The sequence below is a fragment of the Neodiprion fabricii genome, chromosome 4 (genome assembly GCF_021155785.1).
Source record: "Neodiprion fabricii isolate iyNeoFabr1 chromosome 4, iyNeoFabr1.1, whole genome shotgun sequence".
In the NCBI taxonomy this organism is placed as follows: domain Eukaryota; kingdom Metazoa; phylum Arthropoda; class Insecta; order Hymenoptera; family Diprionidae; genus Neodiprion; species Neodiprion fabricii.
In genome coordinates, this window is record NC_060242.1 from 2,105 (window position 1) to 74,193 (window position 72,089).

Genomic DNA, 72,089 nt, shown 5'->3' on the forward strand with positions numbered 1-72,089 from the left:
CGCCGCGATTTGCCTCGATTCGCCGCGACCCGCCGCGACCCGCCGCGACCCGCCGCGATTTGCCGCGACCCGCCGCGACCCGCCGCGATTTGCCTCGATTCGCCGCGACCCGCCGCGACCCGCCGCGACCCGCCGCGACCCGCCGCGATTTGCCTCGATTCGCCGCGACCCGCCGCGACCCGCCGCGACCCGCCGCGATTTGCCGCGACCCGCCGCGACCCGCCGCGATTTGCCTCGATTCGCCGCGACCCGCCGCGACCCGCCGCGACCCGCCGCGACCCGCCGCGACCCGCCGCGATTTGCCGCGATTCGCCGCGACCCGCCGCGACCCGCCGCGATTTGCCGCGACCCGCCGCGACCCGTTGCGATTTGCCGCGATTCGCCGCGACCCGCCGCGACCCGCCGCGACCCGTTGCGATTTGCCACGATTCGCCGCAATCCCCCGCAATCCCTTGCAATCCCTTGCAATCCCCCGCAATCCCCCGCAATCCCCCGCAATCCCCCGCAATCCCCCGCAATCCCCCACAATCCCCAACAATCCCCAACAATCCCCAACAATCCCTAACATTCCCCAACAATCCCCAACAATCCCCAACAATCCCCAACAATCCCCAACAATCCCCAACAATCCCCGAAAATCCCCAACAATCCCCAACAATCCCCAACAATCCCCAACAATCCCCAACAATCCCCAACAATCCCCCGCAATCCCCCGCAATCCCTTGCAATCCCCCGCAATCCCACGCAATCCCCCGCAATCCCCCGCGATACCCCGCAATCCCTCGCAATCCCCCGCGATCCCCCGCAATCCCCCGCGATCCCCCGCAATCCCCCGCGATCCCCCGCAATCCCCCGCAATCCCCCGCAATCCCCCGCAATCCCCCGCAATCCCTTGCAATCCCCCGCGATCCCCCGCAATCCCCCGCAATCCCCCGCAATCCCCCGCAATCCCCTACAATCCCCAACAATCCCCAACAATCCCCCACAATCCCCCACAATCCCCCACGATCCCCAACAATCCCCAACAATCCCCAACAATCCCCAACAATCCCCAACAATCCCCAACAATCCCCAACAATCCCCAACAATCCCCAACAATCCCCAACAATCCCCCAACAATCCCCAACAATCCCCAACAATCCCCAACAATCCCCAACAATCCCCCACAATCCCCAACGATCCCCAGCAATTCCCCGCAATCCCACGCAATCCCCCGCAATCCCCCGCAACCCCCCGCAATCCCCCGCAATCCCCCGCAATCCCCCACAATTCCCAACAATCCCCAACAATCCCCAACAATCCCCAACATTCCCCAACAATCCCCAACAATCCCCAACAATCCCCAACAATCCCCAACAATCCCCAACAATCCCCGAAAATCCCCAACAATCCCCAACAATCCCCAACAATCCCCAACAATCCCCAACAACAATCCCCAACAACAATCCCCAACAACTATTCCCAACAACAATCCCCAACAATCCCCAACAACAATCCCCAACAACAATCCCCAACAACAATCCCCAACAACAATCCCCAACAACAATCCCCAACAACAATCCCCAACAACAATCCCCAACAACAATTTCCAACAACAATCCCCAACAACAATCCCCAACAATCCCCAACAATCCCCAACAACAATCCCCAACAATCCCCAACAATCCCCAACAACAGTCCCCAACAACAAACCCCAACAACAATCCCCAACAACAATCCCCAACAACAATCCCCAACAACAATCCGCAACAACAATCCCCAACAACAATCCCCGACAATCCCCGACAATCCCCGACAATCCCCGACAATCCCCAACAATCCCCAACAATCCCCAACAATCCCAAACAATCCCAAACAATCCCCAACAATCCCCAACAACAATCCTCAACAACAATCCCCAACAACAATCCCCAACAACAAACCCCAACAACAATCCCCAACAACAATCCTCAACAACAATCCCCAACAACAATCCCCAACAATCCCCAACAATTCCCAACAATCCCCAACAATCCCCAACAATCCCCAACAACAATCCCCAACAACAATCCCCAACAACAATCCCCAACAACAATCCCCAACAATCCCCAACAACAATCCCCAACAACAATCCGCAACAACAATCCCCAACAACAATCCCCGACAATCCCCGACAATCCCCGACAATCCCCGACAATCCCCAACAATCCCCGACAATCCCCAACAATCCCCAACAATCCCCAACAATCCCCGACAATCCCCAACGATCCCCGACGATCCCCGACGATCCCCGACGATCCCCGACAATCCCCGACAATCCCCGACAATCCCCGACAATCCCCAACAATCCCCGACAATCCCCGACAATCCCTGACCATCCCCAACAATCTCCAACAATCCCCAACAATCCCCAACAATCCCCAACAATCCCCAACAACAATCCCCAACAACAATCCCCAACAACAATCCCCAACAACAATCCCCAACAATCCCCAACAACAATCCCCAACAACAGTCCCCAACAACAATCCCCAACAACAATCCCCAACAACAATCCCCAACAACAATCCCCAACAACAATCCCCAACAACAATCCCCAACAACAATCCCCAACAACAATCCCCAACAACAATCCCCAACAACAATCCCCAACAACAATCCCCAACAACAATCCCCAACATCAATCCCCAACAACAAACCCCAACAACAATCCCCAACAACAATCCTCAACAACAATCCCCAACAACAATCCCCAACAATCCCCAACAATTCCCAACAATCCCCAACAATCCCCAACAATCCCCAACAACAATCCCCAACAACAATCCCCAACAACAATCCCCAACAACAATCCCCAACAATCCCCAACAACAATCCCCAACAACAATCCGCAACAACAATCCCCAACAACAATCCCCGACAATCCCCGACAATCCCCGACAATCCCCGACAATCCCCAACAATCCCCGACAATCCCCAACAATCCCCAACAATCCCCAACAATCCCCGACAATCCCCAACGATCCCCGACGATCCCCGACGATCCCCGACGATCCCCGACAATCCCCGACAATCCCCGACAATCCCCGACAATCCCCAACAATCCCCGACAATCCCCGACAATCCCTGACCATCCCCAACAATCTCCAACAATCCCCAACAATCCCCAACAATCCCCAACAATCCCCAACAACAATCCCCAACAACAATCCCCAACAACAATCCCCAACAACAATCCCCAACAATCCCCAACAACAATCCCCAACAACAGTCCCCAACAACAATCCCCAACAACAATCCCCAACAACAATCCCCAACAACAATCCCCAACAACAATCCCCAACAACAATCCCCAACAACAATCCCCAACAACAATCCCCAACAACAATCCCCAACAACAATCCCCAACAACAATCCCCAACATCAATCCCCAACAACAATCCTCAACAACAATCCCCAACAACAATCCCCAACAACAATCCCCAACAACAATCCCCAACAACAATCCTCAACAACAATCCCCAACAACAATCCCCAACAACAATCCCCAACAACAATCCCCAACAACAGTCCCCAACAACAAACCCCAACAACAATCCCCAACAACAATCCCCAACAACAATCCTCAACAACAATCCCCAACAATCCCCAACAATTCCCAACAATCCCCAACAATCCCCAACAATCCCCAACAACAATCCCCAACAACAATCCCCAACAACAATCCCCAACAACAATCCCCAACAACAAACCCCAACAACAATCCCCAACAACAATCACCAACAACAATCTCCAACAACAATCCCCAACAATCCCCAACAATTCCCAACAATCCCCAACAATCCCCAACAATCCCCAACAACAATCCCCAACAACAATCCCCAACAACAATCCCCAACAACAATCCCCAACAATCCCCAACAACAATCCCCAACAACAATCCCCAACAACAATCCCCAACAACAATCCCCAACAACAATCTCCAACAACAATGCCCAACAACAATCCCCAACAATCCCCAACAACAATCCCAAACAACAATCCCCAACAACAATCCCCAACAACAATCCCCAACAACAATCCCCAACAACAATCCCCAACAACAATCCCCAACAACAATCCCTAACAACAATCCCCAACGACAATCCCCAACGACAATCCCCAACAACAATCCCCAACAACAATCCCCAACAACAATTCCCAACAACAATCCCCAACAACAATCCCCAACAATCCCCAACAATCCCCAACAACAATCCCCAACAATCCCCAACAATCCCCAACAACAATCCCCAACAACAATCCCCAACAACAATCCCCAACAACAATCCCCAACAACAATCCCCAACAACAATCCCAAACAATCCCCAACAATTCCCAACAATCCCCAACAATCCCCAACAATCCCCAACAACAATCCCCAACAACAATCCCCAACAACAATCCCCAACAACAATCCCCAACAACAATCCCCAACAACAATCCCCAACAACAATCCCCAACAACAATCCCCAACAACAATCCCCAACAACAATCCTCAACAACAATCCTCAACAACAATCCCCAACAACAATCCCCAACAACAATCCCCAACAACAATCCCCAACAACAATCCCCAACAACAGTCCCCAACAACAATCCCCAACAACAATCCCCAACAACAATCCCCAACAACAATCCCCAACAACAATTCCCAACAACAATCCCCAACAACAATCCCCAACAATACCCAACAATCCCCAACAACAATCCCCAACAATCCCCAACAATACCCAACAACAATCCCCAACAATCCCCAACAATCCCCAACAACAACCCCCAACAATCCCCAACAATCCCCAACAATCCCCAACAATCCCCAACAATCCCCAACAATCCCCAACAATCCCCAACAATCCCCAACAATCCCCAACAATCCCCAACAATCCCCAACAATCCCCAACAATCCCCAACAATTCCCAACAATCCCCAACAATCCCCAACAATCCCCAACAATCCCCAACAATCCCCAACAATCCCCAACAATCCCCAACAATCCCCAACAATCCTCAACAATCCCCAACAATCCTCAACAATCCCCAACAATCCCCAACAATCCCCAACAATCCCCAACAATCCCCAACAATCCCCAACAATCCCCAACAATCCCCAACAATCCCCAACAATCCCCAACAATCCCCAACAATCCCCAACAATCCCCAACAATCCCCAACAATCCCCAACAATCCTCAACAATCCCCAACAATCCCCAACAATCCGCAACAATCCCCAACAATCCCCAACAATCCCGTCACGGTAATACGGATACGTCACTTCCGCTTCGCTCACAAGCAGGACGACAAGGAACTGGGAAAAAAACCCTGTGAAAAACCCTAGGAAAAAATCCCTGGAGAATAGAAAACCTCAGAATAAAACCCTAGCCGAGAATCCCTAGAATATGAAAAACTCTAGGATATCTAACCCTACAGGAGAAAACCCTGGGAAAAAAACCTGAGGGAAAAAAACCTGAGGGAAAAAACCCAACAAAAAAAAACCCTCGTGAAGAAAACCCCGAGGAAAAAACCCTAGATGAAAAACTCTAGGGGAAAAAAAACCGTAGGGATACAAATCCAGGGAAAACCCAAGGAAAAAACTCTAGAAAAAAAAAATCGGAATAGAAAAACCCTGGAAAAAACCCCTAGGGAAAGAAAACCCAACTTCCAGAACTGTAAAAATCTTCGCGTTTGCATCTCTAAAGCTATTTCTTCGAAAGGCGGCAATTTGTAATGTTCTCCGAGCAGGCACGAGTTCAGGTACTGACGGTCTAAGCAAATTTGGAGCGAATCATCCGGTTTTTCCACAAGTACATCCGGATTCTCGAACTCTGTTGGCTCGTCTATTCGCCTGATAATTTTGTGACGTTCAATACCCTCAAGTTCAGATCGATAAGCCTCTAATACTTCAAAAGGTACCTTCGTGCAAGGTTCGATGTTCCCTATATATCCTGGTTTCATTTTGAAATCGTAAACGTACCTGACTTAGCCGATGCCTTCGAACAAGTCTTTATTTTCCTGAATTAAACCCTTTGTTCCCTGAGCCTTATTTGAACTTATATTCGCTACTCGAGTTAACAGTTTTGACTTTACAATGCTCGGTAACCGCATGATAGGTGTCGTTTTTTTCGCAATCAACTACGTAGAATACAAGATTTTCAGTCTTACCTTCAACTTCGCACCTCGTTGAATCTTCGGTTACCGCGTCTATCTTTTGACGGCTTACACATACCTGCGCGAAGTGATTGTACCCATTGCACGCTTTGCATTGCTTATTGAAGGCTGGACATCTATTCGCTTGATGTCGATACCCGCATCGTTCACAGGACGATTGATTCTGCTGCTGCTGATTTGGCTGTCCGTTGTTCTGCTGCTGCGTATAGTTTTGTTGTCGTCTGGATGGCTGGCCTTCGCTGCTACTCTGCTGTTGCTACTGCTGCTGTTGTGTCTGCTGCCCTCTGCCTCTGTTGCCACGCGGCTGGTTGCGTCCTCTACTGGACGGTTGTTGTTTTTCTTTTTGTTTTGTTTGGACGACATCCATTTTCTCGGTCGTTTTTAATGTCTCGATTCACTGATTGGCTAGCTCGGCTGCTCTACACAACTGCGTACACCTCTCGAAACTCAGGTTTTCTTCTTCTCGGAGGAGCCGATCCTTTAGCTGTGCGTTTCTTATGCCACTGATGATGCGATCTTTGATCAGGCTATCTTTCAAGGCCCCAAACGAACAATCTTGACTCAACTTTTTCAGGTCCGTCAAGAAACCTTCGAACGATTCATCCGGTTTTTGGTTTCCTTGGAAAAACACATGTCGGCACACACTTTCATTCTTCTTTGGCACACAAAAGTTTTCGAATGCTTTCACGACTTTGTCGTAGTTCTTCGCGTCCGCTACACTGAGCTCGAACGTGTCGTATTTTTCTTGTGCCTCTTCTCCGATGGCGTGAAGCAAGATGGCTATTTTCACTTCAGCGGCTTTGTTATTCGATTCCGTGTTTAGCAGGTATATACCGAACTTTTTGAACCACTTCTTCCAGTTTTCTGAAATATTCCCACTAAATGAGAGAGGTTCTGGCGGCTTCAGGTTGCTCGAGTGCTGTGCCATGTTTCCTTCGTCACTTTTTTTTCCAGCAAGTGCTTCATCGACTGAGCGATTCTCGTTCGTCGATTCTTCTAGATTTACCGTGACGTCTGAGGCGTCTTCGAAATCACTAGTAGTGTCTAGTCCAGACTGCGCCATTTAATAAATGTGGAGGACGCTTTTGTCGTGTTCGGCCTGCAGCCATCTTTATTTGTCTGCCTCTAGGCGTCACCGCTAGGTGGCGTATAAGCTCGATCGTGACAACCAAAGCTGCATGCTTGAATCCGAGAATTTGGATTGTCACGTTTTGTGATTTCGGCTGCTTCTTAAGTGATTCCGACTTTTTCTTTGCAGCCACCGACTTCTCTTGAAGTCTACCGGTTGTCACTCAGGGTTGCATGTATACAATATTTACTGTCGTCATAATGTCATCGTTGTAATATTCTCTCAATTTCAATTTTATAGAACTTTCATGTGGTGTATAACCCTTGGTATGATCTGTTTATTCTTATGGCGAGAAGTGGCAATTGTGACTAATATCTGTGTAATTATCAATTATTTCTTGCCACGTGGCACTGCTAGCGCCACATATGCACAAGTTCTCGTCCGCAGCACTTGTCTACTACGCTCTGTTCGGTAAGGGTTGTGCTTGTGTTGAAGCTGACGGTACCGCGCTGCTTGTAATCCGACTTCCACGTTAGACTCTCGGTATAAGCTTGGAATAAGGTTCGCCAGAGCTTGACATTGAACGATATATACACATATCCCTGCATAACAGGTGAGAGTCGATGTAGGTGAATGCATATTTATTATCTGTTCTACAAGATATTTCTTTAGAATGCTGTACATCTCAGCGACAATTAAGTTGTGGACAGTAAAAGTCTACATCTAACAGTAAAACACGAACCACATCTAATCAACTGTGATTGGTGTAAGCACAAAGAATATTCACGGACGCGGATTGAGAATTTAGGATGATCGATATGAGTATCCATAACGAATGCAATGCAATGTATCATTTTTCTCAAATCTACGAGAGGTGGCTAGCTGTTTGGACTTTCTCTGACACCTCGAACCTAGGAAAGAAGCTCTTTTGGAAGCATATCTTCGAAGATCGGATATGTGAACGAAAGTTTTCAGGACAGTACATGTGACGTAAGCTATTTCTACATTTACTATAATTTACATAGTGGAGCTGTAACAGTGGCTCGGCACGAGCATGTTGCGATCGTTCGTATGAGCGAAAATGTCCAAACTGTGACACCTCAAATATCATCTTTTCTATCCAATTTAATTTTTCCCTCTATCCGTATCCGTTTATTGTGATATATCAATGAAAAAACAACGCTAGAAATTATACGCAGAAAATTAATGTTTCAAACAGAGTTATCATAGTTTTGAGAGTATAAAAATAGAATGAATAACGAACCGAAAGAAACGGCGTCGGAGTAGTTTCATACCCGTTTAGTAATTTACGAAAAGCCTTACGGACGTTTGTGTATTCTTATTCGTAACTGAAGTTTGTTTGAATAATTGGAAAATTAGAAGTTCTATGAAAGCTCGGCATCTTCATTTAACGTCACTCGTTTGGTGGTAATATTTGTATCACTGTCGGGCGCTATTCTCTTTCCTAATCCTCCAAGGTGACGTTTTTAAAGAGGTAAGACATAGACTCTTTGTTATGAATGCGTCTTATCGCTTCAGCGAGCAAAATACTGATGTCTACTGTCTTTATCTTGTGACATTGCATCTTCTGTAGCTCGTGAGGAATCGTGTTAGTAACAACAACCTGTAACATTAAAGAGTCGTGAAGCGTAGTTTTGGTTCACCCGATATTACTTCATACGAGAGATGAACATTCTCGAGCAACCTCATGCTCGATCGGTGTAACATCTTGTCATAAACTGTATATCAGACTAACCTCGTCGATTGGCGATTCGTCGATAAGACGGGGGGCATCTGAACTAAGCAGACCATGAGTGGCAAGTACGTATATCTTGTAGGCGCCTCGCTCCTTCAGAACTTCAGCTGCAGCGGCAAACGATTGTACATCATCGACCATGTCATCCTGTAACACTTGTTAATAAATCTCCATTTCTGTCGTTTTACAATGGCGAAAGGGTTGTGTCCTTTAAAACAATCAAGCTTACCACCATGATCGCAATACGTCCGCCGACGTCTCCTACCACGTTGATCGGTGGCTTCTCCTTAGCCGGATGCACCGGGACTCCGACTCCCACCTCCATTGTACGTGAAGGGACGACGGCAGGTGGGGAATACCGACCGTCGTTCATATCAGATTCGGATTCTCTCTGCTCTCCGTGAATCACAGCAATACCGAGGCGCAGTCGTTCGGCATAGCTTGTCGCTTTTTTAGCGCTGCCTGGATTTCTGGCTACTATAACCGAGTTGCGGTAATCTGGAATCTGCCGTGAGAAAGTCAATTTGTAATCCTTGCTGTATTGTATTTTAAGCCAGGGTCACAGAACATAGGGCCATGATTCCTCACTTACGCATTCTTGGATATACTGCAAAAGAAATGGACTGGCGCGTAAATTGTCAACCGGACAATCGAAGAAGCCTTGAATCTCCTTCTGATGGAGGTCCATCGTAATGACATGGGTCAAACCGCTTTTACACATCATCTTGGCAAGCAGCTTGGACACGATGCATCCTCGTTTTCGCATTTTACACTGTTTGGAATATGGTAGGTACGGAATAACACCGACGATATTCTTGGCCGATGAAGTTTTGCAGGCGTAGGCCATTATCAGTAGTTCCATAATATTGTTGTTGACGTCCTTGGATCCAGTTTGTATTATGTAAATATCTTTGCCCCGTACAGAGTCCCCGATTTCCACCATGGTCTCCCTATTTGTTTTATGATAAACCGAACATCCTCCGCTCTTCACCCCGAGTCGGCTAAGCAAACAAAATTGAAGAAGTAAGCTATGGGTCGAGCCTTGATGTGACAAGAGTAGAGAACACAACCATCAAATCTAGGATAAAATATAAGAAATACAATAAGTGATGAGACGATTTCGTTTCAAAGCTACTCACTTAGCGATCAGCGTGGCAAGTTCAGGATGAGAATTCCCGCCAATGATCATTATGTCAGAGGTGATTGGGACGTCCATTTTGATACTTGACCTGGGTAAACGAAAACCGACTAGTCTGCGTTTGAGAAATAGTAAGTAGGGGATTTTTTGTAGACAACGTTTTCGGTGGCATTAAATAGTATGGTTAGGTTATGTTGGTATCTAGCGTAAGAAATGAATTAACGGCATCCGGGCGTAGGATAATTAGGATTGATCGGCGAATGTGACTGGCAGAGACAAAAATGCATGCGGGGATTGAGGACACGATTACCTAAAGACGCATCGCAGGAGAATGAAAAGGAATTAAGGTACATACGTCATATAGAGGAGCTAGATGATACTAGTGACCGACGAGAAGGGTACAACGAAAATCTCGACAAATAAACACCTTGTTTTGTTGTGAAACATATTAGCGAATGATACTTGCAAGCTTAATACTGCGATGACACAATGCAGTTTGCGACAGTACAAAGTCAAAATTACAAATCAAACTGCGTGTTCCAGTGTATAACACGGTGTAATTGCTAATCAATTTCTTCCACGGTCATCCGTACGCGGGGGGTTTTTATTTACCTCCCGGACCGATGATCTGCCGACTGCCGAACGGATGATCTAACACAGGGCTACCAATCCCGCGTCTTCGGGCTGGACGGCTTCTTTCTCGTTGGTAGAAATGATAATTTGAATGATGAAAATGCTCAGGCGGGGAAAGCAATCGGTATTGAGGGCTTAAGGAGGGTAGAGGCAAGAAGCACTATCTCACTTGGATTAGTGATCCTTGTTGTCGTATCACATCTGGAGATATTTCGGATGGTTAGTCGGTTCTTTGAATGATCTGGTCACCAGATTCTCACACTTGGAGTTGGGTTAATTGGTATTAGTGATACAGGATGTAATAAGGAATGAAATATACAAACATTCCGGCGCCGGATGTTACAATGGGAGAGCCGGTGAAAAGCAGCTCGGAACGGGTGAAGCCGGAACACCTCTGAATTGGCGCTTTCGGAAGTGACTAGATTTCCGTACGGAACGAATGAACCAGCGGCCCAACTATAACAATTCCCGCTACTTAGGGTGCGTTCTGATATTAGCTCCCAATGCTGTCAACAATCTTTTATTTCTTTTGCGCTGCCGATACCGTGGCTAGCTCTGCCTCTGTCCTAGGGACGTGTTCTTGGCACGACCAGTCAATTTTGGAACGCACCCTCAAAAATATCCGAGTTGTCAGCCTGTATCATGGGAGAAACGAACTTGTGAAAACTGTACCCTCTCGCACGGACCGTGCAGTCTATCTCTACCTATAAATAACTTTAATAAGTCTGTGAAACGTACTCCCTGTTCTGCTCGGAAAAGCATAGGAGAGGAAACATAACTCCGTACTCTTTCCGACAGCAAAGGTGGGACACATTCTGGTCGGAAGTTCGTAGTACCGATAGCGCCGCTCGTAGCGCTGGTTTCGTCTGTTGCATCAGAAATTTGAACGCTCTGTACTTACGCGCGCCTCTCGGGCGTACAATTTTTAAATGATATTCTGCATTGTCAGCCGTCAAACGCAGTGCAACAGACGATATCACCGCTGCGAGCATCGCTATTGAAACCATCTTGGAACGACAAACTCGACCCAACTAGAATGTGGCCCACTCTTGTTTGTAACGCGGATATGACTCCAGCCCTCCTCCTTCCTGGTTCCGCTACACCTTCGTAGCTATACAAGTAGTTCGCCAAAACATGCCTAATATTAGCCTTCGAATGTCACATATTTATACACAATCAATATCCTCCTACTGCAGCTCGCAATTGTAACTCCAATTGGATGCAACGGTACTAAATGTTTTTCTATACTTGACGGTAATCAATAAGTTGAAGGTACGGGTCTCTGTTTTTATTAGCTCGTCCTCGGCTACGTCCATGGTCTTACGTGCAGGTCTGGATACTCGGTTACTTTTATGTGCTGGGAATTATCACAGTTGATGCGACCGATCGATTGTTCCAACTTGATTGGCTTACCGCAAGTTTGCACCGCTCTTAGTGGCGGAAATGAAGACTACGTCGACTTGATTAGCGCGTTGATCGACTTACCCCAATTAGTCTAAGGTTGGACTGCGCCAAGTGGCGGAAATGAGCACTAGCTTTTGCGACACTATTTGGGTCACTCCCCACCCTACGAGTTTCCAGACCTGTACCTAAAACCGTGGCTACAGCTACGTCACATTCGGGAGCATTCGAAGGACCCGATCTCTCTGACACGTCATGGTGTAACACAAGATTGTTCGCCGGTGGTCTGTGTGCAATGGCAGGCCACGCATTTTCATGTTACCCAATCGTCCGATCGTAATTTATCCCTCAAAATTGTGCGAATGATAAAATTTCGATTTCTAAACCTATTACTTTTTCACAAGCTTGTACGCACAGGCGGTCTACCGGAATCACCAAAGAGCGCGGTATGCAATTTGATTTATACTCGTAACAAGCTCTAACGTTTTAGTGTCACTAATTCACGCATAAAGGTGATTTATTTATTTTTGATTCTACCATTTTGTCAAGTATTCAGTATTCTCGTATAGCAATTTATATTATTATCGTTATCATTACTTCAGGATGTTTATTACGCATCAGGTCATTCATTCTGGTGTGTAAAATACAATAATGGACATAACATCGCAATATAAATAAATCGAATGAAATGACCGAGGAACAGATGCACTTCTTTGCGACACTATTAAGTATTTGGTTGTTGCATGAGACGGCGAGATTGATGCGAACGATGAGATAACAGTTCACGAGTGGTCGCAAAACAATTTACGTAAAATGTAAATTTCTAATGAAAATGTGTTTAAACCAATATCAAAGTCTCACAAGTCAATAAATATATGATTTTATTACCTGTAGCGTATAAGTATAATTTGAACAATACCGTAGATATACGCATTATGTTTACAATTAGAAGCGGATAAACCGCCTATGTCGAACTCCTAATAACCCACAGATCGATCCAACCATTGATAACTCTATATTTTATTACCAATAACAAACCAGTTGTGTATTGAATGACTTCCGCGGCGCGTGCTGACGAGTTTGGAACAGGAATTTGTAACTTCTGTATCTACAATTAGTTCATCAGTCTCATGTAATTTAAAATTTTTATTGTACATTTTCAACCTACAATATTGCAACTAATATATGATGCTATTTGTTGCATCGTTCGCGAAATGTGTGTATGGCAACCCTGTGAGAATTCAACGGTTTCTACTATTCAGCACCGATGCGGCCCTCGCTAGCGATTCTAATGCACGTACTTACGTACTGCAGAATGCGGACCGTGATTACTCGATTACAAATTCGAACATACGGAAACAATTTTCACCCCACGATAGGATAGTATAATCGTACGTATACAGTTTTCGAAAATTGCATACCGGTCCAACATAGAATCTGAAATGGACACGATTCTCTTTGCTCTCGATAATTCAATTATATCCATTTCAGATCACTCCCAAGAAAATCCCATGCAAGTTTCCGACTCTTGAATGATTTTTAGGTAAAATGGATCGTGTTCGAGTGTAATGCCTCCGAAAACTATTACCCGCGAGGGTTAATGTTTAGTATGTACTAAATTTATGTATACCCAATAATCACGATATTTACAATTAGACAAGCTCAATGTTACACTCGGATTTATAGCAAGAACAAATCGTGTTAGAAAACCTCTTTTCTGAAATTGAACCCAAATTGATCGCACTTATATCGCAAGATACGAGCTAGTTGTAGAGGGCCGCAAAAGAATACCGTTATCTTACCCTTCTTTTGATCTTGGAGCTGCTTGAACACTTTATCCCAGTTCGGACGGCCGGCGTTAGTTCTCGTTTTCAACCCAGTGATAAGGTCACGTTTTTCCTATAAGCATAAATAACTCGACACGTCAGAATCCGTTCAAGTAGTACGAAATGGGGGAAAATAGTCGAACCTTTTCATGTAACAAATCCATTGCTAATTGAAGTCCCACCGCTTTCATGTCGTTCTTCTGCAAGGCGCTCGTTATGTACATATGCATCTCTAGAAAACGTTCCATCGTTGCTCCGAGTTCAGCCTGTTCCATTTCTAACTGCGACAGTAAATTGACAAACCATTCGAAAGAGTGCTGGTCCCGATTTATCCAAAAGAAATCTACCTGAAAGTCATGCGTCAAACCGTTGTGACGTTAAGATGACGGCGATAACTAAATCAAACATGTAACAATATTCGATACACAATGTTTCTGTTCTCACTAACTTTCCGCAAATGCATTACGGTTGGCGGTATTTCACTGGCCCAAGAAAATTTGCACTTCGGGCAGCAATGTCTCGCCTTCCAATATCTATGCATTATCGACTGAAGTATCGAGGCGAATGGGGTGACGCCGATGCCGGTGGCGATGAGAACTGCGTGCTGCGCTTGAAATATATGACTGGACGGAGCACCGTACGGCCCATCTAAATAAATCTGTAAATGCAATTATATCAGCTTCAAAGTCAGGTTATAGGTGTGCTGTTATTCACGATGGCCCTGGACATTGATTATCAAACTCTGTGCCTTCTCTACTGTACGTATGATTGACAGTAACAGCTCTGATGTATTTTACAACAAATAGTGATCTACCGCCAAAGGTTTTCCGACGGGATAATTGACAGGAGTGTGGAACGACTGCGATTTCCCTTTCGTAGACTCTTCAACACTCTGAATATGAAACACATTGGCTGTTCCTTCTTCGGCAGCAATCAGCGGAGGACTGCGAGTGTCGGACTCTTCTGTTTCTGCTGGAATTACATTATCATCACGTCGAGTCGAGAAATGCGGTTTCTCTATCTCCCCCTGACGTATAACCGTACCGCGAACATGTTGAAAATTTTTGCAACTCACAATCTATAGTAGCGACGATATCGTCTGCTCCACAATTGTCCAGGCTGGGTGTTTTGAACGCAATTATCGTCGGCTTCATTCGCATGTACCTGAAGCTTTGGGCCAAAGATTTATTTTGTGGACTCAAATAGGCCAGACCCAATGATTTCAGTCGCGCACGCCTTATTTGCGATTCGTCGAAGCTCGGTTCTGACTCGGATCTCGCGTAGTCACGAAGTCTGAGGATGAGGATGTACGACAACGGGTGATAAAATGGATTCGCGAAAGATATACCTGTATCAGGTACCGTTGAATACTCACGCGAGTAATCGTTCTCTTTTTTTGTTCCTTATCCGCATGTCGGGCATCGAAATTGATTTTTCAAGAGGATGTTTGTTACTCAATACTATCTTATGCAATTGCACGTTGAGGGCCACTTTTTTAGACAAGTGTCTGGGATCACCTGAAAACGTTTTACATTTCGTGATACCTACTGTACGAGAGTCGAGAAATTATTTTCACATTAGTTTTACAGTCGAGTCAATAATCGTATTATTCCCTACTCACGCCCACTGACGCGAGTCTTATTGATTCCTGGATGACTGCAGCCGTCGTCACCTTCGAAACTCGGATTGGCCACACCGTTGGTTTCTTCCGCGCTACCTGTAGTAACCGTGGTTTTGATGGTTCTGCACAAGGTCACCTCCGAATTCCTGTGAATAAATCGTACCGGCGTCACGTCTGCATCCGATACATTTGAATCGATCGTGCTCAAACTTACGACGGTAGTTTTTCGACGGTCTTGATAGCCCCGGATGTACGTTGGGTGCAACATTCGACAGGTAAGACCTCTCCGCGGTGTAATTTCATCTGTTCCCTGTCAAAGTACGAATATAAAGTATTCGTCCATTCGCCAACACCACGAATATGAAGCCACATATAATCTATAAGCACGCAAATAATGTGAATATTAGAAAAAGATGTCACATTCTTAAAGTGTGTATCTACAAAGTGGTGTACAGTTTATCTTGTGACTTTATAGCTACTCGACACAAAGGTCTACCGATAATATCACTGTTATTCATATTCGTAAATTTTCTACACACTTACTGGACGAAAGTGTAACTGAATAAAAAAATCTCCGATATACATTTACCATAACGTTACTCGATCGACTCGTATAGTGAATTCAACAAACGGCAGTTTAAAATCCCTGTATTTTATCGTGATATTCAAGCTTGTTACTCTTGTCGCACTAATGTTTAGTAATTTCACCAAACGATAGGGTGAATTTCAAAAGTCTGGTTTTGAAATTAGTCACCATATGTATAATAAATTTACAATATCGAATCCGAATACTGCTTTCTGCGCGTACATTTTTGATAGATTCGCCACAGAAATTTTTAACAGCGTACGATCGTACATATCCGCATGCCTCTAGGGATCTCTGAGCGGGTGAGTAACTGTGTAAGGACTAGAACGCTTCACGATAGGATATAATTTCAAGTTGAGAAACCGACCTTCCTGTTCCGGAGCACTGCTGATAGTGAATGGATGCCATTCGTATTTTGCGACAGCTGGAATGTTGACGAAGACGTAATCACCGGGGTGAAAATCAAAGTGGTTGGGTCTCTTGATAACGAGATGCGTCACTCTGGAGGGGAGGAGCAGCCCCGAGCAAATGTATGTGTTTCCCCGCTGCGATTGTAGCCAGACTACTCGACGTAGTCTCTCCACCAGGTACAGGGTACAGGGCCCGACGAACCACTTCCAAAAATTTGGTCCATGAAATATCAGCAAGATCCAGAACGGCACGTAGAGTAAATGAGTCCAGTAAAATATCTAAAACACATTGTGCATATAATGATGAAATTGTTCGAGCTTTCCGGCTTCGTTGTACAACGAGTGCTCCTGCAAAATCGATTCAACCAGACTTCTTTGGACGCCTTTTCGATTGCGATTCATACCTCGAAGCAACCCCCTCGCCTAACGAAGGGCATGGAACATATGATCATCACGGTCAATATAAGAACCAGAGCAACGCCGGTCGGATTGGCTGCACCCGGAACAAGGCCGAACAGCTTGGGCTGGCCAGTGAATATCCATTCGGCATAAGTGTAATTGCCCTTATTTATTTCATAATCGTTGACGACGATCAGTTCTGAAATTTGGATAACAGACACCACAATATACGCTTTTGGTGAACGTTCGTTTCTTCCGGCTGGTATTACAGGTATATCGCGTGACAAATGCCAAAAGGACTTGTATAAAATTATACGTCCTTTTTGCTTTGCAAAGCCAAAAAGGCGTATAGTTTTTTTTTTTTTACCAATCGCTTTATTAACACATTCTAAGCCGAAGTATGAACAAAATTTTTTCCAAAGCCGAACGTTGGTACATGAAAAACTTTTGTTTTATGCGTCCTTTTGGCACAAAGCCCTATCCAGCTGCTGTGATAAGCCCTTTTGGCATTTGTCACGCGTTATGTATGCCTATACAAATATGCATGTGTGCAGAGATGTGTCTGAGTGAGGCGTATGCACTTGTATGAAGATATAGTGAATGATCCTTACTGAAATTGAACAGATGCATTATCGTATGGATAATACTGTAGAAACCGACGAGCACGCCGGTTGTTTTGTGAAGATAGATATGCTGGTCCAACGGTATCACGGAGCTGAATCCATGCGTTCTCAGGAATGTGATGGAGTGTCGAAGCATGAGTATCAGAATAAAGGCACAATTGAAGTTCAGGCACTGACCTATGGATGGTGAATAAAGCAACAGCTATCGTAAGTTTCGTCGCAAGATCATCACGGCACCGTTTTAAATTTTACGAATATCTTGCGCGTTGACTCGTAGAAGCTCTTCGCGAAATTCATCAGTAGAGAAATATAAGGAACAAGTGTACCGCGACTGAGTTTACGTGAATTGCGCTTATCGTTAGTATTTTTGTTTTGACCTACAGTACCATAAATGCGATCAAAACTCACCGCAAGCTCTGGCCAAGATGACAAATCCGTTGGATGACTTGTACTGTATCGCTCTGGACACGAATAGCCCAGCATTGACGATGAGAAATGCACTTGTGAATATTATATAGACATAATTGTTCTTCATGTAGGGCTTGGTAAGTTGATACGGTCTAAGAGCCGACAATCGACGAACAGAGGATTGCTGCTTCGGTTCTGGTTTCGGGGGTACCAGCCATCGGTCGATGCTAAAATATCAATTTCTTTATACCGAAGACATCGCGAAAGAAGAACGAATTCACACGAAAGCTGTATCACTATAAAACTCACCTGATAGACAAATTCTCCAAAAGCCCATCGTGCTTCTCCAGGACGCTTTTCAGAGATTCAAAGGTGATCGCGCCTCTGTTTTCTTGATCGGCGTCCTCGAACAGCGCTATCGTGAGATCCTCTATCTGATCCTCGCTGAATGTCATACCATTTTCTTCCATGCAGACGCGCATCACATGCTGCAGTTCCCGATGCTGAATCAATCCGTCGCCTGTTTCACATATCGGCAAGCTCGTCAAGTATATTACATTTAGTTGTGGTATTATGTGATTTCGTTATGACGACTGGTATCAAACGCGCTCACCGTCAATGTCGTAGACTTTGAACAGAAACTTGATCTTGTCGTCGGGCGTTTTCCCTGCAAATTGATGCATAGAGTCGAGAAACTCCTGAAGCGATATTGTTCCTGAATTGTCCTTGTCGAATATTTGAAACACCCGCTCGGTGAAGAATGGCTGAAATTTTTATACGGGACGTGCAATATCGAGTTATAAATATATTAACTGGTCGGCGTGCGGCAGGCTTCTGAAATACACTCGGTGTGCTTACGTTTTTAGATACGACTATTTTTTTGAATTCCTCTCTTCTAATTTCCTTCTCATTTCCTACGGTCTGCTTGAAGATATTTTCCAGATGCGCCAAACTCTCCTTGTCAAATCCGGCGCGCGATCTGGGTGCAATACATTTCATTTAGATCTGCTATAACGAATCAGTACGGAATGATAATGTATGTAGGTAAAACGTGTCTGTACCTGTAAGTGAAATGAGCGGTCGGGTAGTTGGGCGGTTGGTTAGGTAAATGGGTGGGCGCGTGGGTACGTAGGTTGTTCGCTAGGTATACGGAGGAGTGATAATCAAAACTCACCGAATGCTGGTGATGCTGCCAACGAATTCCATTATTTGTCCCGCGGTGACGTATCCGGCGCTTTCCAGGTCGAGAAAGCGAAATATTTTGTCTACGACCTGTGAGGAAAACAAATGTCAAGTCAAAGTACGAAAAATACAGGATTCAGCGTGGAGGAAATATGTACAATAGTTGGCTCACTCCTTTGGCTCTGAGAATTTGGCGAAACGTGAACGCCGTGACTGCCTCTTCGCCGCACAACACGTAGGCAACACTTTCGAGCTGTTCGGCAAAGTCTATCTGCTTTTCCGTACTGTTGAAATAAATCAAATACATGATCATTACTGTTTTAATTACGTCTTTGCTTTCGCGGCACTCACGTCAATCTCTCCTTCAAAAATTCAATCCACTCGTCCTGGATGAGCAATCCGTCCTGGTCGTGATCGAACAGGACAAACAGTTTGTCCATGAAATTCTGAAACATGTTTTGACAATATAGATATATGCACACGGACACGCCACGCGCGCGCGCGTATATATTGCATCCTGCGTCTGTTTCCGTAAACATTTTTTTCAAAATGTATGTAAACCAGGCCCTCGCTCTGAATCCCGAATTTACGGCGCTTCGGGCATATTTTCCAGCAACCGCGACAATGAAAAAAGCCCGCGTACGAACGAACGCCCTGTCGGACGGTTATTCATTGCGGTATAATTCGGTCCTTGGTTAAATCGGAGCAAGCCGAGCTATTGACTTGGATTAGTAATTGGAATGCGCGCGATATGTGTAACGTTATTCTGCGTGCGTGTAGGCATTAGGAGAATTATAGGTGTGCTGGCATAGGATGTGGTACAGCCTTGATTGGTAGTGGGGGGGGGGGGGGGGGGGGGATAAGCTGCGAGTAGTGTGTTTTACGGTTGTGCGTTTGCTCTGAAAATTGCTTGCCGTTCATACGATATACTCGTACGGGCACGCGAGCGTTGAGTTGTGACTGCAATCATAGGTAGGTACACCTGCCTGTCCTAAGGCGAGCGGCTGCACGGGGCCGACAAACGAAGCGACAAATTAACCGGCCGAGCTTCAAAATTTCAAAGTTGAAAGGTTGACAGGTGCTATAATTCTGCGAATATAAATCGATTGTAACGTATTAGCGGTGCAGCGATATTCTGCAAGCGTTGTTCGAATGGGATACGGATACCCGCCGGAATGAAGCCCTGCCAGGTAAAGGTATTATGGGCGAAACGATCGTTTCGTCTGCACGGGTGATGGCGGTGAACGCATGTATCTCACCTATAATACTTTTATAGCTCAGGGGATACAGTGCCGTGGTAAAATAAACCGAGAATCAAGTCCGGACTGTACAGGTATAAGTTGTACGCAGCCGGAATATAATGATATAAGCCGGAATAACTCACAGGGTAATTGACTCGATTGACATTTTGTAATGTCGTTGAAAATCTTTTTTCACGTACAGATACCGTAGTGGCAATTGTAACGTATACCGTCGGTGTTATAAATACACGTCGCGCGTATGCATTACAGTATCTGTAAGGTATATCTGTACACCGTCAATCTCTCACTACGCGTTTTTTTTCTACGTGCATCTCTTATCAACTTACGCCCTATCATTCTCTGTCCGCATGTTGTCGTGGCCATTGTATACCAGAAAACATACCTCATAGGTATAATATGATATGATACATTAAGGGTAAAGGCTATTGTATATTGAAATACAATAATCAGGCTCATTGGCATGAACAACCTTAAATACGGATTGCGAAAGTCAAGCGTGTCTCATTTGTATACTCGTGTATGTATACATCTACATCGAATAGACGTTAATTTCCATGCAATTCAATACGATCGGTGAGATTATCGTGTAAATACATAATGCTTACACGTATATGCCTACAATCTACCAGGCGACGGTGAATGTGCGATCGCGCGAGCTGCAGCATATGCGTTCAAGGTAAATCAAAGTTAATAAATAATGAAAGACAGCCGATTTGAAAAGTGTAATTCATTTAGCTGGTCCTTGAGGCTGCGAGCGGATCGTGCGAGAAAAATTACCGATGCGGCTAGCGTACTAAAATTTTACTATCATACTGTATTGCGCTGTATGTACAAGGCGAACCGAGTACCATAAGCTTTCGCAAGTACCACCGAATCAATCGAAAAGTACCGAAACTTTCGAATTACGCGCATGAAACGTCGTGATTCCGGTCGAATTCATTCTTCGAAAAGGGGTCACGTAAGCGTTTCCACGCATCTCAAATTATGTGAAACAGAGATGGACTTGCACGTTAAAGGAAGAAAAAATAAAAAAAAAAAACTAAACGAGATTACCGTCACAATCGGCTTTCATTACCTCCGGTTGAGCCCATTTGACGTGCACCAAGAGTCAACTGTTAGCGATTTCAGTTTAACGGTGTACGCTGCATTTTCACGTGCAGCAAACATCATGCAGCTGAATGCAGCAGCAGCAAAATAGCTCTGATTGGTCGATGATTCTGGTGTTTGAATAACGGATCGGCAAGATATGCACAGTTTTAATGGAAATCGTGGGTTATGGCAAGTTGTCACATGTGATAACAATTTCCCGACAACTTGCCCCATCACGACATTTCCGCGGTTGTCTGGGTCCGGGTCAAGTTTTTCGGGATTTTCGGTGTCTAGGTCGAATATTTTGTGGTTTCCGGGAAAAAATACAATGGAGAAACGAATTGTTTCTCAAAAGTATGCGTTTAAAATCCGAGTTTCTCACATTAAAGCAGAAACAAGAGAACAATGGTACGAAAAATATTCATAATTTTTACCATTTTTTGTAATTCAAAATACTTGGGACAACAAGTCGTTGCTCCGCTTCTTTTTTTTTTTTTCTTGTTTTTTGAAAATTCGAGTAACCCTACTTAAATTTACTTTGGAACTGCTACGAACTTTCTCTAGCCCCGGTCTCCCCGACAAAGTACCAGCCTGCCGCACACTGCAGCTGTATATCGTATGCGAATATGTTCCATTGCACAATAATTAATGTATCACTGCAGGCTGCCTGGGTCCTTCGGACCGTTATAGTTATAACATATGTATCAATAATATGCGTGCGCGCGCGCGCGCGCGCGTGTGTGTGTGTGTGTGTGTGTGTGCGTGTGTGTGTGTGTGCGTGTGTGTGTATACATATCCCATTTGAATAACACGCAAAAAATTTTTGCTTCGTTAAAAATGCTATGACTTTTGAACCGTTTGGGATAAAGAAGTTTTCAAGGCATATACTTGGAGGGCATTAAATTCTCTAAAAAAGACCCTCGAGTTGATTTTCTGGACTCAAAAATTCGCATTCGTACGGGCCGTGAAAGTCGAAGATAAGCAGAAATATGCAGTTTTAGGGCTCTACGATTGAAAATATTCATACTAAATGAATAACCTCAAACTAAAATGAAATAAGGTGTGTGAAAGATGTTGTTCATAAACTGGATTCGTCAAAGGAGTAGAGTTTTAACTCATTTGTTTATCTTTTATTACTCTTTTAAACGTTAACATTCTTTTTGATTGTTGATAAAATTTTGTCTGTTACAAGCAGGATATTGCTGGCGATGTAATTGCACTACTTGCAAAATAAATTGTTTTTGTTCTTCATTTATCGTTAAAGTTCGATTATAATTTTGTATTAAAGCTATACTACACATTTTCGCTTTTCTTCGACTTTCACGCCCCGTAAGTATACGAATTTGGAGTCTAAAAAATCAGCTCGGGGAGCTTTTTGTGGAAAATTTAATACCCTGCAAGAATATACTTGAAGATTTTTTTCAACCCAAACGCTTTAATAGTTACAGCATTTTTAATGAAAAAATTTTTTTTTTTTTTGCGTATTATTCAAGTGGGAATTTTCAGATGGTCAGCGATACCTTTTAAAATTTTGCTACAAATTTTTCCAAACGGAAATCTTTTTTTTCTCAGTAAATAGATCCTCTTAAGACCGTAGATTCGATAGGTTAATTTTTTTGGCTCACCCTAATATATATACCTATATCAATGTATAGGTATGTGTATACCTACGGCGCGTTTTCGTGGATGCGCACCATCAGGTTCACCCTTGACAAACAAGTCCGCTGTTTATTTGTCGGCACGCGGCTGATGCGATACTCGGAGCTGCTCAGAATGGACTTGTACTCTCAATTGTCTATAATTATAAGGGTTCCCCTGGTGCGCGTCAACAAAAACGCATGGTATACCGACACTCAGCAAAGCAAATTCTTTCGCGCCTTACGATCAGTGTCGATATTACAATATGATGTGGCAGGGACAGAACACGATTTCTTTTCAAGAAGTACCGCGCATTCGTCCTTCCGAACAATACTTTTCCCAACGTTTACTTCTTTCAAGTCGATTGTCAGTACTTCGCTAGCTAGCTCGGTCGGCGGCGTCAAGTGGTGTTAATAATATAAATTTGACGCCACAATAAAGCATCGATCGATCCATCGGAGAAAGTGATTTTAGACATTTTACATTGGTCCAGAACTCGGTCGTACCGGTTCGTTTCGCTAGGTATCCGATTTTTCACCGCACGAGTGAAGAGCTGCATGTATAATAAATAATCGCCGTAAACTCCGTACACAGTTTCAGCCTCAACCGCGACAATTGTCCTTTCTCCCAGCCCCGATTAACGTGCGAGAGCCACCGATACGGCAGGTAGTGCAATTAGGATTCAAACTTCGAAAGCGACAGGGCCACCCGGGCAGGGATTGAGCTGATTAAAGATTGACCAATTCGAAGGCCAGTGTGTTTAAGTGCTCAGTCAAGTCTGAGCCTAACGAACGAGATTCACTTGACTGCGAACTTTCTCAATACGCGTGTGTTGCATTTACTTACGCGCTGGTACAGCGTAGTTGGCTACATAGGTATAGGTGTAATTTCATACAAGCGTGCGTAAAGGTTACAGGGTCGAGATTCCGACGCGCGTTGCGTCTATCGTGTATAAGGTTCTAACGTGACCAAGATTTGCGCCAAGTTCGTCAAACCCGTAACGATTTTGGAAAACCATTACAGTACTGCACACCGCACCGATCGGCGCAGTTATGCTTTTGGCTATTCATCAAGCTGGTCAATATTTCGTGAAATTCGCGATTGAACTAGTTTTTACGAAGTATACGATATCGACGACGCTCACTCGGATGTTTAACGGAGCAAACTTGCACGTTTGATTTAACCCGCGAATGATGAACGTATTGCCACGTGTTTGTCTTCGCGTCGTTTTTAGTTCAGCTAGAATAACGAGAAGAAACTGGGAGCGACGATCGCATCGTAAGAAAAGAGGACACGTGGGTTCAGGCGACGACAAGGACAAGAGCGCAGCTACAAACAACTTACTTCGGGCAGAGGTTTGCCTACGGATCGGGAATACCTACCAGAAATCACGCTTACGTGACAATGTGTAGGGTAACCGTCCTCAAGCTGCCGGATGTAATGATAACCGCGATAATTCGATTGTTTGCGTCATACTCGTGATATCGATTCCGTCGCTATTGCACATATACGTATACAATTTTCAGCATCTCTCCTTGCGGCGTCTAATCTCGTGCCTCGTTTTACGTGCAATGCAATTTGTTTAAAAGGTGAGATTCGAAGTGACGATTCTTTTTCAACAAAATCAACTCGTTACCAAGCCAACGTATATCGCATACCAGCGATAAAGGTGGAGGCTAAGTGCATGCGATTACCTCGTCTTGAAGTAATCTCCTAAATCCGTCCTTGTTATAACGAATGTTGCTGTTGACTATTTCGGAACACTCCTTCAACGTCACTGTTCTTCGACGCTCAATCAAGCACTCTTCTTCCATTATACTGATCTGACCGAAAGGCTTTTTCCGCGCACCGCACGTACGAGCCATGGCGCCGGTTGTGTTTGCTATAGATGTTTTTGAAATTCGGTATCTGCGATATGTGTTTCGTTCCGTTATTCTTTGTAGTTATGTTTGTAGTTTATTTTTTATTATACCACAGGCACGGGTAGCACAGAGCCTGGTCGGGGTGGGCTTTACGGTGGGGAAGGAAAAGGGAGAGGGAATTTTGAAAGACACTTGCTAGTGGTTCTCCATTATATTCCAGGTAAAGGAGCGCGAAAAATTGCCGCCTGCGTTACTTCGCAGTGAAACATCAATGAATATAGGTCACACGAGTGGATGCATACACTTTTTATACTGTATTACATTATAGTATATTTTTATTATCGGAGACAGAGTTTACCCGCGTATAGCGAAAGACTGAATGGAAAATATGTCTGCATCGGTAGCCGTGAATCGGTCGGTTGTTCGACAGGGGAATCTAGATTGTGTGTGGGGATAGACAACCTTTCACTTTTTGACAGCACCGACCGACCTGCTATGGTGGTAATGTAACTCAACATTCCATCTCAATGTGTGTGTGCGCGTGTAAAGATTTAGACAATAATTGAGAGCACAAGTGCGGGATTAGCCAAAAGTAAACAACTTATTGCTCGTACGTATGCAGTTGCGATATTGTTCAACATGTTTATCTCCGAAGGCGTTCAACAACCGTGTAAACGCTCTATATCGATGACATCGACGGATTGAGGTAAGTCAAAAGAGTGTATTAAAACGATCGACGAAAATTTAATGTAATCTTTTTGTTTCCTTTGACTGCAATCGAGACATAAACGACCGTGTTTAGGGATACGACCTACACATGTCTCACAATTAGATCGACCATGCGCATTGATTATAAGCACATAAGTGACATAAATGCGAATTAATGCACGGCAAGTGAGATGTCAATCGTAAAAAATGTATTAATCAAAGTACAATGATTATGCCGAAAACGAAAGAGATGTTGAAAATTGTGGCGGTAATTTCGAAATGAAAAAGAATGCGAAATCCACTGCATCGGAACGGTGGAAAACTACCATCCTAAAATACCAAAACATTAAGCGCACCAATTATCACCGCCAAGCAGTTTTAAGGGGCCTCGAGCCCGTCCACCTATTGTGGAAGGCAAAAAATTAATACGGGACTGGCTGCGGCATGAAATGAAAACGGCATAATAGTGTAGAGATAGATTTCAAGTATCACCGTCAATTCGACATTGGTGGTAAATCCGCGGGAGAGGGGTGGGGGGTGGAGAGGTGAGGAAAGTCGGTTATTTCGCGATCCATACAACGCGCGCCTGCGCCCCCGCAACGATTCGCCCTACAGTGCTGAGACGTTACTGGGGAATTGTCGTGGAAAGTCCGAATTTCGAGAGTGAGTAAAAGGGGGCGAGTAAAAATCACGGTAACCGTAGAATGTGCGAGGCCCGTCACGTCACGTGAACCAATGCGCTCACTCGCGCACGATACGTGTATAACGCAACTATCGAGGCATTCGAAGGAATTATATACCAGTCAAGGTTAGTACCGAGCAATTTCGTGATGCAAGTAGGCACTGAGACGTTGGCGTGTTACGTGTATATTATGCCCTGCCTGCGCTCCTTGTACGAGACGCTGCAGGGAGAGCGTGCAAGGTGCCTTGTAATTACGGGACGATGTCTGCATATCTCTGGGTTCGGAAGCGAGGCGAAGAGAAAAATGACAATGATCGAAACCTCGGTATCGGAGCTCCGTTCGGTTTCGCCTAATTCTTGAAACGTACTCGATACGTGCGCGCGTAAAAGAAAAAAAAAAAAAAAAAAAAAAAAACCGAACCCTTACGCCACCCGCCCGTAGTATTATAATTATAATGTTTTCTTTTCAGAGATGTTGGTGCAGCGTATCAATGTACTGACCCACTTTGATGCTTAACATTAATTAAACGGCCCCTCGGCCCGCCCCGCGTCCTCCGCTTCTTTTCTCTATTTTTCCCGTCCTTTAATTCACGTTACACCTGCGAAAAGCTGCGCTTCGGTGAACTCTACAATATTGTGAAAAACACCCGCATCTTACGCGTGCGTGTCTACGGGCACCGTTGCGATTGTTTTAGATGTGGCTGGCAGTTTTCGCACTTTACTGGGGACTGCACGTGGCCTGGTCCTACAACGTCCTCTGCAACTTTAACACCATGTGCCTCTGCTGGGTTCAGGACGACGCCGATTATACCCAGATGGACGTAAGCTGCATGGGCGTGCCTTTCGCGCGTTTTCCCGGTGAGGACGTGACCCTCGTTACTTTCTCTCGAAAGAAATATCGTGAATCGCGTAACCTTTCAACGAATTTGAAATGAAAGAGGCAAAAAATCAAACGAGACTGCCGGTATGTTTCAGAGATACCGATTCGGTACGTAGCGCAGTTGGACATCGTGGGTTCCGGCATGCAAGTGTTGGAAAACGAGGCCCTGGTCAGCTCCTACGTGGAGGCACTCGGTCTAATGAGCAACCGTCTGATGCTCGTAGGGGAGAAATCGCTGTCGTGAGTATAAAATTTGTTTGTTTTTCTATTCTCCGTCAAACAACTGCAATCACGTACGCCGTGAGTTTTCCATTAATTGGACCACACCCGGTAGCAAGGCGACCACAAGCGTACACCGTGTATAACGTGGGGCTCAATTTCGTGGGAATGGTAGCGAGCGCCGCAGGCAGGTCAGGTATAGCGTTACCGTCTGTGCCGGACTTGCTACAGGACTTTTTTAGTGGCCAAATTCAATGAAAACTCACTGTATACAATTCAAAATGCTGTACGAAATGTTTTTTTATGTAATTTTTCTACTCACAGCGGAGTGGCGGACCACCTGAGATCGTTGGACCTGAGTTACAATTACTTAACGAAGGTGCCGCTCAAGGCGTTCCGAAATTTGAAAAAGTTGACCTGGCTAAACATGCACAGGTGAATTGTGAAGACTTCGCGTTAAATGATACACCGTGCTTACTCGGGATACTGATTGTAAATAACGTACATACCTATATCTGTCACCCGGACCGACTGGACCGGCTGTAGGAGTGAGCCCGGCGGTAGCCAGGAAGTATACTCATTAGATGTTATCGTTGAAAATAAGCCCATTAACGATTCATCGTTACTCACAGCATTCCAGCGATTCTTGATGACGATGCTCGGCAGTGCTGCCTTGATAGCTCACTAAAAAAATGTGATTCTCAGTTTCAGCATGGTTGTAAACTAATGCCACCTGCCCAACTATATGCTCGAAGTATGTAGCAAATTTTTGTCTGAAGCGCGATAATATCTGGCATATCTTCCAAGTGTAACAGCACCATAGAATATTCATTTCAAGTCTGTTTGCGTTGTATGTGATATCCTACTTGGCATTTAGACTGGACATGTGTAAACGCCGTCGTGCCGTTATGAGCATGAATGCGATTGGTAACAACGTGTAAAACCCTGGCCAAATGAGAACGGACGGGAGAGTTAATTCAATTTTTTACTTGCAAGCAAATTCTTAGGTGGTAGGCCTTCGTTGGTAACTAAAGTAAGTTTGGTTGAGAGCATGCATCCTTCACGGTAGTGTCCTCTGAGAACCTAGAGAATATAGTTGCTCCTACGTGAGAGTTGAACAGATCGAGTTTTATTATACGATAATAAGTTGAAGAATAACATTTTTTCGGTGTTGCCGAACCAGCGAGGGACGAGCTGGCGTTATGAAATTTGTGAATAGAAATATACGCGCCACGAAGATGGATATTGTAATCACTTAGAAATATTTCAGTAATTACTTGACGAGTTTGGATGGGAACTGGGGCCACCTGCCGAACACGCTAACCAACGTGTTCTTCGGGGACAACTCGATTGCCGAGCTACCGAACTGTTTCAAGCGGTTCAAATTTTTGATGTGGCTAAACCTGGACAACAACAATATCGAGCGCATCGAACCGTCCGCGCTACCACCGCGCATACAAACACTAAGTATGAACAACAACCTGATCAAAGAATTTCCAGCGAGCATTGGAAATCTGAAGGATTTGACATGGCTGTACCTGAGGGGAAACGACATGAAGACGTTGGTGCTGCCGCACTTCGAAAGCCCGAAATTAGAACTTATCGATGTAAGCGACAACTCGATAAGCACTATCAATTATACGAATATCTACCCGACGCTGCAGATCCGGGACTTAAACATGGCCAGTAACAAACTGTCCTCACTCCCCGCCAGAATGTTCGAGAAGATAAACGTGCGGCGGTTGTACCTATCGTCGAACGACATAAGCGTGATCAACGTCAACGCGTTCGAGGGCCTTGAGGAGACCCTTGAATACCTGAATTTGGAAAATAACAACCTAATCGTGGTCCCCGAGGCGATACGCTCGATGAATCGCATTACGTACCTATACCTGGCAAACAACAAGGTATCAAATGTTTCGGATGAGAGTTTTCTCGGATTCGGCAATAACCTCCGTGCCTTGTCGATGGCCACAAACAACCTTAAGTACGTGCCTGTCGGGGCGCTAAGCGAGTGCAACAAACTGCTGCACTTGAACCTGGGCTACAATAACATTTTATCAATACAGCCGGGAGACTTCGAGTGGGCTACCAACCTGGAAATCCTACTGTTGCGTAACAATATGCTGAGTAAATTGAAACCGGAAACGTTTCGGGGCGCTAACAGGCTGAAGGAGCTCAGCCTCTCGTTCAACCACATTACGGAGTTGGACGATGACGCGTTCCTAGGACTCGAAGAGAGCCTGGAGATTCTGGAGCTGAGCTTTGCATTCGCGATGGACGTTTTCCCTCGTCACGCTCTCAAGCAGTTAAGGAATCTACTCTGGATGGTGCTGGACAACAACAATTTCCAGGTGCTCGACACAACCGCCTTCTACTCGTTCCAGAAACTGCGGTACGTCAACCTGGAGTCGAACAGGCTTCAGTACCTACCAGAGCAGATAATCCACTCGTCGATCCACCTCGAGCTTCGCGACGTCAAACTCGGCTATAATTTCCTCGAGACCATACCATCCAACACGTTCCACAACCTGACGGAGCTGCGGTCACTCGACTTGTCGGGCAACCGTATCCACTTTCTAACGTCATCGTCGATAAGCTCGTGCCGGAAATTGGTCACGGTATCCCTCGCGCAGAACAAAATAGCCCACCTAAGCCCCGGGACGTTCAGCCAGCTCGAGAGTCTCCAGTTCTTGCACCTCGAGTTCAACTACTTAGGCAAGCTTAACCTGGACTCGATCCATGAAAGTGGCAGCGACGATTTTACCCTGAACGTTTCTTTCAACGCCATCAGCTCAATTATTCCCGGGGACTTGCCGACCCTGCGACACCTGGACCTGAGCTTCAACAACATCACGTCTCTGCCCGGAACGGCGTTCAACGGCACACCGAATCTGAGAACCCTGGATTTACGCGGCAACTTTGTCACAGCGGTTGAGTCCGGCGCATTCACTTTGAAGCATCTAGAGTACCTGAACCTGCGGAACAACAAAATTCAAGTGCTGAGTAAGCAGGCGTTTTATGGTCTCGAAACGCTGCAGCAGCTCGACCTCAGCGGTAACAGTATAAACCAGCTAATGATGGAGCAGTTCAGAAATTTAAAAAAACTCCGCGTACTCAACCTTGCGAGAAATAAAATCCGTTCCTTACCCAGGGACGTTTTTGAAGGCACCCAAATCGAAATACTCGACCTGAGTAACAACATATTCTATGTCGTTCCCTCGACATCGTTCGCCGAGGTCGGTTACACCCTGCGCGACCTCAACTTGGGAAACAATTTCATTGACCATCTCGACTCAGCCTCGTTTCCAACCTCCCTTCTGAACTCTCTAAATTTGGCCCACAACCGGCTGACTATACTACCCGACAACTCTTTCGTCGCACTTGGAAAACTGCTCACCTTGAATATTTCCCACAACAGTCTGCAGGCAAATTTCAAAGAGCTCTTCCACTACTTACCGGACCTGAGACAGCTATCCCTAGCCAGATGCAGTCTTGGAAAAGTGCCTATCCTACCCCTGGCCAATTTAAGTGTACTTGACCTGTCGCTCAATAGTATCAGCTCCATTTCTAATAACGATTTCCAGTACCTCGAGGAGCTGAGGACTTTGAGGCTCGTAAAAAATCTAGTCAAATTCATGCCCGGTGTCAGGCTTGACCATCTCAGGGAACTGGACGTCTCGGGGAACATTATAGAGGTAGTAATCAGTATTCTATTTAGGCCAAGTCCAACGGCAACGCGAGATGTTTTTTCCTATTTATCCGCAGGAACTGACGAAGGAAATGTTCTCAAGGTACCCAAGGCTGGAGAAGTTGAACATCAAGAATTTGAATAGCGTTCGAAGTGTAGAAAGGGACGCGCTGAGTCACTTGCGATACCTGAAATACCTTCAGGTGCAGACATGGCCGAAGGCGGAGGGATTTCACTTGCGGTTTCTGCTCAGCGGTCTGCCGTTGAAATTCGTGGAAATAGAGATAAAGGAAAACGTGCTAAAGCACCAGATAGAGAACGCGTTTTCGAAACAGCTCAAGGAACTCACAATAACCGGGAGTGACTTAGAGACCGTTACCTCGGAGGCATTCTCAACCATTGAAGGTGGCGAGCTTATACTTAGGATAAAAAACACCCGAGTACAGAGGTTCCAGTCCGATATTTTTTTGTCCCTGACTAAGCGACTGTCACAGCTGACTCTGGACCTGAGGGACAACCACATAAACGAGCTCAGCCCGTCAATAATATACGGAAATCTTTCGTGGGAAGCGGTGGGGACAAACATGGTGGCTGGTGATTAAATTTTTTGGCCCTCCGTAACGAGTAAATACGGGATCTGTAGACATTTTTCTCCATCTTTTTCCCCGTTCGTGTTGACCACCTCAAGAAGATGAAAAATATGAAATTTCTCTTACAGGTGGCTTGCAGGTATCCGGCAACCCACTTGAATGCGACTGTGAGATCGCATGGCTGAGTCTCTGGCTCCGCAGATGGTTAAGGGAATCCCGACAAATTCACACAGCGTCGCAATCCGACGCTAGGCAATTACGGACGATGGCTGGGCGGGCCGTATGCACAGAGACGAAACCCTCCTATTCTTCCGATAAGGTCCTGCTAACGCTCGGGACGCCCCACACTGCCTGTCAGGCCTCTGCTCTGAGCTCTGGCCACTACCAACACGGAAGTACTTTGCATCGATTTCTCGGATTGTCCACCATACCGTTACTAGTTTACGTTAATATCTTGGATTAACCAAAACCTTGTGATATCTGTATGCCTATATTATTGTTCAAAGGTTCGCCAACATTTGCGTCACTGTGCGCGGGATGGTGGAATTTGTTTTCCTCTTTCCCTCTTCATTCGGTTTATTAATTGTTATTACGCCCCAGTGATAACAGTGATAGTAGAACTGTTTCAGGAATTTTGGAATCAAAGATGAAGCAGATGATAATTGCTACCCAGCTTAGTTCTTCCAACTTGAAACCATACACATCTGTATAATGTATGTACGTACATACGTAACCGGGAGGATCTTAGAAGGTTAACGCTGCGCCTGCGAACGACGCATCGCCAGCAGATAGGCAACCGAAATTACATCTTACGTGCAGCAAAGCACCCGAGATTTAAGCTCAGTTGCCTGTCTGCCAGCGAGCGTCGTTCGCATCGTTAATTAACCTTTTAGGCATTGTCCCGGTACGTTATACCCACGGTCTTCTACACAGGTCTGGGTACTCCTATCTCATTACCGTTGAACGCCGCGTAATCTTGTCGAAGCTTGTGTCTCTTAGTTTTTGCACCAAAGACCGGAGCGTTGCAATCTCGGAGGCCGGTTACTACAAGTGCATGCCTATAATGGGTGCTTTCCATTTACTGACTCAAGTCAACTTGTGTCGCTATTTCTGGTGTAACCGGCCAATCTGGGCAAAGGAATACACCAGAAATAGCGACACAAGTCGACTCGAGTCAGTAAATGGAAAGCACCCAATAAGTGCCTCTACCACTACAAATGCATTGACCTCCCCCTAACTGGCGCTAGCGGCAAAAATGCGGCAAAAGTTCACAACGTCGGTGTCACCTTCGCTACAATTTTAGAGACAGAGTGCCCACACCTGTGTCGAAGACCATGATTATGCCATACCAGCAGTTGTAACGATTGTATCAAAAGTTACCATTCGGGAATATCGCGGGCAATTTGTCCAAGAAAATCACCACTTGTATTATCAACTACATGTTTTTCCAAGTATAACTTTCGCAGCAGTACCAGAAAGAATTAATATTAATATGCACTGCTCTGTCATAAGTAGGTGTGACATTTGGGTAGGTGAATGTTTTCAAGGATGAGCCGGTGTGCGGTATTTCCGCACACGTAACACAAACACGACATAACAATGATCGACTTTTCGAAACAAAAAAAAAAAAAAAAAAAAAAATAGAAATAAACAAAAAAAAAACATTCGTGTCGAACCAGGCTATTTCAACCAACTTGTGTGAAATCATACGAACAAAAAGCTGAAAAATAAAATTTCACCTATTTGGTATTTGACTGATTCATTAGTTTGATTATTAGATTACATGAACTTGGCGCATTGTCATACTTCATCCTCATGCACAACGCAACGTGAATTAATTACCGCGCACAGTTTCCTGCAGAGTTTCTGTACCTTGATTTGCTTTTCAAGGGGGAGATTTTGTTCTTTCACTTTTCTGCCTTTGCTTCGAGCCGTACGTCGGTGAAACAGGTACCTACCGACAGCTGCTTTCCAAATGCAGGAAGCATGTTACCGCACGAGCCGAACGTGGCTCGAGTGATAAATAACGACTGGTTGGGAATGGGGATCCTTTTCTGTGGCTCGTCCGCATCAACGAGCGTAAATCGCGGAGCACTGTAGATTTATTGTTAGTGTGAAATTTACGCTATACGATCAACACGGATGGAGACCGAGCAGCCGGATCTCGATTGGCTATGCTTGAGTTATTCGACAATTTCTTTTACGTGATTTTTTTTTTTTCTAGAATATAATCCTTTTGTCGCATTGAAAACCAGGATTTTGTCATCATTCCCACGTGACATCTTTCGCGTTTAACAGTCGCCGTGCAGGCAATACGAATTATGAAACGTACCCCTGTACGCGAGTAAATGTTCACAAAATGCGAGGGGCCCTTATAGAATTCTTGGTAGAATGGTTCCAGATAAAAATCGTTATAAGGTAATCTTACAACCCTGCAGCTGGACGTTGAAACCATGCAAATATACCTCTAGAAATTCGATACGTGGCCGCGTGGCTGAAAGCGTCCAGCTATTTCAGAGATAACTAGAAGCAATCTCGACCACATCCCTCGAGAAGTTTGCATCCAACAATTGAGCGATGCCATGATCACCACAAGTTGCTACGGACCAGCTAGCCAGTACTTATAGAGTACTGATCAACACAGCAATGTGAACACATCTATTTCACCGGCTACGCCCTAATGGTATCTTATAATGACGTTACAGATCGTTCGATCCGCGAATAGACGACCTTGCTTGATACTTAGGTACTATTCTCCTTTAATTCACTTCAACTTTGCAGTCTGCATTACGATCTGTTTATTTGCTATCGTTCTCAGTTACCTTTGTTGTTGTCCTCTGTAGCAACGGAGATGAGGGGTGAACGTGGAAACAAGGAAAGCCAGGCGGCCTGATTGGCAAGCTGCAAAAGGGCTCGTGCAAGTGTTTATCGTAACACGATCCAATAATGCGTCTTCGATCTGGCCCGAGGCACCGCGGGTTCGCAGTACAGTACCCACTGTAACAAAACATTTCCACAATTATGTACAGGTACCAATTGAAAACAATAACAGAGAGATACATCCAGTTCGTTTCTCTACCCGCCTGTTATCACAGTTTCTCATGATAGTGGGGGAGATCCACGGCGAAGGAACACGACGAATCACTTCAGCACGCGGCATGCCGCATCGAAACCTCTTGCAAATTAACCGTTATCGCGGCAATCAAATAGTCTCTGCATACACTAACAAATTTTTATGCGATCTCGGTAAAAGTCTTGGAACTGTTCCGGCTTTGCTGTCGGGGTTACGGGTCGCATCGAGTCCATATCCTTCAAATATATCCCGCAAGTAAGCCAGCCCGCATAGGCTACACCCCGGCAAACCACAAAGTAATAGCTGTCGTTCGGAGGAGATTGGGTCCTCGTGTATACGTGTTTACCTAGGTGCACACACACACACACACACACACACACACACACACACACACACACACACACACACACACACGCACGCACGCACGCACGCACACACACACACACACACACACGTATATAGACATGCGCATATAATACCGTATATCCGAGCGTGCGCGTACATGTAGATATTATACATACATGTATACATATGCGTATAAAAATATACGTCGCCCTACGTATCTGCACGTAGGTATAGGGATGAACTATAGGTATATACACCCGGTCACCGGTCGCCGGTCGCAGGGAGCGAGGGCGGGCGGTTCGGTAAGCCGATTAGAGCATCACAGCACACTCTCCCGGCTCTTCGTCGAAGCTATGGGATGCTGGAGGAGGGGAGGCGGATGGACCAGAGACACATTAAAATCGCATCAAATATGCATGGCCTACAGGAGAGTCGGCAGGTTCCGCGGCGTCTGAGCCGACGCCGGTCTAGCTTCGTACGCCGGTATGGGTGTAACGTTAAAGGGCTTACGATTTCTCTAACGTATGGCTAATCGCTGCTGCATTATGAATCCAACATGAACGTTTTCCTTGGAGGTTGGCTTCGGTGCGTAAGTTCCTCGGCGAAATCAGTGCACGGGGATGAAATTGCACAAAGGCACAGAGAACGACCGGAAAGAAACACGCGCATACGCGGTACAAGGTAATTGTTCTCCGTGTGGTTACAGTATATTATTGCCATAATTGAGCCGTGCGACAGATGCGGCGTCGATCTTCGCGAGGAAAAAGTGCTTTTAACATGTGCCGCGAAGTATGAAATGTTTAAGGGCTGAAGGAGGGGTTATTACGCCGATATTAACAAAGCACACGAACGGTCCGAATAGACGACTCCGCGTATTGTTAGAAATTGCGTCTCTCTATACGCTAATTATAGGCGGCTTTGCGGTGGGCGGATATTTTAAAGTACTGTTTTGGAGAACCGTTATTTATACCCTATAATGAGATAAACGTATTGCACGAAAAGTATTTTTTAGTGATTTTTTATATAAGGGGTTGGCTCTGACTATAAATTGGTGTGTAATCTACTCTTCGAACGATATGTACACGCGTCCAAACACCGCCTGCGAATTTATTTATACCATAATTTCGTCAATTTGTATAACTTGTACGAGACGAATGGTGCATACCTATATATGTACGTTTTTATAATGCGAAGCAAGGAACACATGACGTGTAACACAGCAAGCGAACCCGTAAGAAATATAACCTACAGTAAAGGGAGCTGAGTGTGAAAATTTTAGTCTTGGGATTGCGAAATAAATAGGTTACACATCCATAAATTTAATTTACAGAACTGCAGTGGAATGAGAGAGAGCGGAATGACAAAGTAGTTTTGGCAAAATTTGGGCTGCGAATATCAAAAGTACCGAACCTGGCTAGACTTTACACGTTTTCGATTATTCACGAGGACCGAGGGTCAAAGTATAATTGGTAAACAAAATAAATCACACGCGGCTCTGTATGAGAGTACCAGCGACAATCGTTTCTCCGGATCGTCGAAACAAGCCGATGGCAGGTAGCTGTTTTTGACTCGAGTTGGCCTTTCATATTCGCTGCATGCTTTTCAGCGATTCCAGCCCTTGTCCCTGTCGTATTACAAATTTTTTGTTTTTTTTTTTTATACCGGAGTCGAAACAAATCTACCGTCTATGCGTGCCTCGGCCGCGATAATTTTCATTTGCAGGAACGACGAGTTATTGCTTATGCAGAGAGCTGCACCGTAAACACCATCCATCGGGTAAGCCCATAAGCAGCTCAAAATCGCGCTTTTGGCCTGATTATAGGGTAGCAGGAATCAACGGCATCAAAAAAGCACGACTACAACCGAAATCAGGAATCACAGGCAGTGCGGGAAATTTTGAAAAACGTCGACAATCAACCGGGTTACCGCACCTCTTTCACCCCAAACAGCGACAAAATTGGCAACGGTAATTGCGGGGAAACACGCAAGTTGTCATTTCCTCTCCTTCGTCATTCCAAAACCTGAGAACAAAGTCTTGGTCTCAGCCCTAGTCCAATTACGGAGCAATTGTTTGGTCTCGCACACATACATCTGCACGATCTTCTCGTCTCGCGTCTCCCGCGAGACCCGGATTAACGGAAAGCCAGCGAGTTCTGCAAAAAGTCCAGGTCCCCAGACTTGACTGTGGATTCAGCTGCATAATTCATATGCATTGATAACTGGCAAGCCTCTCCGTTTATCTCTCATTTAGACTTGGTCGATTCCGAGGATATATGCAAGCTGCCGACGCGTAATCGAACGAGTAAAACCGTCGAATGGTATCACTGGTAAAACTGAAACTGTTGCGAATCCAAAATTCCGGCGGAACTGAAGAAAGATTGTTGTCGAGTGTCTCGAATCTATAAGTCAATAATCGGCCAACCGTCGTATAGTATACGGCTCTTCGGAATGCACGCTGCTCGTTGCTTGTGCTGATCGTCAATCATCGAGTGACCATCCACCCACGCGTGGCGACGTTCGTTGAACAATTATACTGTACGTGCTTGGAAGTTCATGCGCGTAAATAAAACAAACGTATCGAGCCGTTGTGCCTGTTGATATAAATTCCGGTAGCGAGGCCGGCTGGGAGATAGAAATCTGGATTAGGTGCTGGCTTCCAAGGAGGGGAAATTCGCGATGCATCTGCAGTACAAGTACATCCATTACACTCGTGTACAGGTACAATTATCGTGGACTACAGTTATTATATACACACAATATGCATTCATGCCATCTCTTCGTCGCTTTCTTATTCTTTCACCGCATCCCTAATCACGCCGTAACCGTGCAGCTTACATTCGTACGTTGCCGTAGGCCGCCCGATAACGCATGCCAAGGCAATTGGGGTGGACTCGTCATTCAGCCCGCCGCCTCGGACACCGCGTCCGCTCGCCTCGACTCACGCACCCCAGCGTCACAACTCACCGATGATAAATTCCGGTCTACCGTCTGATTAGCCGTATTTTCAAATAACCTTACAGCCGAGGAGATATACCTACACGGTACATTTTATCACCATTTTTAACTTCGACACTCGGCGGTGAAGGAATCGCGGACTGTCCAGTAGATACATCCACGAGCGAGTCCGAGATTCTTCCGTACAGGGTTATTTTCTTCAACCACCCCAAGCCGATATCTCAGGAAAAAACGTGATACGCGGAGAAAAGTTGGATAAAAAATGTTCAGAGTTCGAAGGGAGAAAAATTTGGTTGTATCACGTTTATTGCAAGCGGAACCATTAGCAACACGTGCACGAGTCGACTTGTTTTTTTTTTTTATTTTTTTTATTTTTCTACTTCATTTATTTATCTATTCTTTCTCAATGGAAAAGTATATTTTTTAACCTCGGTATCCGAAGCTGCATCAAATTCTACAAAAAAATTAAAGCGTTCGCATATACATACGGTCTAAGCTTGACGGGTCATGAGATATGGGCCGGGTGAAGCGGTATAACTTTACATAGTTATGGAACAGATGAGAGAAAGAAAAGGAATTGAAAGTGGATATACAATTCTAGGTATAACTTTTCCACTGACTAACTAGAGCATTTGCACATCGCCGCTTGTTTCGCTCATGTCCTAATGTAATAGTAAATAATTTAATGAATATAATTTGCTGTTCGATACAACTTTTGGGTTTTGAATCCTTTTCAAATCGTCAGGTAATGGAAAAAAAAAACTGAACGTACTTTGGTATACGTAAATTAGTTTTTGACCTTGCCGGAAAGTTAAATTATTTGTATCAGCAACAGTTTGAATCCAGAAATTTTTTATCAATCGCTGTTCTACTATGCTCCGTGGATTATGCCAAGACTAAAAGTAGCCGTAAGAGAAAATTAATTGATAAGAAAACGTTGCGTGTTTTTGAAGAATCGAAAATCGACCCCCATAGCGTCTTTAGAAATTGCATCAAACGTTCACAATGACGAACGGATATTCACTTTGACAGCCTTCTACTATTGAATGCCGTGTATTTTATCAAATTTTATGAATAAATTGTAACGACGATGTGGCATACAGGAGCAATAATTTTAATGTCTGAAAATGACAAAAATTGTCCAAAAAAACACACATTTTCGTGTTTCGCAATCCCTAAACACAAAGCGATTTCAACGAAACCTCTTGGAATCGCTCTCAAAACTTTGCGTCTTCTATAATATACTTATGTAGGTACATTGAATGAGCACCTTGAAATTCGACAATTCGATTTTCGAGCATCGTGATAAGAATTCTTAACGTTACGACGGATTTATCCGTCTGCAGACTCCGTACCGACTCTTATTTGTCTGCTGGATTAGTGAATCTTATTTCTGCATGCGATATACACGTATGTACGTACATAGGCATATGTTCGGTTTTTTTCCCCTGAAATACGTCAAACGCCACGATAACCAGACGATCGGAGCCGAATAAAGTCCGGGCTGTACCTATACTTGTATCGGTTTCATTATGAATCTGAAATTTCTTTCCAAAGCCGACAGATCCGACGGGGCTCAGTCTTGAACTGTCGTTCGAAAATTGTCAAATAGTCTTCAACCTTCGCCCCGTGTCCCGCGGTGGTCCTGTCGGGTCTACAGGTTCGGCGCGTCGCAAAACTGTTACTGTAGATCGGCATAACGGGGATCTCGGTTGGACGCGGCGACACGGCCGAGCCGTGGAGCGGCGGGTGGGGGGGAGGGGGGCTGAGCCAATCGTAGCCCGGAGCCGGGAGCTCCGGGGCGGGGCTTCGGGGTATAGGAGAGGTGACGCGCGCGGTACAGGCGTCAAACGGCGTCTAGCCATCGCCGGCACGTCGCACGTCTCGAGGCAGGCCGACGTGGCGCAAAGCCGAACGAGGCTTTTGTAGAACGTTATCACGGGGGTTTCTTCTTGGAACCGGCAGGACGAGCAACGAATACTGTGACGATCTGAAGACAGTGCAAAAGTGACGGACGCCGTTTTACCACCAAAGTAACCAGAAATCATACGAGACAATCTGCATTTTCCAATTCTGCTCCGTCGTCGAGGAACTACGCATCACGGACGCATCGGCGAACTGAATCTCGGAGCCTTATACCGCGGGTCTAAGGCTGTCGAAGATTACAAGATCGATCAGGGAAGAGGTGGCACCGATTTCTGTCAAGTGCAGAAATTGGCCGAGAGCGGAGATTGGGAATGCGGAGAACGCGCGTTCGATGAAACCCGTGGCAGATAGCGAGGCTCGTGACTCGAGAGTAACGGCGAACGAACGACCGACGTCGGAACGTTAATCTTAGAGAAGAAGCGCGAAATCCGCAAGGATCCTCGGAACGAGCCGCGATCCGAGCGAGGGGTCAGGATGCTGCACGGGACTTTGCCGCGGGCGTTCGTATCGCCGGGGATCAAGTACCTCGCGGGTGGTTACGGGTACGGCGATGACGGGTCGGGATACGCGGCCGCCTACGCCGGCACCTCGTCCTTCGAGGCGGAGCAGTACTCGGTTATACCGGATCAGCACCACCACGCGTTCCCCACGTGGCACACGGTCCAGCGGCCAGCGTCGCCGAGCCCCCTGGACTTGTCGCTAAAGCCGAGCCCCGGCAGAGCGGAGATGAGCACGATCGACCACGAGCCCGAGGTAAATCTGCGTCGGGAGCAGACGGTGGTGGCCGAGGGATTCCAGCCGGAGTCGAGCGGCTATTCGCCGCCGCGAGTGCCGACAACACCGCAACACCACCTTCAGGGCATCAGCGCGCCGATGACACCGCCGAGCACGCCGTCGCCGCCGCAGTGCCCGAGGAAACGGCCAAGGGAGGATCCGGGCTCGGGTGGCTCCCCGGCGTTGGCCCTGCACGGCGACAAGGGCGAGAAGGGCGAGAAGGGGGGGCCGCAGAGGTCGAAGAAGAAGCACGCGAGACGATTGAAGTTCGACGAGGACACGAGCAGCCCCGTATCCGGGACCGTTATCCTCGGTCCCGACGAGGCGGTCGTTACCGGGGACATCGATCCCGCCTTCAACGTCGTCGAGGTTACCGTGGAGGCGCGGGCCGAGTTGGCAAAGATCGAGAACCGGCTTGGGCCCTACCAGTGCAGGCTCTGCCGGCAGCTGCACGGGGATGCCTTCCAGCTCGCGCAGCACCGCTGCTCCCGTATCGCCCACGTCGAGTACCGATGCCCGGAGTGTGACAAGCGGTTCTCCTGCCCAGCCAACCTCGCCTCCCACCGCCGCTGGCACAAGCCCCGGACCACCAACCCGCAGCCCGACGGCCCCTCTAGCCAGCCCGCGAGCATCGGGGCCGAGTTCGCCTGTTCGAACTGCGACGCTAAGTTCGGTCGGCAGGCCGCCCTACGCAAGCACCTCGCCGCAGAGCATCCCGAGTCGGCGGCACCGGCGCCCGCGGCCAGCGGGACGAACGGCGCGCACCTTGCAGTTTCGGCCCTGACCTGCGAAGCACCCTGACACCAATTTCCTGCGAGACCATTGCCCAGGAGGCCGGGACCCTACTGGAGATTCGGTCTTGATCTTATGTGAGACCGGACGGCGACGAGGCGGACGGTTTTTCGGATGGGTGGAAGGGGCGGGGGTTACCGGACGTTCAGGGCATTCGAAACAAGTCGTGAGTACTGAAACAAAATTTTCGGACTTCGGCTGGCGTGCAGGGGCTTCGCGGCTATAGCGCCGCCGTCAACGCTGTCATTATCGTTACATCGTTACTGTTCTTATTGCTTCTATTATTCTTGAGATAAAGTCGTTTTTAGCTCTGGATGCTTTGCTCTCGTCAGCCGAGAGACAAACAAATTACCGAAACACCGCACGCCACTGGCATGGCGCTTCGAACGGGGTGTAGTAAGTATCGTTCTAGGCCACACGTTCACATCGGCATTATAGCATAGGTATGTCATTCCGGTACCTTCAGATTTTTCATTTACGTACCTTTGCTCGCGATATTTTCGGCCCGTTTGCTAAATTCGCCAACTGTGGCAGTTTTCGTAACAGCGATTCTCGAGAGAGATGCCACGCTTCAATTGAGCAACAGACAAACATCGCATCTACCCGTAAGCAAATGTAAATAGTCAAATTCAGCGCATTGTATACGCGTTCGGCTGATAAGTTTCTCATTCGCTCTGAAAGTTATTCGTTATTCGGACTTGACGAATCGAATAAATTACATGTATCGTATCCATCGATCGTTTATTTTTCACGATTCAGTTGGTTATCCGTTCCAGATTTTCCGATTGCTCTCTCCGTGTTAATACTGTATGTTTAATTATGCAATGCTGGTCAACCGATCTGATTTATAATAAGGGGAATAAACAACTTTTCGAAAACGATCATACGGTTCAGCGTCAACACTAGAGTCATATACGTATGTCTGTTGTATAACGATGGGATCGACATTGTCACCCGATTATTGTTCATAAAATTTTATATTTCAAGAAGAATTGTCGAACATGAAAGAAAAACAATTCTAAAATGAGTGTGAAACATTGTAAATCGTTGTACATTGATTAGTTGTAACGAGAAAAATTGATAGATTATAAAATAGTATACGCGGTAATAGTACCTGTACATTGTAAATGTGTAGATAGCATCGCAGTGGGTTACTCAAGAGTATGATACTGAGAAAAATATTATTAGAAATAATCAAGAATCGATGACAATTATATAGTATTCTTGTTGACGGAAGGTGATGTTACGTAGATCCATTAAAAACCAGAGCCAAAAATTTTCTAGAAGCTTCTCGAACAGACCTTACGTTCTTATGGTCGTATGTAAAAACGTTTTTTTATAGTCGTATATTTTCACCCGGACCAGTCAATCATCGCGGGTGAGTACCCACTGATAATAATGAATGCAGATTGGTAAGTGATGATTGATTCACGGTCGTACAGCTAACGATATCAAAGATAATTAAGGCAACCGCGCATATAACAGTTTAACGTATAAAGTCCGACCTTAGAATCACCGGATCTAATTGTAAAATCTGCGATATATGTGATTTCAGCGTCTAAATGCGCATCTAGTCGGTAACGTCTAGTCAAAGTAAAAGTCTAGTCTGTCATAGGTGTAACGTTATCTAGTTTCTGTAAATTATTTAAACAAATATCTCTTGTCTAGTCGTATCGCATTGGCGTAATTTTAATCAAAGAAGAATAACCGCACTACGATACGTATAGGTGCATATTACACGGTGCAGAAGCCAAGAAGTTGATCGTCCTACCTAAAACCCAACAACAGATGGTCTGGGCGACCCAAGGACATATCGTAATTCGAAACTATCACGTGAAAGTGTGAGGGAATCGTCACTGGTATTTTGCGTGTAAAGGTACATACATAGTTGATAGTCATACACTGGTTGAAAATAATTATGACAGTAATTATCTACAATTACTATATACATGTAATTGCTATTTGCAAATTGAATGTGGCATGTTGGGTAAAGTTTTTGAATACGCGTGTCTGATCTCTGTGTCTGTATGTTTCTCACTACCTGCCTTGAAATTCGACAGAATGCCTCTATGGCCGAGATTTGAAAATTAGGAAAAGAGGGAAATTTATTGTCTCTCTCCGGCTTTCCCTGGATTGGACGCGGAGGTATCGAAATTCCTGCCAAAATTAAAAGGTACGGCGAGGATGCCTTACCCGTCAACTGGGACTACAGACCCTTGAAAACTCATCGAATACAATTAAATATACAATTGGGAATGTTTTGCTGACAATGAGCTATTCACTAGCGGCTCGGTCACCCCAATCTCTGCAATTCGAGCACCGCCTCTCTCAATGAGCCCTTTCGGTCCGAACGACCGGGATAATTATTCAGTAGTAGATCCAACAAGTATAATTTCTAGTCAAGCTGACCGAATCATCGTAAATGTTTAGCTTTAGCTGTACGGTATAATTAATCCTGTGTCGTAGATTAGTATATCTCTTATCTATCGTAAGATGATTCAATTATAGGCATATCAGATCGGCGACAATATTTCTAGTCAGAATGGTAGCGTTTGGTGAAAAAAAGTAACCGTAATAAAAATTATTGTACTTGATCGGCTTCACGATGAAATCAGCTAACATACGGATCAAATGTGAGCAATAAGATATTCAACCTATCGACAATCTAGTCAGTTTCGTCGACTGATGATTTACCGAAAACAACGGTCTCATCATATTTAACAAACTTACTTTGGGATTAATGCAGTCGCGTTCAGCATATGATATCACATAAGACTTACTTTGCATTACCGAATTATCCCTATTATTCATAATAAACGTCCCATTCCCGAATCGCATTACAATACTTGAAATGCATCTGCCGGTCGTACTAATTTTATCACCGAAAAGTCGCGATTCAAAATTTTTCAAATGTAATAAAGTGCAACAGGCTGACATACGACTAATTCCGAGCGCAAATAACCGATACAATTAATTTATTCATATTGCGGCTACCCACGCGCCGATATTGTTGTACAAGTATACCGGATATACAATGAGTGTGTGTGTGTGATATGTATCGAAACGTACGAATATCCCAAACTAACGGTAAAATTGTACGCGTACTTGGGATTATTAGAATAGCCTGTCTAACATACATCTGCAGAGGTGGATTTTGGCCTATCAAGGACGCACGTGTCATTTGTACGTTAAATAGATGTTAACAGACGGCACCGATCGCCTTTAACGGGCCTGCAGCCGTCCACCTTCGTAGGTGTGCATCTGCGTAAAATAAAATAGCTACGACTATTGCGATTTCATCGTCAATTGTTAAGAATTATTATTCAACTGTAATAAATATAAGCAAAAGAAAACATGACTACCCCCCTATTTGCACATAGATTTGATTTCGTAAATAAATATACTCTGAAAGTCAGCATTATAGTTGAGTCGATACTGCTCCCGCACAATTCTTCCTGAATTCCATTTCCCGGGTCACGTTCAACTGTGCTCGATTGTTCATCCCGACCATTTCCTTCCATCGCCGCATCAACAAACGTCCGACCGGCCCATTGTACGAAGGATGTTTTCATATTCCATGAGGGTGAATCGACAGGTAGAGTGAAGAAATTGACGTTACGTATGAAACTTAGGTTTCTGTTGAAAATCTCATCCCGAAAGCGGTGCACGATAAAGCAGTTCGGAGGTTGCACGAAGCAAGTATCGGTTGGGGACGTCCAGCTCGGCTGACTTGATAAAGTATTAAAAGATCTCCGCCTATATGCTCGCAACGCATTGCCAAGGGATCAGGCTCGTCTTCCTATTGTACGCTCTGCCACGCGAGCACCCTGCCTGTCCGGTAACCTTTATGTGACCGAATCAGAAAATCCCGTAAAGGTAAGTCGCGGCATGGCGGCGGCCCGCCGAATCGGAGCAGGGTCTGTATCGAGTCCGGTGAGAATAAGGGTGAACAAAATCGGGAGAAATAAATAGAGTCCTTTCGAATTAAGGTCTCTCGGCAGAATTTCGACTCGTCGTTATTACCGTTATTCTTGATTTAAAATTGTCACGTCAGGTTACTCTTTCGCAAAGATTTTATCAATATTCTCCGCGAATCAACCGCATGCAGTTGGAATTTCTTTCTCTCCCGTGTCTGTCGTCTCGAGCTCTCAACAAAGAAGCCGAGAATCTACTCAGCCCTGCAGGAGCTTTATATTTCGTTCCCAGCGGACCAAGACGGCGCTTTACTGCATCGGTGGAGGAACCCGCCACTAGAAGAAGCAATTTTCCAATTTTCCTCGACTTTGTCATCTTCGCTTCGCTCTTGCCTCAGTGAAATAGAATTTCAGCCTCAAGTGGCTGAAGCTCCAGCGGAGAATCACCACCTATCCCCCCTGCCGGCCGTAGATCCTGAAAACTTGCCGGCATCTCTCGATCGTGTTATACATACCAATGTACCTGTAATATGATTGTTATAAAAGGTACCTTCTCATCGATAACGACAATAATTGTCCACGGATATTGTATGCGAACATTTCTCTATTCAATTTCCATCTTTTTCCTCACGCCTGGAACTGATCATTTGCTAACTTTTTCCTTCGAAGTATATCATTGATACACACTGCACGAACAAGACGGTCCTTCGCCCGCAAAGTAAGGCAAACCGAACCGAACGGAACCGAACCGAACTCGCTGAGATGCGCAGCGCCAAATCGGGGGGGGGGGGGATTTGTGAGACGTACAAACAGGAGTTGAAGCTTTTATCACTCGGCAAACAATAATAGGAGGTTTGGACAGCCGCTGCGATGGGCCGACCAGGAGTAGTGTGTATAAGCTACCGTAACGCGAGCTATTGCACAATATCACTTTGATCCTTGTAGACGGCGGTAAATATCTCAAGTATAATAACCGTGAAAGCTTCAGGAAAGGCGCTATCTATTGCGCTTGTAATGCCGTACGAGCGAGGGAAACGGAGAGAGTAAAGCTTCTTCACCGATTTTTCTTTCTTCCGTTCGTTTTATTCCTCTTTCCGCGCTATACTTCTTCCGAGAGATTTTCATCGCATCCTTGGAGTCTCCTTGTCACCACGTGGCCTACGATAATCAAAATGCCTCGCTCGCGAGAATGTGCCAAATTACGCGGCAAGCATTCCCGAGAATATTGGGAGAATGCCACAGTTTCATGAACGAATGGAGGGTACGCAACGGGAATCACCGTTATCACGATGAAAACAAAATGATAAACAAATGGCAGGTTTCTGCTGCAGCAAGCGGAATGAGACGATTGATCGGGTTTTCGGAACGTGTCAATTATAGGAAGTTGGAATATGTTAGCGGAAAACTCGAGTGACGAAAGGATCGATCTTTCTTCGCGGATTTGGAAAGGATGGCGAGCAACGGCGGTGAAGTGGAAAGGTAGGTGGTAAGAGATACGCAAAAAGGGAGGAAGAAATAGATTTTTATGGATAATTACGTCTTTGATCACCGCGCACGCGAAGCAGGGAGGAGGGTGAAACCCCGGTGGAATTCTAAGGATATATACGTACGGTGTGTACCTATATCAGTAACGCCCGCGTTATATGGACCGTCGGAGATTTGGTATAGCGCGACGTCTTTTCAAAGAGCATGATTATTTTCGCAAAGACGGAGGCGGGAGGAGTGGAGACGAAAGGAATTAAAGAAAATGTATTTCAATCCTCCGCATTCATGAGAAAGAGATCAGCGGGTTTCGCATGACCCGTGCAGTCGGTATGAGAGAGTCCGAATCGAAGAAAGAAAGAAACGAAAAAAAGTGGGTATACCTATACCAGGAGTACGAATAGATCTGCCGCGAGGGGAGCGTGTGCGCCTCTATGTACCATCTCGTAAATCCCATGCAGGGTTCTTGAAATACAGACGTGGGCGTGTGTGCCCAACAGCGGTGAGCACGGAGCGTCTTCGTAATTCCCCCTCGCTCTTTGATACCTCGAATCACGATAACCTACGCCAGTCCTTCTCCCGCGGCCTTCATGCACCATCAATATGATCCCGTCGAAAAGAAAGAAATAAATGTCACTGTAATCTCGGATTTCGACTCGGTACAACAACAAAGAGACCCGCCTATTGCGAATTCTTTCCATCCCTCGAGGTTCGTACAATTTGTCGGAAAATATTTGTAAAAATCTGTAGACGATGTTGTTGCAGGGAAAAAAAAAAAAAAAAAAAAAAATATACAATAGTAAAATATAATCACTTCAAGACTTGCGGCAGAAAATTGATTAAGGATGCTCGCTACCCGTATCGGAGGGAAAAAGATTGACGGTTTGCTGCAGGTATGAGATTGTTTAAAATGGCGCAACGAGAGCGGGGGAACATTGGACGGATGAACATGATGGGACAGGATGAACACACTTTCCGTTATTTCCTGTGCGGATATATGATTTACCAGAAAGAATGTCCCCTCGCTCCGATTCCCTGTATACCTTGCTCCCTGCTCGGCAGGGAGGACGGTCGAATCCAGGATCGTTTTGTATTTCCGCCCGAATGACCATCGGGCAAAACCACCCGTTGCGCTGGGTAGAAACGACCCTCAAAGGAGACCGCGTCCTCGCCCCATAGCCAGATCGACAACAAGGAGAGATAACTCGAGTTTCTCTAACGATGTGGTCAAGCCCGAGTGCGACACAGGCCCTCGAAAGTCTAAGGTGCGAATTGGTCGGGCCGTCCCTATAGTTGTCCGTTTGGCAGATCTTCTCTTTCAAGCGCTGTTCAACTTATTGGCCTATAATTGCAATACACCGCATTGCGGATTGAAAAACAACAACTGCTTTCGAGTTAATCAATTCGTCCTCGGGGTCGAAGGGGGGTCAGATACGGAGCAGAGTGAAGGTGGAGAAATATTTTTGAAGTATTCGAGCTCGCTCGACGGTTGACGTATCCTGTAGGAGAAGGCATAATTGCCCCCAGCGAGATATCCGTGGTTATGATGCTTCGCCTGAAAAAGGATACAAATTCTCAGGTCCAGGAGCGGAAAATTAGAAAGGTTCTATTTGCTTTGTGCGGGTATAATCTTGCGACAAGGTTTCTTCCTGTTTCGATAGACGCTGGGGCCTTGGCCCCTATCTGTAATCAGGCCCCGTTCTGCGGCCCTTCTCTCGCACATAATCAACTCCTCGGTGAGCCTTTGGACTGCTTTTTCGACCTCTTCATCGATGACATCGTCAACGAATCTGTCATCCGGTCCTACGCACATCGCCGCGAGGCTCCGATCATCCCCTGGCAGAAGTGCCTCCTTTCTTCCGTCGTAGTCGTGCTTCCGGGGCTCGGACTCGTGGAGCGAAATGTCCGTCGACTACCCCGAGTCGATCAAATCGACGCCTGTCCAGGGCTTCGCATTTTCGGACCATTTCCACGTCCCCCGAAGCCGAGAGATTTCACCGTTGGCGTACGAGGAAAGTTCGAAATCCCGGTCTATCCGTCGTTTTATTTCGCCGAGCAATTTCGCCTCTGTCGCGCGATTATCGACCGGGTATTCTTCGCCGGATAGAGGGTTCGAATCCGTCGCCGGGGCGTCAATTTTCCCCTCAAGCAGGACGGTCTCTACGGTACAGCGGTTCCTTTCTTTGCACAGGTTATCCTGCAGGATTTCAGCGACTTCTGGCAGGACGCCCCCGTCATTCAACGAAGCTCCGTTGTTTCCGTCAGGCAATGTTGTAGCTTCGTTACCGTCATCAAGATTCCACTTATTGTTAGCCACGGAATTTCCCTTATTCAATCCGAAACAACTACCTCTGCCCGATACCATGCAGGACGACATCGGCCTGTTTTTTCGCCGCCGCGACCTCGACGACGACGATATAATCCACCATTCGTCGACTTCACGATCATTCGAACTCTCATTCAACGCCACAGGGGTCAATGTTTGCTCGAAACTCTCCGCCGTTCTTGTCGCAATGCGATTTTTCTTCTCATATTTCAATAAATGGATTTTCTTGCGAGACTGAAACGAAGGAACAAGGTTCTTTCCGTCAAATTCTATAAATATTGTTGGTAATAAACTGTGTTCAAAACCCTCCGCATAAAAATAACAGTACTTGAACCTGCAATGGCTGCAAATTTTTTAATCCGAACAGGGTTGTTCCGCGAGCTTGGAACAAAGAATTTTTAAATCAGTCATTCGCACCACGCTGACGTCGCGCATTGAAGGATTATGAGATTCGGTTCCGAATCGATTTCTCTGATGACTTAAGTAACGTGATTCGGCCGATCTTCTTCGAGCGTGATCCTCATTCTGAATGCTTAACATCACAGGATGAGAGGCGAAGAATGTACCCGAAAACGATTTCGACCGACCTGGGAATCTCACTCCTCGATCAAATTTCACCCGCATTTCAGTCTCCGTCCAGCTGCTTACACGAGAATCTCGACTCTTCTTTCTTGAATCAAACGATTTCCAGCTCTCCAAGTTTGTTCAGATATCTGAAAGACGATTTTGGCACATACGATTGGCACTCTGATACGATGACGTCTTGACGCCTGATTTGTAAATACTTATTCCAAAATTCTTTGTTCTGTTTGATAGAGCGATTTTTCACCGGCAAGAAGTCTAGCACATTTTTTCTTACGCGCAAAATAACAGGCTTCAGGTTGGGACTCGGTCGTAGTTTCGCTTGCGGAATCCTCACCGTGAAGTAACTTGTAAGCTCTGCCTAATTGTGAACTCGCTTTTGGCATCACCGACGATGTCGACTTCTCTCCACGATTCAGACGGTTCTTCGCACAATGACAGCAAACGTCATATAAACTCTGCAGAGAGCAGTTGCTCGATAACGAGTCGACTGGACCAGACCCGTCTCGTTCGCTGACTTTTGGATTTGAATATTCCATCCTCAGAGAGTCATATGCTTGCAAAATAATCGAAACGGATTTGGATATGGCCCGTCGGTAGTAGCCTGATCGATGTTTCAGACGAGATTATTATCGCGCACCTTCTCACCTTGCGAATTTCTACAGACGCTGATATTATCATCGCACGAAAGAAGGACTGAGAAAATCACAAGGGAGATACGGAGTACCGGGATCAAATCATTCACTGATGATTTATTTGGGGTCTAGGCGTTGATTTGATACCACTGGAAAGACTTTTTCTGACAACTTCCGCAGCAAAGTTGTTACACGATGACTGTGAATTGGAGTGATTTATCTATGTCAGCCAAAATTTTACAGTTGCAACGTTTCCTCGCGTTATGAAAAAATTGGAATCGAGTCGGATGCTTAGGTTAAATTGGTGGAAACAACTGAAAGTCGCAAGCAAACTGTCAGTGGAAAACCATGCTTCGCTGAGTATGTTACCTCCGGCAGTGCCTTGAACAATGCAGCCGGTCACTGATATTGGTATTCAGAGCAGAGCTGCTAATGGGCATTTAACAGGCTGCTATCAAGTCCGGGGTCCTCAAAGTCAGTGACGCGCGATGGAATTACAGGGGTGGTTAGTTCCGGCATTTAATATACAACAGCGACGACACCCTTTACAGGGGTAGTTGGGGTCGGACTGAAGCTCAGCAGTGACATTTTGTCTCTACGCACTGGAAATTCTTCGGTATTTACGGAAATTTCGATATTTCGGTTAACCGAAACTACCGAATACCTACGAAACCCGTACCGAAAATCGGTATCTAATTTCCAATACCGCACACTCCTAATATACGTATACCGTAGTGGCTAGTACCGGTAGCATAACTTTGCTGACCAAACCATCCCGGATTAATACCACGGATAAGAGAGCCGTGACTAGTTCTTTGGCAGGCACGCCATGGCATGACGAACGGTCTCGTGTTTGGTTTGCTGTTTCGTCCGTCCAGCTCCAACTCGGCAACTCAAACCCCCACCGACCCTGGCCTTGCTTCACTTTCAGGCACTTGTTGCATGCCGCCACTTCGAAATCGTTCATCTCATTTCGTCCCTATGTCCCCCACGGTGTGCGTGGAATGGAAATGAAGGGTGATCCAATCCTTGAAAAACTTATTTTCACCGACCAATCACATACACGTTATTCCCATGCTTATGACAAGTCTTTCTTGGTTGTCGCATAACCTGCAACACCTCCGCAAAGTTTTGCTATTTGCGTGAATCGAATTTGTGGCAGCAGCCCGGACAAAAGAATAGTTGAAGTGGTCTTGGTCCAGTTTTAAGATTGAGAGAAAAGCTTGGGAACACAGTTCCGGGTAGTGCCGAGCACGCGGAGGCGGGTCGGTCAGGCCCGGTTTGCAGTGAAGGGAAGCGGATGCGTGACAGAATTGTTAGGGCAAAGTGGGGTGTGCATGTTCACGAATAGATAAAGTGAGATTAGAAAGATGTGGGCGATTGCACGGAGAGACATGGTCGTCGGGTATAATCATCGGGTAAGGGGAAAGTGTGAAAGTGTGCGTGGCCGACTATCGTGCTGTTGATTTTTAATTACTTTCTCGAAGAAAGTTTATACCTTATCGTTATTCCAGTAGCTCCCTCTCTTTCTCCTCTCCGTATTCCGTAAACTGCGCATTGACAACGAAAGGAAAACTATAGCGATGGCGTTGGTGGTGGTGGTGATGTTGTTGCCTTTACGTCAAGAGCGAGGGAAGTATACAGCCGTTTTTCATGCACCCTGAAACAAAGCAACGCATTACTTAAATTACATCGCGTGGCACGTATTAAACGTGTTTTATAATACTTGCGCATCACAGCTGCATTGTATAGATTCTTTAACTTGAATCAACAAAAAAATATAGCTGCAAGACAAATAAGGATATACATCTATGTAAGACAAGATCCATATAAGGGTAGTTGGAACCTTTTTAAATTCTACCGAGATTTTCAGCATATCGCGTTTGAAACTCTCTTTCTGTCCTCTGTAGTGGCAAAATCGATTCGAAATTTCAGAAGTAGTGGAATTTACGATCACGCTTGTGAGATGATCAACATGAGTTCCAAAAACTATTATTATTGTTGTTGTTGTTGTTGTTGTTGTTATTATCTCAGCTCAATAAGAGTTTGTTAACGGGGAGTTCACAGCTGGCTCACGGTAAGCCCACTTGTTGAGGTTACACATATCGAGGCGATCTGTCATCTAAATTTACGACGGTTGGGCGCCCCGGCAAACACAGCCGCTCTCGGATTGTAACCCTTACGCATTGAATTTTAGCAGACGACGGTAACGGTGACGGTGACTACCTTGTTAAGAAATTTTCATTTTTTAACAACGAATTTGTGAGAAAAATTTCAAACCAATAGATTGGGACTATTCAATTTGAAAATTGGGTTTCTGTGGTTTTGGAAGCAGTTAAAATCAAACCCGTGGTTGAAAAAATTCAAAACTCGTTGAACAATGTTTTTTTTATACACTCTACACCGTACTTGGGAGAAAGAAAAAAAATCGCCGACAGCGACGGTCAGAGGTAGGTCGGTTTGGGGTCAAATGCCTTACGTATCTTAATCGCATGAATGACGATAAACATATTTACGTAAAGTAGGATTTCGTTTTTTCGAGACAGTACAAGTATCAGTTTGCGGCAATGCGACAAGACAAAATTGTGCATCCGATGATAAGTATCAGTTGTATACGTGTAATTATACCTTTTCCTTATGTTTTGTCGGTGATGGTTGTGTAGCAGGGTGAGAATCCATCCATGTTTAATTTGAAAAGCTCTAATAGTTCCTTCCTGGCGAAGTTTAGTACCTTCGTACTTCCTCCACTAATGCGTTATGCACATAAGTGTGGCGAGAGGTTACAGAGTACCGAGAAACCTCATCAACGCTTTACCTAGATAGCCCTTGGCAACTCTGAATTCGACGCCACCCCCACTTTCTCGCTAGAGGTAACGAAGAAACGTTATACGTACATCGGGGAGCGTAATTCAATACGTGTGGATTAATTTAGATCAACGAATATAGTTTTTTATAATTTTCATTCCTCCGGCAATGTTGGGTCGTATACCGTTGATAAGATACGTGTTGCAAACCATTCAGTTCTAATCCACGTAAATATAACAAAACTGCGTTGTAATTATTCCTACAGGGGTGAGCGATTGTTTGGCTCCGCAGTGTTTGAAGTGTAAAGGTTGAAATGAGCTCGATGCGTCGACTCTCCACTTTGGAGGGTGTCGGGTATTATGTGGGAGCGTCGCGACGCTGCCGGCACCACGGGTATTTCTCACATCACGTCACTCGGGGGAGCGATTACATTCATTTTAGACTGTGATGCATCCTGCAGTTGCGGCGGTGATCTATTAAATAGACTTCGTTTTCCCGCTACCTGTCGAGTATTATTTATGTGAAATTCCGCACATCGACCACTTGTATAATATTCCTGTTTATACCAAATCCACCAACAATCTACGACCTACTGATTTTGCTGCAGTAGGGAGGAAGGTCACGGATGTACGTACGCCTGTAACAAAGGTCGGCATGGCGCATGTGCAACACCGAAAACTCGCTCCTTGTAAGACCTATGTGTATAAATTATAAAACTTAGTATGGGAAAGAGGCAATCAGTTATCGCGGTCCTCCTCACACCGTGCAGCTGCAGAGGCGGAGGCACCAATTAGACCGCACGCACCGAACGTGTTGCGCGAGTTGCGGTTCACCGTTTCTATAATATATGTATATATATATATATACATGTATATATATGTATATATATGTATATATATGTATATATATATATATATATATATATATACAATGCGCGGTCGTCTTGTGTAATTACTAAATATTACGTCGTAGTATAAGGTATAATTGTTGGGTGTACGGAGCGCGCGTTGTTCATACTCTATACCAACCGTACTTCTCATAAAGAATTTGCATGCTAATATGCCAGCAGAGATATAGGCGGACTATAGCTTAGGTAGTTATTGTTCTCAATTTTTTCCCTATCGCAAGCGAAACTCGGCGCCCCTCCGCCTCATCACCGACCATTGACACTGCTGTTACTCTTACTTTAGTATAAACAAAAAATAGAGTTTTTTTTATGAAAAATCAAGTACGCTTAAGTTACCTTGTATATTCAATATTAAAGCAGCTATTATTAAGACTTATGAAAACATGACTTCAATTAGCGCCTGAGATGTTGTTGGTTAGATGCTTGGCGGAAAAAAATAAAAATAAAAAAATCTCCAGCCATAACCAATCGGTTGAAGGTATCGACCATTTGGCAACGTTCATTTATCACTGTTCAAATACTGTCACTTCTCCGCTAAAGCATCTAACCAACAACATCTCAGGCGCTAATTGAAGTCATGTTTTCATAAGTTTTAGAAAATATCTCCTAATATGCTTGATTTAATAATAGCTTTAATATTGAATACACAAGGTAACTTGAATGCATTTGATTTTTCATAAAAAAAAATCGAGGGAAGTCTTCATAATGGTCTAACTACCCGCCCGATGTAATTTCGCCCATACGAAACCCCCCGAATTTCGTTAGTTTTGCCGAATCTATCACCGTTCTCGAGATATTCGCGATTTAAGGTTTGAAAATTAGAATTAAAAGCGAACTAAAAGAGTGTGTGTGTCAGCTCCGACGCACGACTGGAGTTTACTCCTTACGAACGATAGTTATGATATATATCGAATAGAAAAAGAGGGTAAATGAACGCATCTTCCAAAATGATGAGAGAAACAAACATATATCTGTAATTATTCGGATTATTTATATTACTTCAAGGAAAAACGTAGTACATAAAAATACACTTATCAATGCGTAGAGGTACAAGAAAACTTTGAAATAACAACATTGAAAGTTGATGGTTAGGTTGCTGTTTGTTGTGTGCATTGTATCGATACAATTAATGCTACTATATGTATTTATTATACAGCATGCATACCCTGTACTCGGCAGCGGTATACAAGTTGCGACAGAACTTCGTAATACGCAGGCACACAACACACACGTACAAACATACGCATACATTCAACTCTCGGGCCAGCGGTAGTGAACCATGCAGTGAGACTACGAAGCAACGCACAAAGAGGAGACCCCGAGTATAGGGTACGCTGTGTAATGTATTCCATCTCATTCTTTTGCGCGTTCAATCCTACGGATATATATGTTTGTCTCTTTCTACTTAAAGCCTCAAGTTTCCGAGTGTTACACTTGATTTTACTCCTCATAAAATTTCCGTACAGGGCCTTATAACTCAAATCGTTTCTTAATGTTCGACCAAACGTAAAACGGTACGGTGTTTGTTCAGGATGTTCCATTCGAAAGAATGATCCCCGCAATTGTTTTGACGAGACCGATATATAATTAATACACGTATAACCTATAGTGCAGTTTTCGGTCTTCACCGCCGCTGCGGCGTGCGTACGGCAGGCAGGCATGTTGAATCCATGGATGAAACGCGGAGTTCCCATGCCCACGTTTTCTCGCTATCCTGTGGGAATTACGGACCCCGTATAATTCCTGTGGGAAATATCTCCACCCCTGAATGGACCGGGATGACGGTCATCGAGGCTTCGCAGTTTACAAATTGGTTCACGTTTATGGGGTTCGCTCTGCTCGATTCCACGCACTCTCTTAGCGGAGTGGTATTCACGCCCCGATTCTCACTTCGGAAAATATAATGGCGATGATTTTTCTAATAACCTGATCTAATACGATTATAGCAGCAACGATTATTCCCTTCTGACTAGAGGCGTCGTATGTTTGTTTGATGGTCGGCCCAGTTAAGTTGTCTTTTAACTGAGTGTCGTCGGAGACGATTCGAATGACGTGCAGAAACATATTATGGGAATGGTATACACGATACAACGCACGGGCGCACGAGTACTCTGAACATGTTTCGGGAGGTGGGAAATTTGCAATCGGACACGTGGTCAGCACGTGCCGGTACTGCCCTGCGACCAGATTACTCGTCTGGTCTGAGTTACGCGCGCACAGGGCCATTGAGCCAGTTTTCGTGGAGGTTGTCGAAACCCCACACTGCTGCACTACGCAGGGGAACACCCGTGCTCGTTGTCAGATTTGCTCAAAAGAAAACAACGTTCCTGAATACAGGTTTCAAACTTCTCTGCCCCAATCATACAGAACTCTTTCAAAATTATCCGGAGAGATGTTTTTTTTTTTTTTTTTTTTTTTTTAATTCCAGACAAAAGAAAATTCTAAGAAGCATGGAATAACACGTCAGCCAGGATATTGGATTCTGGCAGAATGAAACGGAAATGATTTTCGTGTGTAAAAATAAAACACGGAGGTATCTATGGGAGTAGTATCGACGTTTTGGATGTACTAAAAGGTCCGTAAATCTGAGTCACTGTAATTTGAAGACACGCAAAATCTTTCGTTACAGCAATGGTCCATTTTTTCCGACAGATAGAGCTGCGATCGCGCAAGTCTCTTCCCTTTCGGGTTGCAGGGCTGAACGTAAGTGGTCTCTGTGAATACAGCTCACACCGTACTAAATCGCTAAAGGTGCGAAGGACTTTTGCCTTATACGACAGCTCTGCCACGCGTTACATTTTTTGGAGATCCTATTTTCACCGAATCGCCGTTTCCTACAAGTCTATTTTGAACGTTAAAAGGAATAGCACTGACGAAGTGATTCAAAGAGCATATTTCCATTGGCTTTACAAACTGCCCCATTCCGGGCCGAAAAATTGAATTCACCGCGGACCACTTGCATTCCGAACGAACCGATTTTTCTCTTTTAATTAACAAACCATTATCGGTAATTTCGTTAAAATTTACGGCCTCGTGATAATTAGCGTTGCACGTGTCCGATTTGCAGTCTACTTTCGGCCGTCACGAAGGTTTCTCCGGCACTGTTCGCCACCAGCTGGTCAGTGATTACGCCAAGCTATATGGGTAAGCGTATCGACACGAGTGACGAGCGTAGCACACTGAATCCCGTGTACACGCCCGTAATTACGCGAATGGTTCGACCGAGTACCGGCATCCCGATGAGACACACGGCATCCAAAACCAGCATGTCAGTGAATACAGGGAAACGACTCCCTCAACCGATATAAGAACCAACAACGACGTTGACTTTGATGATGATTCATCCAAAATCATTAGCTCTTTACTTTTTTCAATCATCTGCTTCTATTGATATAGGTATGTGAGAGGAGGGAGTGAAAGTCCGACCATGTTTGATATAGGTTTTGAACCGCGCGACCACGGCAGCCGCGGACTCTCCTCGGTTCTCAGCAAACTGTCAAATCTTTTAAATTGAACCAAATATCGGGCGAAATATTACAGGCGGAACTGAAAAATATACATCAGTACAGACTTTTGTCCTTGGCTCTCAAACGGTTGTAAATTATACACTTAGGCCAGCTTAAGACCCTGTGTGCAGAATGAAGGAAATAACAGCATAATGAAATATGATGAAGAAAAGGAAGGAAAAGAAAAACGTGTTTTATACAAACGTACAGATAGTATACGTATACAGGCGCAGCGTTGAGCTGGTGTAAACTTGGAAATAATTTTATTAACTCGGATAGGTGTTCCGGGCTTCTGGCTTAACGTTATTAAACCCTGGCTTATTTCCCTACAATAAACTGGCGAAACGCAGCAGTAGACAGCAGAGGGTGACGACGAGTTGTTAATTATCGTATTCAGGCGGTGAGAAAGGGTTATCAGTTCGGTGACTCGGCCTGAATAGCGAAGCTAATACTACGACCTAACTTGTTTAGGCGATGCAGGTATATATGCGTGCACCTGTCTGCTTGCCGACGAGAACCAACCATTGGGAAATTTTACTTATTATCCATCATCTCTGCATGAATCGAAACAGAGAGAAAGAACACCTAAATGAAAGACTGATTGCCCAAGCCTCACCATTATTCAACTCTTGTAACGTCGAGGAAGGACCGATTCGTGGCTACCACCTTTACTCTTTCTGCCTGGATTATTGATTCCTTCTTTGTGTATTTTTTTTTTTTTTTTTTCGCCAGAGCACGATTAATTTTCAAATATTTCAAGTTCAAATATTCCTGTATAATGCAACCATGCAATTTAGTCCGCTTAAAGTTAAGCTGTATGTAAGGAGATCGTCTTGCGAAAAATTGTATCGAAACGGCGAGCTAATCACAAAGCATCCTGAATAGAATTGGCTTGGAAAGTCTGAAAAGTGCCGGAGAATATACATTATTATTTTTATATGCAGATTCCCAGTAATATTAAAACCATAATGTGTATAAGTGTGTACGACTGACTCTATAAATAACAATACACAATATACGCGTACGCGGAAGCACGCCGTGGTAGATATACTACGTAGACGCCCTGTATACAATTCGCTAGTATAAACAGCCCAGACTCTCGGCATTGGCGAAGCCTGCCACGGTCGTATAATCGGCTCGTTGACTAACGAGCGCGTGGTGCTGACAGCCGCCGATTAGAAGGTGATCTTCCTTGTGGTTCCTTTATTATTATACATTCATTTCCCGCCATCGGTGTCGCCGTTGAGCGACCACCCAACTGGTATCAAGGCCGAAAGGATCCAAAACCCTTGCCAAAGCTTCGCTCTTCCATCGTTGGCATGCGAAAATCTATGAATTTAAATGTCTTTCATTTCTTTGTACAAGCAAGGCGTAAGGAGCACGAAATATAAAAACGATACATCGAAACGAACGCAAGGAACAAACTTGCATAACTTTGTGAGCGTTGATATTATACAGTAGCGCTCAAAAGTATTTTGACGAAGATAGTAATTGAGTTGAATACGTGCAAGAATAAACTACGAAAATCAACAATATTATTTGTTGAAAAAAATTCGATGTTCTACGTAATTGTTGAAAAATGAACTCTCGATTACTCGAAAATAAAGTTAAAATAAAGAAAAGTAAGAAAAACGATTGGTCAAAGTAATAACGGATTTCATATTATCAAAATACTTTTGAGCGCTACTGTACACGAGCTTAATTCCAATTTACAAAAGAGATCCTGTGGCTTTTCAATCGCACGGCTATCCGTACATATGATAGCCGCGAAACAGAAAAGTTGTCGAGACGCGGAAAACTTGAACGAATTAGATGTATGAAATAGGAGTTGTTGAATCGATGCAGGGACTGTTGAACTATAACGGTTTTGTTTCACCGGTAATGAGTCACCTGCGTGGGTACCGACCCTGCACCAAGTATCTGAACCTCCCACCAAAATCTCGCAGGGGTTGGTGGGTTATACGGAAGGAGCGATTGAAAACTGCATACCTACACATCTACACCATGGCTGCGTGCCGAAGAAATATCACACACCGAACGCACGCAGCGCTGCAATTACGAGCACCGTGGTCATTTATGAATCACCAACCAATCAACCGTCAACTCGCGAAGCGTCCGTGCGAGTGTGCTACGCCTAACACGCGTGCGGTGTTATGACCTGCGCGAGCAATTAAATTCTCGTAACTATCCCACGCATTGAACAGACCGCGCGCGATAATGTTACGGTGTAGAAGGGGGCGGGGGTATCCCTCTCCTTTCTACCCACCTACCTCTACACTCGGCAGGCGGCAGGGCGGCGCCCTTGGCCCTGTAGCAGGGACCCCCTGCGAACACGTCGCAGACGCCTGCGCGGATATACGGTATAACGTACAGGCGCTAGCCGGCATATGCGATAGACGCGAGAGAATCCATCCACAGGTAGATACTACCTACGTATGCACCTATATTAGAAGAACCACGATTGGTCAGTTTGAAACAGCAACGGTCGATCGCTGTACAACTGCATGTTTGCATAAACTAAATTTCCCGTACGCGTAATAAACATTACATAGGTATATTTTGTACAGCATAGGGCTGAGAATTTCAGTTATATCACACAATTGCGCAATTGACTTTATACTTTTTGTACTATATACGAAACATATTTGATAAGCTCGCACAGTTAAAAAGAAACAGCGACATGCTCTCGTGCAGACACCGCGCTTGGCTCATCGAGACCCTCGTGTTTCCGATCCTCGATTACTGCTGCGTTATGCTATCTGATGCCACGCAGGAGCAAAACCTGGCATTAAAACGCGCCTTCAATACCTGCATACGCTTTACTTACGATCTTCCGCAGGATGAGCACATAACGGACTCATACCGAAACCTCGCATGGCCTGACCCAGGAAAGCCTCGCCTATATTTCCTCGGCGCTCCGACGTGCTCGGTGCTGCAAAGTTCCGTCCCGTCTCACCTTCGGAAATTATTGTTTTTTCGCAATGAGATGGTAAACCGACACGTTCGTGGCACAGACCTCGACCTTTCCCTACCGTACTACAAAACCGTCGTAGGTCAAGTTGACTCCTTCGTTTTCAGAGCTGTCTCGCTCTGAAATAGTCTCCCTCTATCTGTGCACTCAGCAACGTCCCTAAATATGTTTAAAAATCGGCTTTTTGCTCATCTATTAAGCAGCGAAATAATTGTATAAATATATAAAATGGAAAATATACCATATAACGTAAGACCGCCGCTCAACCCTGTATCTATTCTACTCTGTACCCTCTGCTATAACTGTAACCTCGATTAACTGTATCCAAATTAAAAAATCTAGGCATTCGAGTCAGTGGTATGTAAGAAAAATTATATATTTACTCACACTCTTAGCTGAAATCAAAACATCGTGGCATTTAAGTTAATAGTATGTAAGAAAAATTATAATCGCCAATGTAAAATCACCTCTCATCTGCTCCATGGGCTAACACCCGGAGCGAAATATATATTCAATCAATCAATCAATCTCTTGCAATGCTCTGTGGCTACCTTGTCTTATATTGCCATAAATATATCTATCTACTTATCTATCTCTGAACGGTCAGCGTTCAGCAACGAATAAACCTTATACCTGTGTATGACATAACAGCATAGGTAACAGAGCAGCTTGTGACGCGAAGCGGAACTGCATCTCGAGCCTCCAATACAGAATCTTACGACCACCCAACGCATGCATTCGATTAGCTGATCCCTGCTTTTCGTATATCGGTAGTAATTACACGCTTCGCGTAAAATGTCTTCTAGTTAGTAGTTCTCAAAATTTCATGACCTTTCTTATATACATCCAGCGCAATAAGAGGTGTGAATTCTTCATTCGGAGCCTTCAAGCCATTATACGCAGAGATGAAATCAAAAAAGCGACAATTCGAAATTTTCTCCAAATCAAGGCGATTTGTTTGGTGCGCATTTCGAAATCGGGTAAGCCGTGACCCGTCTGCGTATTGGCTGTCAAACTGTAGTTGCACAGTGATCTTGCACGTTGGCATGCTCTATGCACAGATATAACGAGTACGTTGGCACAACCGCGGCGCCGGTGACGAGCATCGTCGTCGTCGTCGGCGGCGTCTTATAATATGACCGCGGTGTCGCGACGCTTCCACGACGTTCGTCGCGTGACGCACTCGGTGGTTACGGTGTACAGATAAACGCAGAACAGTAGGTATGTACATACAACTACGACACGTGTGTACACCCACCACCCTATATTATACGCAGCTATACGCGAGTGCAGGTTTCGATTGCGTTACGTGACGTATAAGAGTCGAAATCTCACTCAAACATAATTCACATATAACATGCCGGTTTTTTTTATTTTTTTAAATTTTTTTATCGTACATACGGATACGAGTATACGGTTATACCATATACACATACATTATACGTATAATATGGGACTAGAGTATGTGTAATACGTCCTGTTTAAATGAAGCAAGCTGAGCGTTTGAGGAGAGCGAAATACCATTCGCATTTCCGCACATGTACACGGAATCCTTGCAACACCATACCGCACGGAAACTGCGATTTTCGGCATATGATTATCGTGCGTAATGCGATTAATTTCCAGGTTCACAAGATAGTGAGCCGTGCGGGAATAGCACGTTGTGTATGAGGGACGGAAATCGGTCTTCCAATCGCGATGCGGTATTTTTTTTTTTTTTCTCGCCGTAGTTCTATTGAAAAACTGCTGTCATTTAGGTACATAGGCACAGCGAGAGCGGGCGCAGATTCCACTTTACGACCAGTAAAGCAGGAATCGGAGAAAAAGTATCGTTTCGATAGTCCGCGTCGGTCAGGGTTTATTGTCGGATACACGATGAGGTGCCTGCAAAGTCGCGTGTCGCGATCGAAGTACGACAGGGGTGCTTGTGCCATGGATCGACACACGACCGCGGTACGATTGTGAATCAACCGCGGTCTCGTGCGTGCGTGCGCGCGGATGCGACGGCCGGCAACGCGGCGCGGGACTGAAACTATTTCAAAGCATCGTGTGTCACTGCAGCGGACCAGCCAGCACGCAATATTTACAATTAGGCGAGTGCGTGAGCGAGCCGGCGGGCGGCGGTGGGTTTGGATAGGATGTCGGAGGGGTCGAGCCGAGCCACCCGGACCGAACGGCGCGACGCCTATGAGTCAAAGCGACGCCGAGGCCCGCGCCGGCCGCCAAGAGTCGAGACTTCTGACGCCCCCAAACCTGGCCGATTTCACTTATAATTATGCGCGTCATCCCCCATTGATGACGTTGACGTCGCCGGCGTCGCTTACCTCATCGCCGTCTGGATAGCGCGGCCACGTATGTACCTACGGCGCGGTTAGTCCCGAATTATATCTGTAGGTCTAGGTGCTGGCGGTTTGGGACTATGGAATATGAAGCACCGAGGTGAAAACCGCGTACGCGACGTCAAGTCATCCGGTGATTCAGGCTTTCTATTTATCGTCAATCCCCGCGATGGTGCAAGCCCCGATGAAAGTTTGTCACATTTTCTGTTTTGGATTACTTGAAAAGTAGAAACTATATGGAATCAATCGGAGAAAAAAAAAAAATAAACTTTTCACTGTATAACAAGAGTATTCGGATTCGGATATTCGGATAGTTATAACTATATATAGGGAAGAATTCAATTTCTCTAAATACTGTTAACCTTAGGGAAGTCCCTTGTAGCACTACCGCTAAATTCCTTCGCCGAGTAGAGCTAAACCCTCCCTAAAGGTATATCCTGAAAAATATGTCCCCGGAACATGAATTGCAATGTGCCTTGAAGGACAACGTCGGTTTCACCCTGTAACCTTTGTTTCGGTATAATTATACATATACCGTTTCAATAACTTTCCGTTGGATCGCGAGTGTGTGGCCCGATACACCATGCACTGATAATTGTGGAGGAGAATTCTAAATAAAAACAAGATTTGCCAGAAATGAAATGAATAAAACTGTCGGGAAGAAACAAATTGGTAGACTAAGCATTCGTAACTCCGAATTCAAATCTGTGCATTATTTCTGCGACACATCAAAACTAATCCCGATTTACGAATACTGTACTGCGATAAGTTCCGGTTTCTGTTTGTTTTCATTCGTCGTCGTTGCTGAAAAAAAATCACGCCGTTGGTCACTTGACGCGATTTTAACAGCCGCAGTCGACGGGCGGGTAAAGCACCGCGCCCGCAGATTGAAATGTAAATTTTAATCTCCGAAAATTGGCGCAGGGTGATTCACTGGCACCCCTTGGCCGAGAGAGATTAGCCGTATATGCTCAGAGCCATCTTTGTACGTATTGCACGCGTGCATAGGGTACGAGGCATACGTGTGAGCCTTGCTGTATCCTAAACGGGTAATTTCACGAGTCCTTGACTACTGCAGAGATTTGCGCATCCCTCGAGATGACTAAAGGAAAATCAGGAGGGACGCGCGGGAATAAAGGAAAGGGAAAAACGCATTCCCTCCTCGTTGCGACAGTGGGAGGGGAGGGGAGGGGAGGGGAAGCTGCGGGTCGCGCCGCCGCGTGAAGTCCCTAAACACACCGAGGACGCCTCAACAGGTCCATGAATTTTATTTCTCAATCATCGTTGAATCCACGCTCCGTGGCTTCGGCTAATCGTACACGATCGACTCTTGATGCTTCGCGATGCGCAGAATGAAATTTCAATTGGCCGATACAAATCCCTGTTACTTTCAATTCACGGTTCGGAAATTCGAAAGAATGCTTGTTCTTTTTTCTTCTTCTTCAATCACATACGTGTGAAAAAGCCACACGCCAAAAGAGTCCGACGATAGGTCGTATTTTTATTGAAATTGGATTTGTTTTCTGCCCCTATGCTTCGAAACTTCCGCGGGCATGTCCCTTCCAAGGCATAGGATTCGAAATAACTTATGAGTCAAAAAACGTGGTATCACGCTTTATACATTTGCGGAAATTTTAATGCTTATTGTTAGTCGTTCTCCTGAAAAATTCTGTTTGCTTGATACGGTGACACTCTTATTACACGTCTTCTCGAATATGTATACATGTATGCGTAATGTAAATAATAATTTTCAAGCGAAGATGAAACGTAAGTAAAGTACGTTTCACGCCCTGTAGCGTTGCGAAATAAATATAACGTTGCGCATTGCATACGTCTTCGCATTTTACGTATGTGTATAAGGTATGTATTTACGCGCGTACCTAACGGCTAATAAATGGAGACATCGCCTCGCGCGAACGCGCGCGATATAAATTTGCATCGAAAGTGGCACTTACAGGTTTTGCGAGAGGGGCTGCTGCGCAACGAGCTTCGCTCATGCGGATTCCCGCGTGAGAAGCGTGATGTTCAGCACAGATTGCGAACCTGCACACATTATACATCCCAACAGATTTGCCATTAAATACAGTTTAATATTCATTGCCCGTAGGTATAGTACTATGTATACTACTATGCAACATAAGCTTCCGCCAATCTTGAGACATCCGCAAAGGATTCAACCATTTTGCGCCTCGTGCGCTTCAGTTGCACTTTTTTGGTAATTGATTGAGCTGTTGAATTTCCTATGCAAATATTCACGCGAACCTCACTCCTTTTTCTTATACCTTGTTTTTCGCCCTTAATCGACTTGTTTCATTTCTAATCAGGATTAAAACCAGAAGTTGATGACACTTGGTGTATCCTTGGAGATAACAATTTATACGCTTCCGTCGCGCATTATGTTTCCATCCATGATCACATTTACAGTGAGAAATGTGATATAGGTGTATCGAAACACTCCGAGCTGTGGCGGGTACTTGCAGTCTACGTGCAGTGCAGTCTTTATTTTCATCGCCGTGGGCAAAATTGATTCTTATTTTATTGACAACGCAACTACGGTCCCTCCAAGCTGTTACTGGCTACCTGGTCGGTGTACACGAAATGTCATCACGTCCTTGTCACTCACCGTTCAAATAATAAACTAGACACGGCTGATCCTGTCACGTCTCCTAATAGTAATTATTTCCGGCTCCGATATCTTCCTGTTGATACATGCAATGTTGATCAAATTAATATAGTTCTGACTCTTTACTTCACGCAGCATGTAAAGAGACTCGCTTCTCTATCTTTGCAAGAAATCGAGAAAAACAGAGGTTATTATAATTACCCCAAAAATTTTGCAGCATATCTCTAGATTTTGACCCCAAAAAAAAAAAAAAAAAAAAAAAAATTCCAATATCGCGAAAAGGAAAGTACGGATTTTTATGAAGTTGTAGTCAATTAATCGATCCGGTGCTTCGTAACTAATTGTTCAAATTTTGGATTGAATCGGCCCAGAAGTTTTTGAGTTGTACGAATAACAACCCGGAATAGAAACCCATTCCATTTAGTAATGTTTTCTGAGCTCTAAACGTATCAGAGCGGGAAGTTCGCAGGCCGATCGATCAAATCAAGTAAACCAGATTGTCCACTCGGTTTTTCCCTGCAGTTAATCGTGATTAGTGTTAGTTTTCCGTTTTTATCGCAATTGTTGAAAAGTGTATTGCGATAAACAAAAACATTTACAATCGTAATACAATTGTTGTTATTAAATACCTTTACCTAACGCTACAGTTTACTATGGCCATAGTCGTTATTCATCGTAATATTGAATTTGAGGAAGAAAAAACAATGGAAATCTTACGATGGGCATACGCAACACTACGTTGATATAAATCATAGACTCTACATGGGCCTGCTTGCGGGGGTAGATAGGATGTTACACCATATGGCGAGCGCGCAGATGTGTGTGCAAGCGTTTATAAGTAGCTCGTGCTTCTCGTGACGGGATGGGTTTACGTAAGACCCTTGCTACACGGGAGTTTTATATACATATATATATGTATATATATATGTATATATATGTATATTGCATTCCCACCTTCCTGAGGTCTACGTTATACTCGGTTCAAAGTACTCGCGTCACGGTATACAAGTACACGCGGTAGAGCGCGTGGCCCCCTTTCTCGAATATTTCGCCTATTATCCCAACTAGCCGTTTACTGCGCAGACTGTGGATAATACGGACTATGGACAAGAGCGTCGATTTATAAATACGAACGCCGATCTTACCCTCCTACTTTTCAGAGATCGCATATGCAAAGTGAAGGTGGCACATATAATTATGAAATTCGAAATTTACTGTCTCTTTACCATTGACGCATTGACCCTTTCAAACCCTAACTACGGCAACTCAGTAATGCAGGTTCTGAATTCCAAATTCGTATTGAAGCCTGTACGTTGTATTGTTTCGACCATTGTTGATCCTTTTTCAACTACATAACTGATGCATCACCTTCTCTTCACCCGACGAAGCACGTTCGGAAAAATAAAAATAATATTACGAAGATCGTTGACACGAATTTTTTTCACAAAACCACATGATCTGGAAAAAATATTTAAATAAGCTACCTTGCAATAATGGTAGACGGTTGAAGCCCACTTTCTAAAGTCTGGCAAAATGATGCACGAAATCTCCAGGAGGCTAGCCGTAAGATGTATGTTTGACGAAAAAGTATCTCGTCACCTCCGCACGCGTATACATGTATCAGAAGAAGAATAACGTGCAATGTAAACGGAAGGGGTGTAAATGTAGTCAGCTTATAGCGCTAATTTCTCGGCCAGCCGCGGTCAAGGAATGACAAGAAAAAAAAAGGCATAGAAAGCTGAAAGAAAAAAATCAATAAAACTTGGTAAGCGAAGAAAACAAACAGGAAAGAATGGGTGTCCGGACGACAGTAAGGCGAGCAAGGGAAGGGAAAAAACATGATATTAACGAAAGCACTGCGATGGTGGAGCCTGCGCGTAACGCTCATCGTCGTGCCGCGTGGTGAGACCGCATAGAAGCGCGGATATATAGGTACGCGTCCCCCAGCCGGGTTGAGCGGAGGTGCCTAGGGGGGCCTAGGCACGTAGATTACACGTCTACGCACCGTGATCCATAAAAATGTCCCCCCAGTCATCCCCCCGGTAGCTCGTGCTCGTGGCATCACCTGCCCTCGGCCTGGGCAACCAGAGCTTATACACACCCTCCTCCCATACGGCCGTGCGTGCGGTAGGTGAATAAGGCACAGACACCCGCGGAGGGGAAGTTGGGCCAGGTGATGACTCACCCTAAGGCTCCCGATTAACACGGCGAGGGGTCGCGTCACTGCAATGCCACGGCAAGCGGGTAAGTGCTGCACCAGGCCGTGAAATGCATATAAGAGACCTCAGGCACCCATACTGCAGATTATACGTATGCCTCATATTCTACCCGGTACGTGTAGACACCACGTTGCGCAATTTGAATAATACGCACGCGTCCGGAGCACGGGTACGAAGGGGCCAAAGGAGCACCCGTGCGACCCGTGAGTACGGACAAACAGACGGACAGACAGACTGCGGGATGTGATTTATACGATATACCCGTGTCCCCGCTAGGTAGAACCGGAACCCCGAGGCTGGAATCGAAAAGGGGAATACTACTATATCGAGAGGAGGAGAGATTGGGGGGAGGGGGGGGGGGGGGGGGTTAGCTCAGGAAACACTATACGCACACCCGGCACCCCGAGTATTTTGAATAGGCGAGGCACTTCACAAACGTGCAGCTGGATTTATGCAGAATATTGTTCATACATGGGCATATAGACGCGACTGAACATCTACCAAGTGTCCGATATATGTTACAAACTACACAAATTTCGAAAACCAAAATTATTGGCCACATGAGTTGTGAACATGTCCATTATAGCCTCTATTATAAATTTACGTCATATCCTATATTATGAATACTTGCAACAGAACCGATATAATCTGCGTAACTTACACGCGACGTGAAAATATGTATTACTGATATCGACACATTTCGTGCTGAATCAGGTTTGTTTCATTTATTACTAGGCCGCGCATGGGGATAATTCGATTCTATTACAGATTTTATATTATTATGTCTCCCGGATACATCTCAACATCCGATTATTGAGACTGTTCCGTGCATTATTTCCAATCCTTGATGCTTCCAGATGTTCTTCTTCTTTATCGATCCATCCGTTCATTGAGGCCGCGAATATGGTGAAACAAACTTGAAACCGCTACAGACGATTTCCGGTTCGTATATCGGTGACGTGGAAACGTCGACAACGGAAGGGAAAGACAATACGAGTCAACTGATACATCTTGATGGGTTTCCTCCTGCTCCGGGACAATTGGCTAAGCCGTTCATGTTATTAAAGTATCGTCATTCCTATTCCAGCTGCTTCTCCTTTCTGTTTTTGTCCATTCCATTGTTCCTTTCCGACCCATGATATCGAGTTCGTGTAAATCGGAACGAATTACACGTGAAAAAGATGATTGACGTTGGCAGCTAAGGGAAAAATTCTTTAAAAATCAGATCATGCTCGCATTTTCAGTGGGTGGTAGCTTCGGAAGGCAAATTCAATTCACGATTAGTCCACACAATTGAAAGTCAAGGCCCAAAACGATATCCGGATTGAGGGCAGAAAACTTTTGATTAAGCTGCCTGTCGATTTGGAATTGAAGGAGTCGAAACGAACAGAGCTGCGCGGACAACCTGTGCGTCGGGAAATATGACGGGGTGTCTTCTGACTCGAACGGAAGATGCGGAGTAAGAACTGTCAAATCACCCCCGAAGTCCAAGAACTGTAACACTTTGCACAACTCGCCGGAAGAGAAGGGCTATTGGAACGATGAGAAGACCGACCTGCAGTTAGGGTGCCCCTCGGTTACAGCCACAGGTGAAGCGACGGAACGTTTTCTTTCATTCAAGACTACCAGGCCCATATTTCACGTCGCTCGGCTCCTAGTTCTGCATCACCCCCCCGGGGGAATGAACCGGCTTAAAGTTGAATGAAAGGCTTTGAGCGGCAAGTAGCAAGAGAGAAGGAGCTGGAGGACAAGTAAGAGACCTTAGAGGAGTGGCTTTGCGCACCGCGCGGTAGCACGGTGGTGGTGTAGCCAACCTCCGATCGGGTGCTAACTATTCAGCCGCGTGGAGAGTTAGTATGAATGAACCGGCGAATTCTCAATGGAAGAAGACGTAACATGAGCTACGTAGGGAAGCCCTGGCTCTGCCCCTGGTCTTTCTAATTGTCTCGAGACAACGAGGCACGCGTTAGGTGACGTTGTCACTTGGGTTCACGAAATATAAGAACGCCCAGAGGAGAACGGACCAAGGCGGACCCCGTTCAATCAGAGCTTACCGTATGCTATAGGTGCGTATGCTAAACGCATTACACTAGACGAAAGACACGGATATTGTACGGCTGAAGAAAGAATTCGTCCGGTCCTGCATCCGCGAATCAAGAAAACACACGTGACTGTGGTCGAATACGAAGAGGAAGACCCGAACGACATTTGTATATTGCGCGTCTAGCGAAAAGGTACGTTCCATTTCGCGCAGTTTTCGATTATCGGGCAACGCAAGCCGAGCTACTGGCATGAGTATATACCTATAATATAATTCATTATCAGCTATCAAGAGCGGTGGGGAAAATCTAATCTTTCAGAGGATTTTTTTCCTCAGCAAAGTCTCTGCGCATCAATCTTTACGCGTCCCTCGAAAAATGTGCATTAACCCTGGATAAAGAGTACGGAGAAGCATGCGTATGACAAATCAGAGCCTGGAGAAACCCAAGTCCGTTGAAAAGATAATGCAGAATCAACACCAAAATAATGTAACCGGTTAAGTTTTACATATATGTATGTATATATTGGGGAGAGCCAAAAAACTAACCTATCGAATCTATGGTCTTGAAAGGACCTATTTACTGAGAAAAAAATTTTCCCGTTTGGACAAATTTTTAGCTCAATTTTAAAAGGTGTCGCTGGCCATTTGAAATTTCCCTTTTAAAAAAGACTCAAAAAAAATTTCCAAGCACATTTTTGCAGGGAATCAAATTCTCTACAAAAAGACCCCCGAAATGATTTTTTTGACTCCAAATTCGTATACTTACGGGGCGTGAAAGTCGAAGAAAAGTGGAAATATGTAGTATAGCGTTAATACAAAATTATAATCGAACTTTAACGATAAATGAAGAACAAAAACAATTTATTTTGCAAGTAGTGCAATTACGTCGCCAGCAATATCCTGCTTGTAACAGACAAAATTTTATCAACAATTAAAAAGAATGTTAACGTTTAAAAGAGTAATAAAAGATAAACAAATGAGTTAAAACTCTACTCCTTTGACGAATCCAGTTTATGAACAACATCTTTCGCACACCTTATTTCATTTTGATTTTGAGTTTTTTTTATTTAATATGGATATTTTCAATTGTAGAGCCCTAAAACTGCATATTTCTACTTATCTTCGACCTTCACGGCCCGTAAGTATGCGAATTTTTGAGTCTAGAAAATCAACTCGAGGGTCTTTTTTTAGAGAATTTAATGAGCTCCAAGAATATGCCTTGAAAACTTTTTTATCTCAAACGGTTCAAAAGTAATAGCATTTTTAATGAACCAATAATTTTTTGCGTGCTATTTAAATCGGAAATTTCAAATGGCCAGCGACACCATTTAAAATTGAGCTAAGAATTTATCCAGATGGGAGAGTTATTTTCTCAGTAAATAGGTCCTTTTAAGACCACAGATTCGATAAGTTAGGTTTTTTGGCTCACCCAAACGTATATGATATTCGTATATGATCAAGCCTTCAACGTGCTGCGTCGAATATACCGATTTCTTACCTTCAGCTGTTCCATCATATTGAGAACAATTTTATCACGAAAACCGCAAATATTTTGGGGCTTGGCTCTTTCGAAGAGGCTTCATTGGTGAATTATTTCCAATTTTAGGTCGTCCGTTATATAAAATAAAGGACAAAATCCGAATTTTTTTTCGCAATTATCTTAACCGAATCGTCATGATAAAAATAACGAAAACGTCGTCGAGAGCTTGCTATAACCGGGGATCGAGTTATACTGCTGCAGGGAATTTGTCAGGGTAGTTTCTAATGATGACTGTTCCAAAACTTCTGTAGAGATTAAAAAAAAATTCCAAGATTTTCACCATCCATCGGAATCGCACGAATAAAATTACTTATATTTTCTTTAGGTTTCCGAGTCTAGCTCAATCCCGAGGGCCTACATACGATGCACGAAGTCGACTTTGAGCAATTCCGGAATGGAATCTATGATCAACCGGGGCGTTACAACGCGGTCGTCCGCATCTATCCGTACATGGCATATGGGATCGGTAGGGATGT

General features: G+C 45.0%; 4 protein-coding genes across 13 annotated transcripts; 2 read left to right on the forward strand and 2 right to left on the reverse strand.

Moving 5' to 3' along the window:
* Positions 1 to 7,880: 7,880 nt before the first annotated feature.
* Positions 7,881 to 10,909, reverse strand: LOC124179871 (phosphoribosyl pyrophosphate synthase-associated protein 2). 7 transcript variants are annotated; one of them, XM_046564714.1, is made up of 6 exons: positions 10,761 to 10,909; positions 10,150 to 10,239; positions 9,603 to 10,011; positions 9,240 to 9,515; positions 9,011 to 9,157; positions 7,881 to 8,878 (listed from the first exon to the last, which is right to left on the reverse strand). In XM_046564714.1, exons 2-6 carry the CDS (start codon positions 10,224 to 10,226, stop codon positions 8,720 to 8,722), a joined length of 1,068 nt encoding a protein of 355 aa, XP_046420670.1. In that variant the 5' UTR covers positions 10,227 to 10,239; positions 10,761 to 10,909; the 3' UTR covers positions 7,881 to 8,719. The 7 variants fall into 7 exon arrangements, with proteins under 7 accessions (XP_046420670.1, XP_046420671.1, XP_046420669.1 ...); XM_046564715.1 differs by having other exon boundaries at positions 10,150 to 10,263; positions 10,761 to 10,898; XM_046564713.1 differs by lacking the exon at positions 10,761 to 10,909 and adding an exon at positions 10,615 to 10,754.
* A 2,246-nt stretch (positions 10,910 to 13,155) lies between these two features.
* Positions 13,156 to 25,443, reverse strand: LOC124181032 (NADPH oxidase 5). 3 transcript variants are annotated; one of them, XM_046567147.1, is made up of 20 exons: positions 24,921 to 25,443; positions 19,589 to 19,683; positions 19,410 to 19,521; positions 19,230 to 19,327; positions 18,914 to 19,034; positions 18,669 to 18,819; positions 18,365 to 18,575; positions 18,056 to 18,282; positions 17,636 to 17,824; positions 17,030 to 17,223; positions 16,583 to 16,904; positions 15,844 to 16,006; positions 15,630 to 15,775; positions 15,384 to 15,525; positions 15,084 to 15,301; positions 14,823 to 14,980; positions 14,457 to 14,666; positions 14,152 to 14,355; positions 13,985 to 14,081; positions 13,156 to 13,290 (listed from the first exon to the last, which is right to left on the reverse strand). In XM_046567147.1, the coding sequence occupies exons 1-20, from the start codon at positions 25,089 to 25,091 to the stop codon at positions 13,196 to 13,198; spliced, it is 3,324 nt and encodes a 1,107-aa protein (XP_046423103.1). In that variant the 5' UTR covers positions 25,092 to 25,443; the 3' UTR covers positions 13,156 to 13,195. The 3 variants fall into 3 exon arrangements, with proteins under 3 accessions (XP_046423103.1, XP_046423104.1, XP_046423102.1); XM_046567146.1 differs by lacking the exon at positions 13,156 to 13,290 and having other exon boundaries at positions 13,342 to 14,081; positions 24,921 to 25,442; XM_046567148.1 differs by lacking the exons at positions 13,156 to 13,290; positions 17,636 to 17,824 and having other exon boundaries at positions 13,341 to 14,081; positions 24,921 to 25,442.
* A 224-nt stretch (positions 25,444 to 25,667) lies between these two features.
* On the forward strand, positions 25,668 to 33,525 carry LOC124181031 (chaoptin). Of its 2 annotated transcripts, none has more exons than XM_046567145.1 (7): positions 25,668 to 25,794; positions 27,174 to 27,336; positions 27,454 to 27,598; positions 27,902 to 28,012; positions 28,848 to 31,275; positions 31,346 to 31,862; positions 31,987 to 33,525. In XM_046567145.1, exons 2-7 carry the CDS (start codon positions 27,174 to 27,176, stop codon positions 32,319 to 32,321), a joined length of 3,699 nt encoding a protein of 1,232 aa, XP_046423101.1. In that variant the 5' UTR covers positions 25,668 to 25,794; the 3' UTR covers positions 32,322 to 33,525. The 2 variants fall into 2 exon arrangements, with proteins under 2 accessions (XP_046423101.1, XP_046423100.1); XM_046567144.1 differs by lacking the exon at positions 25,668 to 25,794 and adding an exon at positions 26,412 to 26,604.
* A 6,569-nt stretch (positions 33,526 to 40,094) lies between these two features.
* Positions 40,095 to 45,105, forward strand: LOC124181050 (insulinoma-associated protein 1a-like). The gene has a single exon (XM_046567197.1). It carries the CDS (start codon positions 40,632 to 40,634, stop codon positions 41,730 to 41,732), a length of 1,101 nt encoding a protein of 366 aa, XP_046423153.1. The 5' UTR covers positions 40,095 to 40,631; the 3' UTR covers positions 41,733 to 45,105.
* Positions 45,106 to 72,089: the final 26,984 nt, after the last annotated feature.

Coding starts and splice junctions, on each gene's coding strand:
- LOC124181050 (XM_046567197.1), top strand. CDS start 40,632: ATGCTGCACGGGACTTTGCCGCGGGCGTTCGTATCGCCGGGGATCAAG.
- LOC124181031 (XM_046567145.1), top strand. CDS start 27,174: ATGTGGCTGGCAGTTTTCGCACTTTACTGGGGACTGCACGTGGCCTGG. Junction 27,599..27,901: donor GTAGGGGAGAAATCGCTGTC/GTGAGTATAAAA, acceptor TTCTACTCACAG/CGGAGTGGCGGACCACCTGA. Junction 31,863..31,986: donor GGGGACAAACATGGTGGCTG/GTGATTAAATTT, acceptor TTTCTCTTACAG/GTGGCTTGCAGGTATCCGGC.
- LOC124181032 (XM_046567146.1), bottom strand. CDS start 25,091: ATGGCTCGTACGTGCGGTGCGCGGAAAAAGCCTTTCGGTCAGATCAGT. Junction 18,820..18,913: donor AAATAGTCGTATCTAAAAAC/GTAAGCACACCG, acceptor TAAAAATTTCAG/CCATTCTTCACCGAGCGGGT. Junction 14,082..14,151: donor TGGATTTGTTACATGAAAAG/GTTCGACTATTT, acceptor TTATGCTTATAG/GAAAAACGTGACCTTATCAC.
- LOC124179871 (XM_046564709.1), bottom strand. CDS start 10,595: ATGTTTCACAACAAAACAAG. Junction 10,012..10,149: donor CTTGCCACGCTGATCGCTAA/GTGAGTAGCTTT, acceptor TTGTTTGCTTAG/CCGACTCGGGGTGAAGAGCG. Junction 8,879..9,010: donor ACGAATCGCCAATCGACGAG/GTTAGTCTGATA, acceptor TTAATGTTACAG/GTTGTTGTTACTAACACGAT.